Source organism: Ambystoma mexicanum, chromosome 4q (genome assembly GCF_040938575.1).
Source record: "Ambystoma mexicanum isolate Mex_15411 chromosome 4q, UKY_AmexF1_1, whole genome shotgun sequence".
Lineage (NCBI taxonomy): Eukaryota > Metazoa > Chordata > Amphibia > Caudata > Ambystomatidae > Ambystoma > Ambystoma mexicanum.
In genome coordinates this window covers 498,838,137-498,910,225 of record NC_090928.1, presented here as the reverse complement: position 1 = coordinate 498,910,225, position 72,089 = coordinate 498,838,137, and positions in this window count along the sequence as shown.

Here is a 72,089-nt window from a genome sequence, read left to right as displayed (position 1 = left end):
GCAGTTCTACAGTTGCACCAACGCTTTACCTTGGAAATATCTGGTGCTAGTTCTTATGACCTATTCAAACAGCAGGGTCCCACAGTCCCTTTTTAGTGTCAATTCTAACGTGGCATGCCACCTAGATATGTCTTATATCTCCTTCAAATCAGTGTTTTCATTGCTTCAAAATTACTTCAGGCATCTCACCTCTTAGTCTCTTGTTTTATGTTTCATACCTTTCAGCAATTGAATGTTTGGAAGCACTTGGAACTCCAGCATGCCACAGCATGTCACCCCTCTCGGGACTAGCTGATGTCAAATTTACTGTTTAAATAACTTTTAAGACATTAAACAAGTGAGTTAAAAGCCTGACAATCCTTTTGTGATGTTAATAAATCAAATTAAAAAAAAAGAGGATAGGATTCTGACAGCTGCCTAGAACTTTCAACTTCATGCAATGTAGTCTGCAGTTCTACAGTTGCACCAACGCTTTACCCTGGAAATATCTGGTGCTAGTTCTTATGACCTATTCAAACAGCAGGGTCCCACAGTCCCTTTTTAGTGTCAATTCTAACGTGGCATGCCACCTAGATATGTCTTATATCTCCTTCAAATCAGTGTTTTCATTGCTTCAAAATTACTTCAGGCATCTCACCTCTTAGTCTCTTGTTTTATGTTTCATACCTTTCAGCAATTGAATGTTTGGAAGCACTTGGAACTCCAGCATGCCACAGCATGTCACCCCTCTCGGGACTAGCTGATGTCAAATTTACTGTTTAAATAACTTTTAAGACATTAAACAAGTGAGTTAAAAGCCTGACAATCCTTTTGTGATGTTAATAAATCAAATTAAAAAAAAAGAGGATAGGATTCTGACAGCTGCCTAGAACTTTCAACTTCATGCACTGTAGTCTGCAGTTCTACAGTTGCACCAACGCTTTACCTTGGAAATATCTGGTGCTAGTTCTTATGACCTATTCAAACAGCAGGGTCCCACAGTCCCTTTTTAGTGTCAATTCTAACGTGGCATACCACCTAGATATGTCTTATATCTCCTTCAAATCAGTGTTTTCATTGCTTCAAAATTACTTCAGGCATCTCACCTCTTAGTCTCTTGTTTTATGTTTCATACCTTTCAGCAATTGAATGTTTGGAAGCACTTGGAACTCCAGCATGCCACAGCATGTCACCCCTCTCGGGACTAGCTGATGTCAAATTTACTGTTTAAATAACTTTTAAGACATTAAACAAGTGAGTTAAAAGCCTGACAATCCTTTTGTGATGTTAATAAATCAAATTAAAAAAAAAGAGGATAGGATTCTGACAGCTGCCTAGAACTTTCAACTTCATGCAATGTAGTCTGCAGTTCTACAGTTGCACCAACGCTTTACCCTGGAAATATCTGGTGCTAGTTCTTATGACCTATTCAAACAGCAGGGTCCCACAGTCCCTTTTTAGTGTCAATTCTAACGTGGCATGCCACCTAGATATGTCTTATATCTCCTTCAAATCAGTGTTTTCATTGCTTCAAAATTACTTCAGGCATCTCACCTCTTAGTCTCTTGTTTTATGTTTCATACCTTTCAGCAATTGAATGTTTGGAAGCACTTGGAACTCCAGCATGCCACAGCATGTCACCCCTCTCGGGACTAGCTGATGTCAAGTTTACTGTTTAAATGACTTTTAAGACATTAAACAAGTGAGTTAAAAGCCTGACAATCCTTTTGCGATGTTAATAAATCAAAAAAAAAAAAATGAAGATTCTGACGGCTGCCTAGAACTTTCACCCTCATGCACTGTAGTCTGCAGTTCTACAGTTGCACCAACACTTTACCTTAGGAATTTCTGGTGCCAGTTCTTATGACCTATTCAAACAGCAGGGTCCCACAGTCCCTTTTTAGTGTCAATTCTAACGTGGCATGCCACCTAGATATGTCTTATATCTCCTTCAAATCAGTGTTTTCATTGCTTCAAAATTACTTCAGGCATCTCACCTCTTAGTCTCTTGTTTTATGTTTCATACCTTTCAGCAATTGAATGTTTGGAAGCACTTGGAACTCCAGCATGCCACAGCATGTCACCCCTCTCGGGACTAGCTGATGTCAAATTTACTGTTTAAATAACTTTTAAGACATTAAACAAGTGAGTTAAAAGCCTGACAATCCTTTTGTGATGTTAATAAATCAAATTAAAAAAAAAGAGGATAGGATTCTGACAGCTGCCTAGAACTTTCAACTTCATGCAATGTAGTCTGCAGTTCTACAGTTGCACCAACGCTTTACCCTGGAAATATCTGGTGCTAGTTCTTATGACCTATTCAAACAGCAGGGTCCCACAGTCCCTTTTTAGTGTCAATTCTAACGTGGCATGCCACCTAGATATGTCTTATATCTCCTTCAAATCAGTGTTTTCATTGCTTCAAAATTACTTCAGGCATCTCACCTCTTAGTCTCTTGTTTTATGTTTCATACCTTTCAGCAATTGAATGTTTGGAAGCACTTGGAACTCCAGCATGCCACAGCATGTCACCCCTCTCGGGACTAGCTGATGTCAAATTTACTGTTTAAATAACTTTTAAGACATTAAACAAGTGAGTTAAAAGCCTGACAATCCTTTTGTGATGTTAATATATCAAATTAAAAAAAAAGAGGATAGGATTCAGACAGCTGCCTAGAACTTTCAACTTCATGCACTGTAGTCTGCAGTTCTACAGTTGCACCAACGCTTTACCTTGGAAATATCTGGTGCTAGTTCTTATGACCTATTCAAACAGCAGGGTCCCACAGTCCCTTTTTAGTGTCAATTCTAACGTGGCATACCACCTAGATATGTCTTATATCTCCTTCAAATCAGTGTTTTCATTGCTTCAAAATTACTTCAGGCATCTCACCTCTTAGTCTCTTGTTTTATGTTTCATACCTTTCAGCAATTGAATGTTTGGAAGCACTTGGAACTCCAGCATGCCACAGCATGTCACCCCTCTCGGGACTAGCTGATGTCAAATTTACTGTTTAAATAACTTTTAAGACATTAAACAAGTGAGTTAAAAGCCTGACAATCCTTTTGTGATGTTAATAAATCAAATTAAAAAAAAAGAGGATAGGATTCTGACAGCTGCCTAGAACTTTCAACTTCATGCAATGTAGTCTGCAGTTCTACAGTTGCACCAACGCTTTACCCTGGAAATATCTGGTGCTAGTTCTTATGACCTATTCAAACAGCAGGGTCCCACAGTCCCTTTTTAGTGTCAATTCTAACGTGGCATGCCACCTAGATATGTCTTATATCTCCTTCAAATCAGTGTTTTCATTGCTTCAAAATTACTTCAGGCATCTCACCTCTTAGTCTCTTGTTTTATGTTTCATACCTTTCAGCAATTGAATGTTTGGAAGCACTTGGAACTCCAGCATGCCACAGCATGTCACCCCTCTCGGGACTAGCTGATGTCAAGTTTACTGTTTAAATGACTTTTAAGACATTAAACAAGTGAGTTAAAAGCCTGACAATCCTTTTGCGATGTTAATAAATCAAAAAAAAAAAAATGAAGATTCTGACGGCTGCCTAGAACTTTCACCCTCATGCACTGTAGTCTGCAGTTCTACAGTTGCACCAACACTTTACCTTAGGAATTTCTGGTGCCAGTTCTTATGACCTATTCAAACAGCAGGGTCCCACAGTCCCTTTTTAGTGTCAATTCTAACGTGGCATGCCACCTAGATATGTCTTATATCTCCTTCAAATCAGTGTTTTCATTGCTTCAAAATTACTTCAGGCATCTCACCTCTTAGTCTCTTGTTTTATGTTTCATACCTTTCAGCAATTGAATGTTTGGAAGCACTTGGAACTCCAGCATGCCACAGCATGTCACCCCTCTCGGGACTAGCTGATGTCAAGTTTACTGTTTAAATGACTTTTAAGACATTAAACAAGTGAGTTAAAAGCCTGACAATCCTTTTGCGATGTTAATAAATCAAAAAAAAAAAAAAATGAAGATTCTGAGGGCTGCCTAGAACTTTCAACCTCATGCACTGTAGTCTGCAGTTGTACAGTTGCACCAACCCTTTACATTGGAAATTTCTGGTGCTAGTTCTTATGACCTATTCAAACAGCAGGGTCCCACAATCCCTTTTTAGTGTCAATTCTAACGTGGCATGCCACCTAGATATGTCTTATATCTCCTTCAAATCAGTGTTTTCATTGCTTCAAAATTACTTCAGGCATCTCACCTCTTAGTCTCTTGTTTTATGTTTCATACCTTTCAGCAATTGAATGTTTGGAAGCACTTGGAACTCCAGCATGCCACAGCATGTCACCCCTCTCGGGACTAGCTGATGTCAAATTTACTGTTTAAATGACTTTTAAGACATTAAACAAGTGAGTTAAAAGCCTGACAATCCTTTTGCGATGTTAATAAATCAAAAAAAAAAAAAATGAAGATTCTGACAGCTGCCTAGAACTTTCAACTTCATGCACTGTAGTCTGCAGTTCTACAGTTGCACCAACGCTTTACCTTGGAAATATCTGGTGCTAGTTCTTATGACCTATTCAAACAGCAGGGTCCCACAGTCCCTTTTTAGTGTCAATTCTAACTTGGCATGCCACCTAGATATGTCTTATATCTCCTTCAAATCAGTGTTTTCATTGCTTCAAAATTACTTCAGGCATCTCACCTCTTAGTCTCTTGTTTTATGTTTCATACCTTTCAGCAATTGAATGTTTGGAAGCACTTGGAACTCCAGCATGCCACAGCATGTCACCCCTCTCGGGACTAGCTGATGTCAAATTTACTGTTTAAATGACTTTTAAGACATTAAACAAGTGAGTTAAAAGCCTGACAATCCTTTTGCGATGTTAATAAATCAAAAAAAAAAAAAAATGAAGATTCTGACAGCTGCCTAGAACTTTCAACTTCATGCACTGTAGTCTGCAGTTCTACAGTTGCACCAACGCTTTACATTGGAAGTTTCTGGTGCTAGTTCTTATGACCTATTCAAACAGCAGGGTCCCACAGTCCCTTTTCAGTGTCAATTCTAACGTGGCATGCCACCTAGATATATCTTATATCTCCTTCAAATCAGTGTTTTCATTACTTCAAAATTACTTCAGGCATCTCACCTCTTAGTCTCTTGTCTTAAGTTTCATACCTTGCAGCAATTGAATGTTAGGAAGCACTTGAAACTCCAGCATGCCACAGCATGTCACCCCTCTCGGGACTAGCTGATGTCAAATTTACTGTTTAAATAACTTTTAAGACATTAAACAAGTGAGTTAAAAGCCTGACAATCCTTTTGCGATGTTAATAAATCAAATTAAAAAAAATAAGGTTTCTGACAGCTGTCTAGAACTTTCAACCGCAAGCACTGTAGTCTGCAGTTCTACAGAGGCAGCAACGCTTTACCTTGGAAATATCTGGTGCTAGTTCTTATGACCTATTCAAACAGCAGGGTCCCACAGTCCCTTTTTAGTGTCAATTCTAACATGGCATGCCACCTAGATATGCTTATATCTCCTTCAAATCAGTGTTTTCATTGCTTCAAAATTACTTCAGGCATCTCACCTCTTAGTCTCTTGTTTTATGTTTCATACCTTTCAGCAATTGAATGTTTGGAAGCACTTGGAACTCCAGCATGCCACAGCATGTCACCCCTCTCGGGACTAGCTGATGTCAAATTTACTGTTTAAATAACTTTTAAGACATTAAACAAGTGAGTTAAAAGCCTGACAATCCTTTTGTGATGTTAATAAATCAAATTAAAAAAAAAGAGGATAGGATTCTGACAGCTGCCTAGAACTTTCAACTTCATGCACTGTAGTCTGCAGTTCTACAGTTGCACCAACGCTTTACCTTGGAAATATCTGGTGCTAGTTCTTATGACCTATTCAAACAGCAGGGTCCCACAGTCCCTTTTTAGTGTCAATTCTAACGTGGCATGCCACCTAGATATGTCTTATATCTCCTTCAAATCAGTGTTTTCATTGCTTCAAAATTACTTCAGGCATCTCACCTCTTAGTCTCTTGTTTTATGTTTCATACCTTTCAGCAATTGAATGTTTGGAAGCACTTGGAACTCCAGCATGCCACAGCATGTCACCCCTCTCGGGACTAGCTGATGTCAAATTTACTGTTTAAATAACTTTTAAGACATTAAACAAGTGAGTTAAAAGCCTGACAATCCTTTTGTGATGTTAATAAATCAAATTAAAAAAAAAGAGGATAGGATTCTGACAGCTGCCTAGAACTTTCAACTTCATGCAATGTAGTCTGCAGTTCTACAGTTGCACCAACGCTTTACCCTGGAAATATCTGGTGCTAGTTCTTATGACCTATTCAAACAGCAGGGTCCCACAGTCCCTTTTTAGTGTCAATTCTAACGTGGCATGCCACCTAGATATGTCTTATATCTCCTTCAAATCAGTGTTTTCATTGCTTCAAAATTACTTCAGGCATCTCACCTCTTAGTCTCTTGTTTTATGTTTCATACCTTTCAGCAATTGAATGTTTGGAAGCACTTGGAACTCCAGCATGCCACAGCATGTCACCCCTCTCGGGACTAGCTGATGTCAAATTTACTGTTTAAATAACTTTTAAGACATTAAACAAGTGAGTTAAAAGCCTGACAATCCTTTTGTGATGTTAATAAATCAAATTAAAAAAAAAGAGGATAGGATTCTGACAGCTGCCTAGAACTTTCAACTTCATGCACTGTAGTCTGCAGTTCTACAGTTGCACCAACGCTTTACCTTGGAAATATCTGGTGCTAGTTCTTATGACCTATTCAAACAGCAGGGTCCCACAGTCCCTTTTTAGTGTCAATTCTAACGTGGCATACCACCTAGATATGTCTTATATCTCCTTCAAATCAGTGTTTTCATTGCTTCAAAATTACTTCAGGCATCTCACCTCTTAGTCTCTTGTTTTATGTTTCATACCTTTCAGCAATTGAATGTTTGGAAGCACTTGGAACTCCAGCATGCCACAGCATGTCACCCCTCTCGGGACTAGCTGATGTCAAATTTACTGTTTAAATAACTTTTAAGACATTAAACAAGTGAGTTAAAAGCCTGACAATCCTTTTGTGATGTTAATAAATCAAATTAAAAAAAAAGAGGATAGGATTCTGACAGCTGCCTAGAACTTTCAACTTCATGCAATGTAGTCTGCAGTTCTACAGTTGCACCAACGCTTTACCCTGGAAATATCTGGTGCTAGTTCTTATGACCTATTCAAACAGCAGGGTCCCACAGTCCCTTTTTAGTGTCAATTCTAACGTGGCATGCCACCTAGATATGTCTTATATCTCCTTCAAATCAGTGTTTTCATTGCTTCAAAATTACTTCAGGCATCTCACCTCTTAGTCTCTTGTTTTATGTTTCATACCTTTCAGCAATTGAATGTTTGGACGCACTTGGAACTCCAGCATGCCACAGCATGTCACCCCTCTCGGGACTAGCTGATGTCAAATTTACTGTTTAAATGACTTTTAAGACATTAAACAAGTGAGTTAAAAGCCTGACAATCCTTTTGCGATGTTAATAAATCAAAAAAAAAAAAAATGAAGATTCTGAGGGCTGCCTAGAATTTTCAACTTCATGCACTGTAGTCTGCAGTTCTACAGTTGCACCAACACTTTACCTTAGGAATTTCTGGTGCCAGTTCTTATGACCTATTCAAACAGCAGGGTCCCACAGTCCCTTTTTAGTGTCAATTCTAACGTGGCATGCCACCTAGATATGTCTTATATCTCCTTCAAATCAGTGTTTTCATTGCTTCAAAATTACTTCAGGCATCTCACCTCTTAGTCTCTTGTTTTATGTTTCATACCTTTCAGCAATTGAATGTTTGGAAGCACTTGGAACTCCAGCATGCCACAGCATGTCACCCCTCTCGGGACTAGCTGATGTCAAGTTTACTGTTTAAATGACTTTTAAGACATTAAACAAGTGAGTTAAAAGCCTGACAATCCTTTTGCGATGTTAATAAATCAAAAAAAAAAAAAAATGAAGATTCTGAGGGCTGCCTAGAACTTTCAACCTCATGCACTGTAGTCTGCAGTTGTACAGTTGCACCAACCCTTTACATTGGAAATTTCTGGTGCTAGTTCTTATGACCTATTCAAACAGCAGGGTCCCACAGTCCCTTTTCAGTGTCAATTCTAACGTGGCATGCCACCTAGATATATCTTATATCTCCTTCAAATCAGTGTTTTCATTACTTCAAAATTACTTCAGGCATCGCACCTCTTAGTCTCTTGTCTTATGTTTCATACCTTTCAGCAATTGAATGTTTGGAAGCACTTGGAACTCCAGCATGCCACAGCATGTCACCCCTCTCGGGACTAGCTGATGTCAAATTTACTGTTTAAATGACTTTTAAGACATTAAACAAGTGAGTTAAAAGCCTGACAATCCTTTTGCGATGTTAATAAATCAAAAAAAAAAAAAAATGAAGATTCTGACAGCTGCCTAGAACTTTCAACTTCATGCACTGTAGTCTGCAGTTCTACAGTTGCACCAACGCTTTACCTTGGAAATTTCTGGTACCAGTCCTCATAACCTATTCAAACAGCAGGGTCCCACAGTCCCTTTTCAGTGTCAATTCTAACGTGGCATGCCACCTAGATATATCTTATATCTCCTTCAAATCAGTGTTTTCATTACTTCAAAATTACTTCAGGCATCTCACCTCTTAGTCTCTTGTTTTATGTTTCATACCTTTCAGCAATTGAATGTTTGGAAGCACTTGGAACTCCAGCATGCCACAGCATGTCACCCCTCTCGGGACTAGCTGATGTCAAATTTACTGTTTAAATAACTTTTAAGACATTAAACAAGTGAGTTAAAAGCCTGACAATCCTTTTGTGATGTTAATAAATCAAATTAAAAAAAAAGAGGATAGGATTCTGACAGCTGCCTAGAACTTTCAACTTCATGCACTGTAGTCTGCAGTTCTACAGTTGCACCAACGCTTTACCTTGGAAATTTCTGGTACCAGTCCTCATAACCTATTCAAACAGCAGGGTCCCACAGTCCCTTTTCAGTGTCAATTCTAACATGGCATGCCACCTAGATATATCTTATATCTCCTTCAAATCAGTGTTTTCATTACTTCAAAATTACTTCAGGCATCTCACCTCTTAGTCTCTTGTCTTATGTTTCATATCTTTCAGCAATTGAATGTTTGGAAGCACTTGGAACGCCAGCATGCCACAGCATGTCACCCCTCTCGGGACTAGCTGATGTCAAATTTACTGTTTAAATGACTTTTAAAACATTAAACAAGTGAGTTAAAAGCCTGACAATCCTTTTGTGATGTTAATAAATCAAATTTTAAAAAAAAGAGGATAGGATTCTGACAGCTGCCTAGAACTTTCAACTTCATGCACTGTAGTCTGCAGTTCTACAGTTGCACCAACGCTTTACCTTGGAAATATCTGGTGCTAGTCCTTATGACCTATTCAAACAGCAGGGTCCCACAGTCCCTTTTTAGTGTCAATTCTAACATGGCATGCCACCTAGATATGCTTATATCTCCTTCAAATCAGTGTTTTCATTGCTTCAAAATTACTTCAGGCATCTCACCTCTTAGTCTCTTGTTTTATGTTTCATACCTTTCAGCAATTGAATGTTTGGAAGCACTTGGAACTCCAGCATGCCACAGCATGTCACCCCTCTCGGGACTAGCTGATGTCAAGTTTACTGTTTAAATGACTTTTAAGACATTAAACAAGTGAGTTAAAAGCCTGACAATCCTTTTGCGATGTTAATAAATCAAAAAAAAAAAAATGAAGATTCTGAGGGCTGCCTAGAACTTTCAACCTCATGCACTGTAGTCTGCAGTTGTACAGTTGCACCAACCCTTTACAATGGAAATTTCTGGTGCTAGTTCTTATGACCTATTCAAACAGCAGGGTCCCACAGTCCCTTTTCAGTGTCAATTCTAACGTGGCATGCCACCTAGATATATCTTATATCTCCTTCAAATCAGTGTTTTCATTACTTCAAAATTACTTCAGGCATATCACCTCTTAGTCTCTTGTCTTATGTTTCATACCTTTCAGCAATTGAATGTTTGGAAGCACTTGGAACTCCAGCATGCCACAGCATGTCACCCCTCTCGGGACTAGCTGATGTCAAATTTACTGTTTAAATGACTTTTAAGACATTAAACAAGTGAGTTAAAAGCCTGACAATCCTTTTGCGATGTTAATAAATCAAAAAAAAAAAAATGAAGATTCTGACAGCTGCCTAGAACTTTCAACTTCATGCACTGTAGTCTGCAGTTCTACAGTTGCACCAACGCTTTACCTTGGAAATATCTGGTGCTAGTTCTTATGACCTATTCAAACAGCAGGGTCCCACAGTCCCTTTTTAGTGTCAATTCTAACATGGCATGCCACCTAGATATGCTTATATCTCCTTCAAATCAGTGTTTTCATTGCTTCAAAATTACTTCAGGCATCTCACCTCTTAGTCTCTTGTTTTATGTTTCATACCTTTCAGCAATTGAATGTTTGGAAGCACTTGGAACTCCAGCATGCCACAGCATGTCACCCCTCTCGGGACTAGCTGATGTCAAATTTACTGTTTAAATAACTTTTAAGACATTAAACAAGTGAGTTAAAAGCCTGACAATCCTTTTGTGATGTTAATAAATCAAATTAAAAAAAAAGAGGATAGGATTCTGACAGCTGCCTAGAACTTTCAACTTCATGCACTGTAGTCTGCAGTTCTACAGTTGCACCAATGCTTTACCTTGGAAATATCTGGTGCTAGTTCTTATGACCTATTCAAACAGCAGGGTCCCACAGTCCCTTTTTAGTGTCAATTCTAACGTGGCATGCCACCTAGATATGTCTTATATCTCCTTCAAATCAGTGTTTTCATTGCTTCAAAATTACTTCAGGCATCTCACCTCTTAGTCTCTTGTTTTATGTTTCATACCTTTCAGCAATTGAATGTTTGGAAGCACTTGGAACTCCAGCATGCCACAGCATGTCACCCCTCTCGGGACTAGCTGATGTCAAGTTTACTGTTTAAATGACTTTTAAGACATTAAACAAGTGAGTTAAAAGCCTGACAATCCTTTTGCGATGTTAATAAATCAAAAAAAAAAAAAAATGAAGATTCTGAGGGCTGCCTAGAACTTTCAACCTCATGCACTGTAGTCTGCAGTTGTACAGTTGCACCAACCCTTTACATTGGAAATTTCTGGTGCTAGTTCTTATGACCTATTCAAACAGCAGGGTCCCACAGTCCCTTTTCAGTGTCAATTCTAACGTGGCATGCCACCTAGATATATCTTATATCTCCTTCAAATCAGTGTTTTCATTACTTCAAAATTACTTCAGGCATCTCACCTCTTAGTCTCTTGTCTTATGTTTCATACCTTTCAGCAATTGAATGTTTGGAAGCACTTGGAACTCCAGCATGCCACAGCATGTCACCCCTCTTGGGACTAGCTGATGTCAAATTTACTGTTTAAATGACTTTTAAGACATTAAACAAGTGAGTTAAAAGCCTGACAATCCTTTTGCGATGTTAATAAATCAAAAAAAAAAAAAATGAAAATTCTGACAGCTGCCTAGAACTTTCAACTTCATGCACTGTAGTCTGCAGTTCTACAGTTGCACCAACGCTTTACCTTGGAAATATCTGGTGCTAGTCTCTTGTTTTATGTTTCATACCTTTCAGCAATTGAATGTTTGGAAGCACTTGGAACTCCAGCATGCCACAGCATGTCACCCCTCTCGGGACTAGCTGATGTCAAATTTACTGTTTAAATGACTTTTAAGACATTAAACAAGTGAGTTAAAAGCCTGACAATCCTTTTGCGATGTTAATAAATCAAAAAAAAAAAAAAATGAAGATTCTGAGGGCTGCCTAGAACTTTCAACCTCATGCACTGTAGTCTGCAGTTGTACAGTTGCACCAACCCTTTACATTGGAAATTTCTGGTGCTAGTTCTTATGACCTATTCAAACAGCAGGGTCCCACAGTCCCTTTTCAGTGTCAATTCTAACGTGGCATGCCACCTAGATATATCTTATATCTCCTTCAAATCAGTGTTTTCATTACTTCAAAATTACTTCAGGCATCTCACCTCTTAGTCTCTTGTCTTATGTTTCATACCTTTCAGCAATTGAATGTTTGGAAGCACTTGGAACTCCAGCATGCCACAGCATGTCACCCCTCTCGGGACTAGCTGATGTCAAATTTACTGTTTAAATGACTTTTAAGACATTAAACAAGTGAGTTAAAAGCCTGACAATCCTTTTGCGATGTTAATAAATCAAAAAAAAACAAAAATGAAGATTCTGACAGCTGCCTAGAACTTTCTACTTCATGCACTGTAGTCTGCAGTTCTACAGTTGCACCAACGCTTTACCTTGGAAATATCTGGTGCTAGTTCTTATGACCTATTCAAACAGCAGGGTCCCACAGTCCCTTTTTAGTGTCAATTCTAACTTGGCATGCCACCTAGATATGTCTTATATCTCCTTCAAATCAGTGTTTTCATTGCTTCAAAATTACTTCAGGCATCTCACCTCTTAGTCTCTTGTTTTATGTTTCATACCTTTCAGCAATTGAATGTTTGGAAGCACTTGGAACTCCAGCATGCCACAGCATGTCACCCCTCTCGGGACTAGCTGATGTCAAATTTACTGTTTAAATGACTTTTAAGACATTAAACAAGTGAGTTAAAAGCCTGACAATCCTTTTGCGATGTTAATAAATCAAAAAAAAAAAAAAATGAAGATTCTGACAGCTGCCTAGAACTTTCAACTTCATGCACTGTAGTCTGCAGTTCTACAGCTGCACCAACGCTTTACATTGGAAGTTTCTGGTGCTAGTTCTCATGACCTATTCAAACAGCAGGGTCCCACAGTCCCTTTTCAGTGTCAATTCTAACGCGGCATGCCACCTAGATATATCTTATATCTCCTTCAAATCAGTGTTTTCATTACTTCAAAATTACTTCAGGCATCTCACCTCTTAGTCTCTTGTCTTAAGTTTCATACCTTGCAGCAATTGAATGTTAGGAAGCACTTGAAACTCCAGCATGCCACAGCATGTCACCCCTCTCGGGACTAGCTGATGTCAAATTTACTGTTTAAATAACTTTTAAGACATTAAACAAGTGAGTTAAAAGCCTGACAATCCTTTTGCGATGTTAATAAATCAAATTAAAAAAAATAAGGTTTCTGACAGCTGTCTAGAACTTTCAACCGCAAGCACTGTAGTCTGCAGTTCTACAGAGGCAGCAACGCTTTACATTGGGAATATCTGGTGCTAGTTCTTATGACCTATTCAAACAGCAGGGTCCCATAGTCCCTTTTCAGTGTCAATTCTAACATGGCATTCCACCTAGATATGTCTTATATCTCCTTCAAATCAGTGTTTTCATTGCTTCAAAATTACTTCAGGCATCTCACCTCTTAGTCTCTTGTTTTATGTTTCATACCTTTCAGCAATTGAATGTTTGGAAGCACTTGGAACTCCAGCATGCCACAGCATGTCACCCCTCTCGGGACTAGCTGATGTCAAATCTACTGTTTAAATGACTTTTAAGACATTAAACAAGTGAGTTAAAAGCCAGACAATCCTTTTGCGATGTTAATAAATCAAAAAAAAAAAATAAAGATTCTGACAGCTGCCTAGAACTTTCACCCTCATGCACTGTATTCCGCAGTTCTACAGTTGCACCAACGCTTTATACTGGAAATTTCTGGTACCTGTTCTTATGACCTATTCAAACAGCAGGGTCCCACAGTCCCTTTTCAGTGTCAATTCTAACGTGGCATGCCACCTAGATATATCTTATATCTCCTTCAAATCAGTGTTTTCATTACTTCAAAATTACTTCAGGCATCTCACCTCTTAGTCTCTTGTCTTATGTTTCATACCTTTCAGCAATTGAATGTTTGGAAGCACTTGGAACGCCAGCATGCCACAGCATGTCACCCCTCTCGGGACTAGCTGATGTCAAATTTACTGTTTAAATGACTTTTAAGACATTAAACAAGTGAGTTAAAAGCCTGACAATCCTTTTGCGATGTTAATAAATCAAAAAAAAAAAAATGAAGATTCTGACGGCTGCCTAGAACTTTCACCCTCATGCACTGTAGTCTGCAGTTCTACAGTTGCACCAACGCTTTACCTTGGAAATATCTGGTGCTAGTTCTTATGACCTATTCAAACAGCAGGGTCCCACAGTCCCTTTTTAGTGTCAATTCTAACGTGGCATGCCACCTAGATATGTCTTATATCTCCTTCAAATCAGTGTTTTCATTACTTCAAAATTACTTCAGGCATCTCACCTCTTAGTCTCTTGTTTTATGTTTCATACCTTTCAGCAATTGAATGTTTGGAAGCACTTGGAACTCCAGCATGCCACAGCATGTCACCCCTCTCGGGACTAGCTGATGTCAAATTTACTGTTTAAATGACTTTTAAGACATTAAACAAGTGAGTTAAAAGCCTGACAATCCTTTTGCGATGTTAATAAATCAAAAAAAAAAAAAATGAAGATTCTGACAGCTGCCTAGAACTTTCAACTTCATGCACTGTAGTCTGCAGTTCTACAGTTGCACCAACGCTTTACCTTGGAAATATCTGGTGCTAGTTCTTATGACCTATTCAAACAGCAGGGTCCCACAGTCCCTTTTTAGTGTCAATTCTAACATGGCATGCCACCTAGATATGCTTATATCTCCTTCAAATCAGTGTTTTCATTGCTTCAAAATTACTTCAGGCATCTCACCTCTTAGTCTCTTGTTTTATGTTTCATACCTTTCAGCAATTGAATGTTTGGAAGCACTTGGAACTCCAGCATGCCACAGCATGTCACCCCTCTCGGGACTAGCTGATGTCAAATTTACTGTTTAAATAACTTTTAAGACATTAAACAAGTGAGTTAAAAGCCTGACAATCCTTTTGTGATGTTAATAAATCAAATTAAAAAAAAAGAGGATAGGATTCTGACAGCTGCCTAGAACTTTCAACTTCATGCACTGTAGTCTGCAGTTCTACAGTTGCACCAATGCTTTACCTTGGAAATATCTGGTGCTAGTTCTTATGACCTATTCAAACAGCAGGGTCCCACAGTCCCTTTTTAGTGTCAATTCTAACGTGGCATGCCACCTAGATATGTCTTATATCTCCTTCAAATCAGTGTTTTCATTGCTTCAAAATTACTTCAGGCATCTCACCTCTTAGTCTCTTGTTTTATGTTTCATACCTTTCAGCAATTGAATGTTTGGAAGCACTTGGAACTCCAGCATGCCACAGCATGTCACCCCTCTCGGGACTAGCTGATGTCAAGTTTACTGTTTAAATGACTTTTAAGACATTAAACAAGTGAGTTAAAAGCCTGACAATCCTTTTGCGATGTTAATAAATCAAAAAAAAAAAAAAATGAAGATTCTGAGGGCTGCCTAGAACTTTCAACCTCATGCACTGTAGTCTGCAGTTGTACAGTTGCACCAACCCTTTACATTGGAAATTTCTGGTGCTAGTTCTTATGACCTATTCAAACAGCAGGGTCCCACAGTCCCTTTTCAGTGTCAATTCTAACGTGGCATGCCACCTAGATATATCTTATATCTCCTTCAAATCAGTGTTTTCATTACTTCAAAATTACTTCAGGCATCTCACCTCTTAGTCTCTTGTCTTATGTTTCATACCTTTCAGCAATTGAATGTTTGGAAGCACTTGGAACTCCAGCATGCCACAGCATGTCACCCCTCTTGGGACTAGCTGATGTCAAATTTACTGTTTAAATGACTTTTAAGACATTAAACAAGTGAGTTAAAAGCCTGACAATCCTTTTGCGATGTTAATAAATCAAAAAAAAAAAAAATGAAAATTCTGACAGCTGCCTAGAACTTTCAACTTCATGCACTGTAGTCTGCAGTTCTACAGTTGCACCAACGCTTTACCTTGGAAATATCTGGTGCTAGTCTCTTGTTTTATGTTTCATACCTTTCAGCAATTGAATGTTTGGAAGCACTTGGAACTCCAGCATGCCACAGCATGTCACCCCTCTCGGGACTAGCTGATGTCAAATTTACTGTTTAAATGACTTTTAAGACATTAAACAAGTGAGTTAAAAGCCTGACAATCCTTTTGCGATGTTAATAAATCAAAAAAAAAAAAAAATGAAGATTCTGAGGGCTGCCTAGAACTTTCAACCTCATGCACTGTAGTCTGCAGTTGTACAGTTGCACCAACCCTTTACATTGGAAATTTCTGGTGCTAGTTCTTATGACCTATTCAAACAGCAGGGTCCCACAGTCCCTTTTCAGTGTCAATTCTAACGTGGCATGCCACCTAGATATATCTTATATCTCCTTCAAATCAGTGTTTTCATTACTTCAAAATTACTTCAGGCATCTCACCTCTTAGTCTCTTGTCTTATGTTTCATACCTTTCAGCAATTGAATGTTTGGAAGCACTTGGAACTCCAGCATGCCACAGCATGTCACCCCTCTCGGGACTAGCTGATGTCAAATTTACTGTTTAAATGACTTTTAAGACATTAAACAAGTGAGTTAAAAGCCTGACAATCCTTTTGCGATGTTAATAAATCAAAAAAAAACAAAAATGAAGATTCTGACAGCTGCCTAGAACTTTCTACTTCATGCACTGTAGTCTGCAGTTCTACAGTTGCACCAACGCTTTACCTTGGAAATATCTGGTGCTAGTTCTTATGACCTATTCAAACAGCAGGGTCCCACAGTCCCTTTTTAGTGTCAATTCTAACTTGGCATGCCACCTAGATATGTCTTATATCTCCTTCAAATCAGTGTTTTCATTGCTTCAAAATTACTTCAGGCATCTCACCTCTTAGTCTCTTGTTTTATGTTTCATACCTTTCAGCAATTGAATGTTTGGAAGCACTTGGAACTCCAGCATGCCACAGCATGTCACCCCTCTCGGGACTAGCTGATGTCAAATTTACTGTTTAAATGACTTTTAAGACATTAAACAAGTGAGTTAAAAGCCTGACAATCCTTTTGCGATGTTAATAAATCAAAAAAAAAAAAAAATGAAGATTCTGACAGCTGCCTAGAACTTTCAACTTCATGCACTGTAGTCTGCAGTTCTACAGCTGCACCAACGCTTTACATTGGAAGTTTCTGGTGCTAGTTCTCATGACCTATTCAAACAGCAGGGTCCCACAGTCCCTTTTCAGTGTCAATTCTAACGCGGCATGCCACCTAGATATATCTTATATCTCCTTCAAATCAGTGTTTTCATTACTTCAAAATTACTTCAGGCATCTCACCTCTTAGTCTCTTGTCTTAAGTTTCATACCTTGCAGCAATTGAATGTTAGGAAGCACTTGAAACTCCAGCATGCCACAGCATGTCACCCCTCTCGGGACTAGCTGATGTCAAATTTACTGTTTAAATAACTTTTAAGACATTAAACAAGTGAGTTAAAAGCCTGACAATCCTTTTGCGATGTTAATAAATCAAATTAAAAAAAATAAGGTTTCTGACAGCTGTCTAGAACTTTCAACCGCAAGCACTGTAGTCTGCAGTTCTACAGAGGCAGCAACGCTTTACATTGGGAATATCTGGTGCTAGTTCTTATGACCTATTCAAACAGCAGGGTCCCATAGTCCCTTTTCAGTGTCAATTCTAACATGGCATTCCACCTAGATATGTCTTATATCTCCTTCAAATCAGTGTTTTCATTGCTTCAAAATTACTTCAGGCATCTCACCTCTTAGTCTCTTGTTTTATGTTTCATACCTTTCAGCAATTGAATGTTTGGAAGCACTTGGAACTCCAGCATGCCACAGCATGTCACCCCTCTCGGGACTAGCTGATGTCAAATCTACTGTTTAAATGACTTTTAAGACATTAAACAAGTGAGTTAAAAGCCAGACAATCCTTTTGCGATGTTAATAAATCAAAAAAAAAAAATAAAGATTCTGACAGCTGCCTAGAACTTTCACCCTCATGCACTGTATTCCGCAGTTCTACAGTTGCACCAACGCTTTATACTGGAAATTTCTGGTACCTGTTCTTATGACCTATTCAAACAGCAGGGTCCCACAGTCCCTTTTCAGTGTCAATTCTAACGTGGCATGCCACCTAGATATATCTTATATCTCCTTCAAATCAGTGTTTTCATTACTTCAAAATTACTTCAGGCATCTCACCTCTTAGTCTCTTGTCTTATGTTTCATACCTTTCAGCAATTGAATGTTTGGAAGCACTTGGAACGCCAGCATGCCACAGCATGTCACCCCTCTCGGGACTAGCTGATGTCAAATTTACTGTTTAAATGACTTTTAAGACATTAAACAAGTGAGTTAAAAGCCTGACAATCCTTTTGCGATGTTAATAAATCAAAAAAAAAAAAATGAAGATTCTGACGGCTGCCTAGAACTTTCACCCTCATGCACTGTAGTCTGCAGTTCTACAGTTGCACCAACGCTTTACCTTGGAAATATCTGGTGCTAGTTCTTATGACCTATTCAAACAGCAGGGTCCCACAGTCCCTTTTTAGTGTCAATTCTAACGTGGCATGCCACCTAGATATGTCTTATATCTCCTTCAAATCAGTGTTTTCATTACTTCAAAATTACTTCAGGCATCTCACCTCTTAGTCTCTTGTTTTATGTTTCATACCTTTCAGCAATTGAATGTTTGGAAGCACTTGGAACTCCAGCATGCCACAGCATGTCACCCCTCTCGGGACTAGCTGATGTCAAATTTACTGTTTAAATGACTTTTAAGACATTAAACAAGTGAGTTAAAAGCCTGACAATCCTTTTGCGATGTTAATAAATCAAAAAAAAAAAAAATGAAGATTCTGACAGCTGCCTAGAACTTTCAACTTCATGCACTGTAGTCTGCAGTTCTACAGTTGCACCAACGCTTTACCTTGGAAATATCTGGTGCTAGTTCTTATGACCTATTCAAACAACAGGGTCCCACAGTCCCTTTTTAGTGTCAATTCTAACATGGCATGCCACCTAGATATGCTTATATCTCCTTCAAATCAGTGTTTTCATTGCTTCAAAATTACTTCAGGCATCTCACCTCTTAGTCTCTTGTTTTATGTTTCATACCTTTCAGCAATTGAATGTTTGGAAGCACTTGGAACTCCAGCATGCCACAGCATGTCACCCCTCTCGGGACTAGCTGATGTCAAATTTACTGTTTAAATAACTTTTAAGACATTAAACAAGTGAGTTAAAAGCCTGACAATCCTTTTGTGATGTTAATAAATCAAATTAAAAAAAAAGAGGATAGGATTCTGACAGCTGCCTAGAACTTTCAACTTCATGCACTGTAGTCTGCAGTTCTACAGTTGCACCAACGCTTTACCTTGGAAATATCTGGTGCTAGTTCTTATGACCTATTCAAACAGCAGGGTCCCACAGTCCCTTTTTAGTGTCAATTCTAACGTGGCATGCCACCTAGATATGTCTTATATCTCCTTCAAATCAGTGTTTTCATTGCTTCAAAATTACTTCAGGCATCTCACCTCTTAGTCTCTTGTTTTATGTTTCATACCTTTCAGCAATTGAATGTTTGGAAGCACTTGGAACTCCAGCATGCCACAGCATGTCACCCCTCTCGGGACTAGCTGATGTCAAATTTACTGTTTAAATAACTTTTAAGACATTAAACAAGTGAGTTAAAAGCCTGACAATCCTTTTGTGATGTTAATAAATCAAATTAAAAAAAAAGAGGATAGGATTCTGACAGCTGCCTAGAACTTTCAACTTCATGCAATGTAGTCTGCAGTTCTACAGTTGCACCAACGCTTTACCCTGGAAATATCTGGTGCTAGTTCTTATGACCTATTCAAACAGCAGGGTCCCACAGTCCCTTTTCAGTGTCAATTCTAACGTGGCATGCCACCTAGATATATCTTATATCTCCTTCAAATCAGTGTTTTCATTACTTCAAAATTACTTCAGGCATCTCACCTCTTAGTCTCTTGTCTTAAGTTTCATACCTTGCAGCAATTGAATGTTAGGAAGCACTTGAAACTCCAGCATGCCACAGCATGTCACCCCTCTCGGGACTAGCTGATGTCAAATTTACTGTTTAAATAACTTTTAAGACATTAAACAAGTGAGTTAAAAGCCTGACAATCCTTTTGCGATGTTAATAAATCAAATTAAAAAAAATAAGGTTTCTGACAGCTGTCTAGAACTTTCAACCACAAGCACTGTAGTCTGCAGTTCTACAGAGGCAGCAACGCTTTACATTGGGAATATCTGGTGCTAGTTCTTATGACCTATTCAAACAGCAGGGTCCCATAGTCCCTTTTCAGTGTCAATTCTAACATGGCATTCCACCTAGATATGTCTTATATCTCCTTCAAATCAGTGTTTTCATTGCTTCAAAATTACTTCAGGCATCTCACCTCTTAGTCTCTTGTTTTATGTTTCATACCTTTCAGCAATTGAATGTTTGGAAGCACTTGGAACTCCAGCATGCCACAGCATGTCACCCCTCTCGGGACTAGCTGATGTCAAATCTACTGTTTAAATGACTTTTAAGACATTAAACAAGTGAGTTAAAAGCCAGACAATCCTTTTGCGATGTTAATAAATCAAAAAAAAAAAATAAAGATTCTGACAGCTGCCTAGAACTTTCACCCTCATGCACTGTATTCCGCAGTTCTACAGTTGCACCAACGCTTTATACTGGAAATTTCTGGTACCTGTTCTTATGACCTATTTAAACAGCAGGGTCCCACAGTCCCTTTTCAGTGTCAATTCTAACGTGGCATGCCACCTAGATATATCTTATATCTCCTTCAAATCAGTGTTTTCATTACTTCAAAATTACTTCAGGCATCTCACCTCTTAGTCTCTTGTCTTATGTTTCATACCTTTCAGCAATTGAATGTTTGGAAGCACTTGGAACGCCAGCATGCCACAGCATGTCACCCCTCTCGGGACTAGCTGATGTCAAATTTACTGTTTAAATGACTTTTAAGACATTAAACAAGTGAGTTAAAAGCCTGACAATCCTTTTGCGATGTTAATAAATCAAAAAAAAAAAAATGAAGATTCTGACGGCTGCCTAGAACTTTCACCCTCATGCACTGTAGTCTGCAGTTCTACAGTTGCACCAACGCTTTACCTTGGAAATATCTGGTGCTAGTTCTTATGACCTATTCAAACAGCAGGGTCCCACAGTCCCTTTTTAGTGTCAATTCTAACGTGGCATGCCACCTAGATATGTCTTATATCTCCTTCAAATCAGTGTTTTCATTGCTTCAAAATTACTTCAGGCATCTCACCTCTTAGTCTCTTGTTTTATGTTTCATACCTTTCAGCAATTGAATGTTTGGAAGCACTTGGAACTCCAGCATGCCACAGCATGTCACCCCTCTCGGGACTAGCTGATGTCAAATGTACTGTTTAAATGACTTTTAAGACATTAAACAAGTGAGTTAAAAGCCTGACAATCCTTTTGCGATGTTAATAAATCAAAAAAAAAAAAATGAAGATTCTGACAGCTGCCTAGAACTTTCAACTTCATGCACTGTAGTCTGCAGTTCTACAGTTGCACCAACGCTTTACCTTGGAAATTTCTGGTACCAGTCCTCATAACCTATTCAAACAGCAGGGTCCCACAGTCCCTTTTCAGTGTCAATTCTAACGTGGCATGCCACCTAGATATATCTTATATCTCCTTCAAATCAGTGTTTTCATTACTTCAAAATTACTTCAGGCATCTCACCTCTTAGTCTCTTGTTTTATGTTTCATACCTTTCAGCAATTGAATGTTTGGAAGCACTTGGAACTCCAGCATGCCACAGCATGTCACCCCTCTCGGGACTAGCTGATGTCAAATTTACTGTTTAAATAACTTTTAAGACATTAAACAAGTGAGTTAAAAGCCTGACAATCCTTTTGTGATGTTAATAAATCAAATTAAAAAAAAAGAGGATGGGATTCTGACAGCTGCCTAGAACTTTCAACTTCATGCACTGTAGTCTGCAGTTCTACAGTTGCACCAACGCTTTACCTTGGAAATTTCTGGTACCAGTCCTCATAACCTATTCAAACAGCAGGGTCCCACAGTCCCTTTTCAGTGTCAATTCTAACATGGCATGCCACCTAGATATATCTTATATCTCCTTCAAATCAGTGTTTTCATTACTTCAAAATTACTTCAGGCATCTCACCTCTTAGTCTCTTGTCTTATGTTTCATATCTTTCAGCAATTGAATGTTTGGAAGCACTTGGAACGCCAGCATGCCACAGCATGTCACCCCTCTCGGGACTAGCTGATGTCAAATTTACTGTTTAAATGACTTTTAAAACATTAAACAAGTGAGTTAAAAGCCTGACAATCCTTTTGCGATGTTAATAAATCAAAAAAAAAAAAAATGAAGATTCTGACAGCTGCCTAGAACTTTCAACTTCATGCACTGTAGTCTGCAGTTCTACAGTTGCACCAACGCTTTACCTTGGAAATATCTGGTGCTAGTTCTTATGACCTATTCAAACAGCAGGGTCCCACAGTCCCTCTTTAGTGTCAATTCTAACATGGCATGCCACCTAGATATGCTTATATCTCCTTCAAATCAGTGTTTTCATTGCTTCAAAATTACTTCAGGCATCTCACCTCTTAGTCTCTTGTTTTATGTTTCATACCTTTCAGCAATTGAATGTTTGGAAGCACTTGGAACTCCAGCATGCCACAGCATGTCACCCCTCTCGGGACTAGCTGATGTCAAATTTACTGTTTAAATAACTTTTAAGACATTAAACAAGTGAGTTAAAAGCCTGACAATCCTTTTGTGATGTTAATAAATCAAATTAAAAAAAAAGAGGATAGGATTCTGACAGCTGCCTAGAACTTTCAACTTCATGCACTGTAGTCTGCAGTTCTACAGTTGCACCAATGCTTTACCTTGGAAATATCTGGTGCTAGTTCTTATGACCTATTCAAACAGCAGGGTCCCACAGTCCCTTTTTAGTGTCAATTCTAACGTGGCATGCCACCTAGATATGTCTTATATCTCCTTCAAATCAGTGTTTTCATTGCTTCAAAATTACTTCAGGCATCTCACCTCTTAGTCTCTTGTTTTATGTTTCATACCTTTCAGCAATTGAATGTTTGGAAGCACTTGGAACTCCAGCATGCCACAGCATGTCACCCCTCTCGGGACTAGCTGATGTCAAGTTTACTGTTTAAATGACTTTTAAGACATTAAACAAGTGAGTTAAAAGCCTGACAATCCTTTTGCGATGTTAATAAATCAAAAAAAAAAAAAAATGAAGATTCTGAGGGCTGCCTAGAACTTTCAACCTCATGCACTGTAGTCTGCAGTTGTACAGTTGCACCAACCCTTTACATTGGAAATTTCTGGTGCTAGTTCTTATGACCTATTCAAACAGCAGGGTCCCACAGTCCCTTTTCAGTGTCAATTCTAACGTGGCATGCCACCTAGATATATCTTATATCTCCTTCAAATCAGTGTTTTCATTACTTCAAAATTACTTCAGGCATCTCACCTCTTAGTCTCTTGTCTTATGTTTCATACCTTTCAGCAATTGAATGTTTGGAAGCACTTGGAACTCCAGCATGCCACAGCATGTCACCCCTCTTGGGACTAGCTGATGTCAAATTTACTGTTTAAATGACTTTTAAGACATTAAACAAGTGAGTTAAAAGCCTGACAATCCTTTTGCGATGTTAATAAATCAAAAAAAAAAAAAATGAAAATTCTGACAGCTGCCTAGAACTTTCAACTTCATGCACTGTAGTCTGCAGTTCTACAGTTGCACCAACGCTTTACCTTGGAAATATCTGGTGCTAGTCTCTTGTTTTATGTTTCATACCTTTCAGCAATTGAATGTTTGGAAGCACTTGGAACTCCAGCATGCCACAGCATGTCACCCCTCTCGGGACTAGCTGATGTCAAATTTACTGTTTAAATGACTTTTAAGACATTAAACAAGTGAGTTAAAAGCCTGACAATCCTTTTGCGATGTTAATAAATCAAAAAAAAAAAAAATGAAGATTCTGACAGCTGCCTAGAACTTTCAACTTCATGCACTGTAGTCTGCAGTTGTACAGCTGCACCAACGCTTTACATTGGAAGTTTCTGGTGCTAGTTCTTATGACCTATTCAAACAGCAGGGTCCCACAGTCCCTTTTCAGTGTCAATTCTAACGCGGCATGCCACCTAGATATATCTTATATCTCCTTCAAATCAGTGTTTTCATTACTTCAAAATTACTTCAGGCATCTCACCTCTTAGTCTCTTGTCTTAAGTTTCATACCTTGCAGCAATTGAATGTTAGGAAGCACTTGAAACTCCAGCATGCCACAGCATGTCACCCCTCTCGGGACTAGCTGATGTCAAATTTACTGTTTAAATAACTTTTAAGACATTAAACAAGTGAGTTAAAAGCCTGACAATCCTTTTGCGATGTTAATAAATCAAATTAAAAAAATAAGGTTTCTGACAGCTGTCTAGAACTTTCAACCGCAAGCACTGTAGTCTGCAGTTCTACAGAGGCAGCAACGCTTTACATTGGGAATATCTGGTGCTAGTTCTTATGACCTATTCAAACAGCAGGGTCCCATAGTCCCTTTTCAGTGTCAATTCTAACATGGCATTCCACCTAGATATGTCTTATATCTCCTTCAAATCAGTGTTTTCATTGCTTCAAAATTACTTCAGGCATCTCACCTCTTAGTCTCTTGTTTTATGTTTCATACCTTTCAGCAATTGAATGTTTGGAAGCACTTGGAACTCCAGCATGCCACAGCATGTCACCCCTCTCGGGACTAGCTGATGTCAAATTTACTGTTTAAATGACTTTTAAGACATTAAACAAGTGAGTTAAAAGCCTGACAATCCTTTTGCGATGTTAATAAATCAAAAAAAAAAAAATGAAGATTCTGACGGCTGCCTAGAACTTTCACCCTCATGCACTGTAGTCTGCAGTTCTACAGTTGCACCAACGCTTTACCTTGGAAATATCTGGTGCTAGTTCTTATGACCTATTCAAACAGCAGGGTCCCACAGTCCCTTTTTAGTGTCAATTCTAACGTGGCATGCCACCTAGATATGTCTTATATCTCCTTCAAATCAGTGTTTTCATTGCTTCAAAATTACTTCAGGCATCTCACCTCTTAGTCTCTTGTTTTATGTTTCATACCTTTCAGCAATTGAATGTTTGGAAGCACTTGGAACTCCAGCATGCCACAGCATGTCACCCCTCTCGGGACTAGCTGATGTCAAATTTACTGTTTAAATGACTTTTAAGACATTAAACAAGTGAGTTAAAAGCCTGACAATCCTTTTGCGATGTTAATAAATCAAAAAAAAAAAAAATGAAGATTCTGACAGCTGCCTAGAACTTTCAACTTCATGCACTGTAGTCTGCAGTTCTACAGTTGCACCAACGCTTTACCTTGGAAATATCTGGTGCTAGTTCTTATGACCTATTCAAACAGCAGGGTCCCACAGTCCCTTTTTAGTGTCAATTCTAACATGGCATGCCACCTAGATATGCTTATATCTCCTTCAAATCAGTGTTTTCATTGCTTCAAAATTACTTCAGGCATCTCACCTCTTAGTCTCTTGTTTTATGTTTCATACCTTTCAGCAATTGAATGTTTGGAAGCACTTGGAACTCCAGCATGCCACAGCATGTCACCCCTCTCGGGACTAGCTGATGTCAAATTTACTGTTTAAATATTTTTTAAGACATTAAACAAGTGAGTTAAAAGCCTGACAATCCTTTTGTGATGTTAATAAATCAAATTAAAAAAAAAGAGGATAGGATTCTGACAGCTGCCTAGAACTTTCAACTTCATGCACTGTAGTCTGCAGTTCTACAGTTGCACCAACGCTTTACCTTGGAAATATCTGGTGCTAGTTCTTATGACCTATTCAAACAGCAGGGTCCCACAGTCCCTTTTTAGTGTCAATTCTAACGTGGCATGCCACCTAGATATGTCTTATATCTCCTTCAAATCAGTGTTTTCATTGCTTCAAAATTACTTCAGGCATCTCACCTCTTAGTCTCTTGTTTTATGTTTCATACCTTTCAGCAATTGAATGTTTGGAAGCACTTGGAACTCCAGCATGCCACAGCATGTCACCCCTCTCGGGACTAGCTGATGTCAAATTTACTGTTTAAATAACTTTTAAGACATTAAACAAGTGAGTTAAAAGCCTGACAATCCTTTTGTGATGTTAATAAATCAAATTAAAAAAAAAGAGGATAGGATTCTGACAGCTGCCTAGAACTTTCAACTTCATGCAATGTAGTCTGCAGTTCTACAGTTGCACCAACGCTTTACCCTGGAAATATCTGGTGCTAGTTCTTATGACCTATTCAAACAGCAGGGTCCCACAGTCCCTTTTCAGTGTCAATTCTAACGTGGCATGCCACCTAGATATATCTTATATCTCCTTCAAATCAGTGTTTTCATTACTTCAAAATTACTTCAGGCATCTCACCTCTTAGTCTCTTGTCTTAAGTTTCATACCTTGCAGCAATTGAATGTTAGGAAGCACTTGAAACTCCAGCATGCCACAGCATGTCACCCCTCTCGGGACTAGCTGATGTCAAATTTACTGTTTAAATAACTTTTAAGACATTAAACAAGTGAGTTAAAAGCCTGACAATCCTTTTGCGATGTTAATAAATCAAATTAAAAAAAATAAGGTTTCTGACAGCTGTCTAGAACTTTCAACCACAAGCACTGTAGTCTGCAGTTCTACAGAGGCAGCAACGCTTTACATTGGGAATATCTGGTGCTAGTTCTTATGACCTATTCAAACAGCAGGGTCCCATAGTCCCTTTTCAGTGTCAATTCTAACATGGCATTCCACCTAGATATGTCTTATATCTCCTTCAAATCAGTGTTTTCATTGCTTCAAAATTACTTCAGGCATCTCACCTCTTAGTCTCTTGTTTTATGTTTCATACCTTTCAGCAATTGAATGTTTGGAAGCACTTGGAACTCCAGCATGCCACAGCATGTCACCCCTCTCGGGACTAGCTGATGTCAAATCTACTGTTTAAATGACTTTTAAGACATTAAACAAGTGAGTTAAAAGCCAGACAATCCTTTTGCGATGTTAATAAATAAAAAAAAAAAAAAAATGAAGATTCTGACAGCTGCCTAGAACTTTCAACTTCATGCACTGTAGTCTGCAGTTCTACAGTTGCACCAACGCTTTACCTTGGAAATAACTGGTGCTAGTTCTTATGACCTATTCAAACAGCAGGGTCCCACAGTCCCTTTTTAGTGTCAATTCTAACATGGCATGCCACCTAGATATGCTTATATCTCCTTCAAATCAGTGTTTTCATTGCTTCAAAATTACTTCAGGCATCTCACCTCTTAGTCTCTTGTTTTATGTTTCATACCTTTCAGCAATTGAATGTTTGGAAGCACTTGGAACTCCAGCATGCCACAGCATGTCACCCCTCTCGGGACTAGCTGATGTCAAGTTTACTGTTTAAATGACTTTTAAGACATTAAACAAGTGAGTTAAAAGCCTGACAATCCTTTTGCGATGTTAATAAATCAAAAAAAAAAAAAAATGAAGATTCTGAGGGCTGCCTAGAACTTTCAACCTCATGCACTGTAGTCTGCAGTTCTACAGTTGCACCAACGCTTTACCTTGGAAATATCTGGTGCTAGTTCTTATGACCTATTCAAACAGCAGGGTCCCACAGTCCCTTTTTAGTGTCAATTCTAACGTGGCATGCCACCTAGATATGTCTTATATCTCCTTCAAATCAGTGTTTTCATTGCTTCAAAATTACTTCAGGCATCTCACCTCTTAGTCTCTTGTTTTATGTTTCATACCTTTCAGCAATTGAATGTTTGGAAGCACTTGGAACTCCAGCATGCCACAGCATGTCACCCCTCTCGGGACTAGCTGATGTCAAATTTACTGTTTAAATGACTTTTAAGACATTAAACAAGTGAGTTAAAAGCCTGACAATCCTTTTGCGATGTTAATAAATCAAAAAAAAAAAAATGAAGATTCTGACAGCTGCCTAGAACTTTCAACTTCATGCACTGTAGTCTGCAGTTCTACAGTTGCACCAACGCTTTACCTTGGAAATATCTGGTGCTAGTTCTTATGACCTATTCAAACAGCAGGGTCCCACAGTCCCTTTTTAGTGTCAATTCTAACATGGCATGCCACCTAGATATGCTTATATCTCCTTCAAATCAGTGTTTTCATTGCTTCAAAATTACTTCAGGCATCTCACCTCTTAGTCTCTTGTTTTATGTTTCATACCTTTCAGCAATTGAATGTTTGGAAGCACTTGGAACTCCAGCATGCCACAGCATGTCACCCCTCTCGGGACTAGCTGATGTCAAGTTTACTGTTTAAATGACTTTTAAGACATTGAACAAGTGAGTTAAAAGCCTGACAATCCTTTTGTGATGTTAATAAATCAAATTAAAAAAAAAGAGGATAGGATTCTGACAGCTGCCTAGAACTTTCAACTTCATGCACTGTAGTCTGCAGTTCTACAGTTGCACCAACGCTTTACCTTGGAAATATCTGGTGCTAGTTCTTATGACCTATTCAAACAGCAGGGTCCCACAGTCCCTTTTTAGTGTCAATTCTAACATGGCATTCCACCTAGATATGTCTTATATCTCCTTCAAATCAGTGTTTTCATTGCTTCAAAATTACTTCAGGCATCTCACCTCTTAGTCTCTTGTTTTATGTTTCATACCTTTCAGCAATTGAATGTTTGGAAGCACTTGGAACTCCAGCATGCCACAGCATGTCACCCCTCTCGGGACTAGCTGATGTCAAATCTACTGTTTAAATGACTTTTAAGACATTAAACAAGTGAGTTAAAAGCCTGACAATCCTTTTGCGATGTTAATAAATCAAAAAAAAAAAAATGAAGATTCTGACGGCTGCCTAGAACTTTCACCCTCATGCACTGTAGTCTGCAGTTCTACAGTTGCACCAACGCTTTACCTTGGAAATATCTGGTGCTAGTTCTTATGACCTATTCAAACAGCAGGGTCCCACAGTCCCTTTTTAGTGTCAATTCTAACGTGGCATGCCACCTAGATATGTCTTATATCTCCTTCAAATCAGTGTTTTCATTGCTTCAAAATGACTTCAGGCATCTCACCTCTTAGTCTCTTGTTTTATGTTTCATACCTTTCAGCAATTGAATGTTTGGAAGCACTTGGAACTCCAGCATGCCACAGCATGTCACCCCTCTCGGGACTAGCTGATGTCAAATTTACTGTTTAAATGACTTTTAAGACATTAAACAAGTGAGTTAAAAGCCTGACAATCCTTTTGCGATGTTAATAAATCAAATTAAAAAAAATAAGGTTTCTGACAGCTGTCTAGAACTTTCAACCGCAAGCACTGTAGTCTGCAGTTCTACAGAGGCAGCAACGCTTTACCTTGGAAATATCTGGTGCTAGTTCTTATGACCTATTCAAACAGCAGGGTCCCACAGTCCCTTTTTAGTGTCAATTCTAACATGGCATGCCACCTAGATATGCTTATATCTCCTTCAAATCAGTGTTTTCATTGCTTCAAAATTACTTCAGGCATCTCACCTCTTAGTCTCTTGTTTTATGTTTCATACCTTTCAGCAATTGAATGTTTGGAAGCACTTGGAACTCCAGCATGCCACAGCATGTCACCCCTCTCGGGACTAGCTGATGTCAAATTTACTGTTTAAATAACTTTTAAGACATTAAACAAGTGAGTTAAAAGCCTGACAATCCTTTTGTGATGTTAATAAATCAAATTAAAAAAAAAGAGGATAGGATTCTGACAGCTGCCTAGAACTTTCAACTTCATGCACTGTAGTCTGCAGTTCTACAGTTGCACCAACGCTTTACCTTGGAAATATCTGGTGCTAGTTCTTATGACCTATTCAAACAGCAGGGTCCCACAGTCCCTTTTTAGTGTCAATTCTAACGTGGCATGCCACCTAGATATGTCTTATATCTCCTTCAAATCAGTGTTTTCATTGCTTCAAAATCACTTCAGGCATCTCACCTCTTAGTCTCTTGTTTTATGTTTCATACCTTTCAGCAATTGAATGTTTGGAAGCACTTGGAACTCCAGCATGCCACAGCATGTCACCCCTCTCGGGACTAGCTGATGTCAAATTTACTGTTTAAATAACTTTTAAGACATTAAACAAGTGAGTTAAAAGCCTGACAATCCTTTTGTGATGTTAATAAATCAAATTAAAAAAAAAGAGGATAGGATTCTGACAGCTGCCTAGAACTTTCAACTTCATGCAATGTAGTCTGCAGTTCTACAGTTGCACCAACGCTTTACCCTGGAAATATCTGGTGCTAGTTCTCATGACCTATTCAAACAGCAGGGTCCCACAGTCCCTTTTTAGTGTCAATTCTAACGTGGCATGCCACCTAGATATGTCTTATATCTCCTTCAAATCAGTGTTTTCATTGCTTCAAAATTACTTCAGGCATCTCACCTCTTAGTCTCTTGTTTTATGTTTCATACCTTTCAGCAATTGAATGTTTGGAAGCACTTGGAACTCCAGCATGCCACAGCATGTCACCCCTCTCGGGACTAGCTGATGTCAAATTTACTGTTTAAATGACTTTTAAGACATTAAACAAGTGAGTTAAAAGCCTGACAATCCTTTTGCGATGTTAATAAATCAAAAAAAAAAAAAAATGAAGATTCTGAGGGCTGCCTAGAATTTTCAACTTCATGCACTGTAGTCTGCAGTTCTACAGTTGCACCAACACTTTACCTTAGGAATTTCTGGTGCCAGTTCTTATGACCTATTCAAACAGCAGGGTCCCACAGTCCCTTTTTAGTGTCAATTCTAACGTGGCATGCCACCTAGATATGTCTTATATCTCCTTCAAATCAGTGTTTTCATTGCTTCAAAATTACTTCAGGCATCTCACCTCTTAGTCTCTTGTTTTATGTTTCATACCTTTCAGCAATTGAATGTTTGGAAGCACTTGGAACTCCAGCATGCCACAGCATGTCACCCCTCTCGGGACTAGCTGATGTCAAGTTTACTGTTTAAATGACTTTTAAGACATTAAACAAGTGAGTTAAAAGCCTGACAATCCTTTTGCGATGTTAATAAATCAAAAAAAAAAAAAATGAAGATTCTGAGGGCTGCCTAGAACTTTCAACCTCATGCACTGTAGTCTGCAGTTGTACAGTTGCACCAACCCTTTACATTGGAAATTTCTGGTGCTAGTTCTTATGACCTATTCAAACAGCAGGGTCCCACAGTCCCTTTTCAGTGTCAATTCTAACGTGGCATGCCACCTAGATATATCTTATATCTCCTTCAAATCAGTGTTTTCATTACTTCAAAATTACTTCAGGCATCTCACCTCTTAGTCTCTTGTCTTATGTTTCATACCTTTCAGCAATTGAATGTTTGGAAGCACTTGGAACTCCAGCATGCCACAGCATGTCACCCCTCTCGGGACTAGCTGATGTCAAATTTACTGTTTAAATGACTTTTAAGACATTAAACAAGTGAGTTAAAAGCCTGACAATCCTTTTGCGATGTTAATAAATCAAAAAAAAAAAAAATGAAGATTCTGAGGGCTGCCTAGAACTTTCAACCTCATGCACTGTAGTCTGCAGTTGTACAGTTGCACCAACCCTTTACATTGGAAATTTCTGGTGCTAGTTCTTATGACCTATTCAAACAGCAGGGTCCCACAGTCCCTTTTCAGTGTCAATTCTAACGTGGCATGCCACCTAGATATATCTTATATCTCCTTCAAATCAGTGTTTTCATTACTTCAAAATTACTTCAGGCATCTCACCTCTTAGTCTCTTGTCTTATGTTTCATACCTTTCAGCAATTGAATGTTTGGAAGCACTTGGAACTCCAGCATGCCACAGCATGTCACCCCTCTCGGGACTAGCTGATGTCAAATTTACTGTTTAAATGACTTTTAAGACATTAAACAAGTGAGTTAAAAGCCTGACAATCCTTTTGCGATGTTAATAAATCAAAAAAAAAAAAAAATGAAGATTCTGACAGCTGCCTAGAACTTTCAACTTCATGCACTGTAGTCTGCAGTTCTACAGTTGCACCAACGCTTTACCTTGGAAATTTCTGGTACCAGTCCTCATAACCTATTCAAACAGCAGGGTCCCACAGTCCCTTTTCAGTGTCAATTCTAACGTGGCATGCCACCTAGATATATCTTATATCTCCTTCAAATCAGTGTTTTCATTACTTCAAAATTACTTCAGGCATCTCACCTCTTAGTCTCTTGTTTTATGTTTCATACCTTTCAGCAATTGAATGTTTGGAAGCACTTGGAACTCCAGCATGCCACAGCATGTCACCCCTCTCGGGACTAGCTGATGTCAAATTTACTGTTTAAATGACTTTTAAAACATTAAACAAGTGAGTTAAAAGCCTGACAATCCTTTTGTGATGTTAATAAATCAAATTTAAAAAAAAAGAGGATAGGATTCTGACAGCTGCCTAGAACTTTCAACTTCATGCACTGTAGTCTGCAGTTCTACAGTTGCACCAACGCTTTACCTTGGAAATATCTGGTGCTAGTCCTTATGACCTATTCAAACAGCAGGGTCCCACAGTCCCTTTTTAGTGTCAATTCTAACATGGCATGCCACCTAGATATGCTTATATCTCCTTCAAATCAGTGTTTTCATTGCTTCAAAATTACTTCAGGCATCTCACCTCTTAGTCTCTTGTTTTATGTTTCATACCTTTCAGCAATTGAATGTTTGGAAGCACTTGGAACTCCAGCATGCCACAGCATGTCACCCCTCTCGGGACTAGCTGATGTCAAGTTTACTGTTTAAATGACTTTTAAGACATTAAACAAGTGAGTTAAAAGCCTGACAATCCTTTTGCGATGTTAATAAATCAAAAAAAAAAAAATGAAGATTCTGAGGGCTGCCTAGAACTTTCAACCTCATGCACTGTAGTCTGCAGTTGTACAGTTGCACCAACCCTTTACATTGGAAATTTCTGGTGCTAGTTCTTATGACCTATTCAAACAGCAGTGTCCCACAGTCCCTTTTCAGTGTCAATTCTAACGTGGCATGCCACCTAGATATATCTTATATCTCCTTCAAATCAGTGTTTTCATTACTTCAAAATTACTTCAGGCATATCACCTCTTAGTCTCTTGTCTTATGTTTCATACCTTTCAGCAATTGAATGTTTGGAAGCACTTGGAACTCCAGCATGCCACAGCATGTCACCCCTCTCGGGACTAGCTGATGTCAAATTTACTGTTTAAATGACTTTTAAGACATTAAACAAGTGAGTTAAAAGCCTGACAATCCTTTTGCGATGTTAATAAATCAAAAAAAAAAAAAAATGAAGATTCTGACAGCTGCCTAGAACTTTCAACTTCATGCACTGTAGTCTGCAGTTCTACAGTTGCACCAACGCTTTACCTTGGAAATAACTGGTGCTAGTTCTTATGACCTATTCAAACAGCAGGGTCCCACAGTCCCTTTTTAGTGTCAATTCTAACATGGCATGCCACCTAGATATGCTTATATCTCCTTCAAATCAGTGTTTTCATTGCTTCAAAATTACTTCAGGCATCTCACCTCTTAGTCTCTTGTTTTATGTTTCATACCTTTCAGCAATTGAATGTTTGGAAGCACTTGGAACTCCAGCATGCCACAGCATGTCACCCCTCTCGGGACTAGCTGATGTCAAGTTTACTGTTTAAATGACTTTTAAGACATTAAACAAGTGAGTTAAAAGCCTGACAATCCTTTTGCGATGTTAATAAATCAAAAAAAAAAAAAAATGAAGATTCTGAGGGCTGCCTAGAACTTTCAACCTCATGCACTGTAGTCTGCAGTTGTCCAGTTGCACCAACCCTTTACATTGGAAATTTCTGGTGCTAGTTCTTATGACCTATTCAAACAGCAGGGTCCCACAGTCCCTTTTCAGTGTCAATTCTAACGTGGCATGCCACCTAGATATATCTTATATCTCCTTCAAATCAGTGTTTTCATTACTTCAAAATTACTTCAGGCATCTCACCTCTTAGTCTCTTGTCTTATGTTTCATACCTTTCAGCAATTGAATGTTTGGAAGCACTTGGAACTCCAGCATGCCACAGCATGTCACCCCTCTCGGGACTAGCTGATGTCAAATTTACTGTTTAAATGACTTTTAAGACATTAAACAAGTGAGTTAAAAGCCTGACAATCCTTTTGCGATGTTAATAAATCAAAAAAAAAAAAAATGAAGATTCTGACAGCTGCCTAGAACTTTCAACTTCATGCACTGTAGTCTGCAGTTCTACAGTTGCACCAACGCTTTACCTTGGAAATTTCTGGTACCAGTCCTCATAACCTATTCAAACAGCAGGGTCCCACAGTCCCTTTTCAGTGTCAATTCTAACGTGGCATGCCACCTAGATATATCTTATATCTCCTTCAAATCAGTGTTTTCATTACTTCAAAATTACTTCAGGCATCTCACCTCTTAGTCTCTTGTTTTATGTTTCATACCTTTCAGCAATTGAATGTTTGGAAGCACTTGGAACTCCAGCATGCCACAGCATGTCACCCCTCTCGGGACTAGCTGATGTCAAATTTACTGTTTAAATGACTTTTAAAACATTAAACAAGTGAGTTAAAAGCCTGACAATCCTTTTGTGATGTTAATAAATCAAATTTAAAAAAAAAGAGGATAGGATTCTGACAGCTGCCTAGAACTTTCAACTTCATGCACTGTAGTCTGCAGTTCTACAGTTGCACCAACGCTTTACCTTGGAAATGTCTGGTGCTAGTCCTTATGACCTATTCAAACAGCAGGGTCCCACAGTCCCTTTTTAGTGTCAATTCTAACATGGCATGCCACCTAGATATGCTTATATCTCCTTCAAATCAGTGTTTTCATTGCTTCAAAATTACTTCAGGCATCTCACCTCTTAGTCTCTTGTTTTATGTTTCATACCTTTCAGCAATTGAATGTTTGGAAGCACTTGGAACTCCAGCATGCCACAGCATGTCACCCCTCTCGGGACTAGCTGATGTCAAGTTTACTGTTTAAATGACTTTTAAGACATTAAACAAGTGAGTTAAAAGCCTGACAATCCTTTTGCGATGTTAATAAATCAAAAAAAAAAAAAATGAAGATTCTGAGGGCTGCCTAGAACTTTCAACCTCATGCACTGTAGTCTGCAGTTCTACAGTTGCACCAACCCTTTACATTGGAAATATCTGGTGCTAGTTCTTATGACCTATTCAAACAGCAGTGTCCCACAGTCCCTTTTCAGTGTCAATTCTAACGTGGCATGCCACCTAGATATATCTTATATCTCCTTCAAATCAGTGTTTTCATTACTTCAAAATTACTTCAGGCATATCACCTCTTAGTCTCTTGTCTTATGTTTCATACCTTTCAGCAATTGAATGTTTGGAAGCACTTGGAACTCCAGCATGCCACAGCATGTCACCCCTCTCGGGACTAGCTGATGTCAAATTTACTGTTTAAATGACTTTTAAGACATTAAACAAGTGAGTTAAAAGCCTGACAATCCTTTTGCGATGTTAATAAATCAAAAAAAAAAAAAAATGAAGATTCTGACAGCTGCCTAGAACTTTCAACTTCATGCACTGTAGTCTGCAGTTCTACAGTTGCACCAACGCTTTACCTTGGAAATAACTGGTGCTAGTTCTTATGACCTATTCAAACAGCAGGGTCCCACAGTCCCTTTTTAGTGTCAATTCTAACATGGCATGCCACCTAGATATGCTTATATCTCCTTCAAATCAGTGTTTTCATTGCTTCAAAATTACTTCAGGCATCTCACCTCTTAGTCTCTTGTTTTATGTTTCATACCTTTCAGCAATTGAATGTTTGGAAGCACTTGGAACTCCAGCATGCCACAGCATGTCACCCCTCTCGGGACTAGCTGATGTCAAATTTACTGTTTAAATAACTTTTAAGACATTAAACAAGTGAGTTAAAAGCCTGACAATCCTTTTGTGATGTTAATAAATCAAATTAAAAAAAAAGAGGATAGGATTCTGACAGCTGCCTAGAACTTTCAACTTCATGCACTGTAGTCTGCAGTTCTACAGTTGCACCAATGCTTTACCTTGGAAATATCTGGTGCTAGTTCTTATGACCTATTCAAACAGCAGGGTCCCACAGTCCCTTTTTAGTGTCAATTCTAACGTGGCATGCCACCTAGATATGTCTTATATCTCCTTCAAATCAGTGTTTTCATTGCTTCAAAATTACTTCAGGCATCTCACCTCTTAGTCTCTTGTTTTATGTTTCATACCTTTCAGCAATTGAATGTTTGGAAGCACTTGGAACTCCAGCATGCCACAGCATGTCACCCCTCTCGGGACTAGCTGATGTCAAGTTTACTGTTTAAATGACTTTTAAGACATTAAACAAGTGAGTTAAAAGCCTGACAATCCTTTTGCGATGTTAATAAATAAAAAAAAAAAAAAAATGAAGATTCTGAGGGCTGCCTAGAACTTTCAACCTCATGCACTGTAGTCTGCAGTTGTACAGTTGCACCAACCCTTTACATTGGAAATTTCTGGTGCTAGTTCTTATGACCTATTCAAACAGCAGGGTCCCACAGTCCCTTTTCAGTGTCAATTCTAACGTGGCATGCCACCTAGATATATCTTATATCTCCTTCAAATCAGTGTTTTCATTACTTCAAAATTACTTCAGGCATATCACCTCTTAGTCTCTTGTCTTATGTTTCATACCTTTCAGCAATTGAATGTTTGGAAGCACTTGGAACTCCAGCATGCCACAGCATGTCACCCCTCTCGGGACTAGCTGATGTCAAATTTACTGTTTAAATGACTTTTAAGACATTAAACAAGTGAGTTAAAAGCCTGACAATCCTTTTGCGATGTTAATAAATCAAAAAAAAAAAAAATGAAAATTCTGACAGCTGCCTAGAACTTTCAACTTCATGCACTGTAGTCTGCAGTTCTACAGTTGCACCAACGCTTTACCTTGGAAATATCTGGTGCTAGTCTCTTGTTTTATGTTTCATACCTTCCAGCAATCGAATGTTTGGAAGCACTTGGAACTCCAGCATGCCACAGCATGTCACCCCTCTCGGGACTAGCTGATGTCAAGTTTACTGTTTAAATGACTTTTAAGACATTAAACAAGTGAGTTAAAAGCCTGACAATCCTTTTGCGATGTTAATAAATCAAAAAAAAAAAAAATGAAGATTCTGAGGGCTGCCTAGAACTTTCAACCTCATGCACTGCAGTCTGCAGTTGTACAGTTGCACCAACCCTTTACATTGGAAATTTCTGGTGCTAGTTCTTATGACCTATTCAAACAGCAGGGTCCCACAGTCCCTTTTCAGTGTCAATTCTAACGTGGCATGCCACCTAGATATATCTTATATCTCCTTCAAATCAGTGTTTTCATTACTTCAAAATTACTTCAGGCATCTCACCTCTTAGTCTCTTGTCTTATGTTTCATACCTTTCAGCAATTGAATGTTTGGAAGCACTTGGAACTCCAGCATGCCACAGCATGTCACCCCTCTCGGGACTAGCTGATGTCAAATTTACTGTTTAAATGACTTTTAAGACATTAAACAAGTGAGTTAAAAGCCTGACAATCCTTTTGCGATGTTAATAAATCAAAAAAAAAAAAAATGAAAATTCTGACAGCTGCCTAGAACTTTCAACTTCATGCACTGTAGTCTGCAGTTCTACAGTTGCACCAACGCTTTACCTTGGAAATATCTGGTGCTAGTCTCTTGTTTTATGTTTCATACCTTCCAGCAATCAAATGTTTGGAAGCACTTGGAACTCCAGCATGCCACAGCATGTCACCCCTCTCGGGACTAGCTGATGTCAAGTTTACTGTTTAAATGACTTTTAAGACATTAAACAAGTGAGTTAAAAGCCTGACAATCCTTTTGCGATGTTAATAAATCAAAAAAAAAAAAAATGAAGATTCTGAGGGCTGCCTAGAACTTTCAACCTCATGCACTGTAGTCTGCAGTTGTACAGTTGCACCAACCCTTTACATTGGAAATTTCTGGTGCTAGTTCTTATGACCTATTCAAACAGCAGGGTCCCACAGTCCCTTTTCAGTGTCAATTCTAACGTGGCATGCCACCTAGATATATCTTATATCTCCTTCAAATCAGTGTTTTCATTACTTCAAAATTACTTCAGGCATCTCACCTCTTAGTCTCTTGTCTTATGTTTCATACCTTTCAGCAATTGAATGTTTGGAAGCACTTGGAACTCCAGCATGCCACAGCATGTCACCCCTCTCGGGACTAGCTGATGTCAAATCTACTGTTTAAATGACTTTTAAGATATTAAACAAGTGAGTTAAAAGCCTGACAATCCTTTTGCGATGTTAATAAATCAAAAAAAAAAAATAAAGATTCTGACAGCTGCCTAGAACTTTCACCCTCATGCACTGTATTCTGCAGTTCTACAGTTGCACCAACGCTTTATACTGGAAATTTCTGGTACCTGTTCTTATGACCTATTTAAACAGCAGGGTCCCACAGTCCCTTTTCAGTGTCAATTCTAACGTGGCATGCCACCTAGATATATCTTATATCTCCTTCAAATCAGTGTTTTCATTACTTCAAAATTACTTCAGGCATCTCACCTCTTAGTCTCTTGTCTTATGTTTCATACCTTTCAGCAATTGAATGTTTGGAAGCACTTGGAACGCCAGCATGCCACAGCATGTCACCCCTCTCGGGACTAGCTGATGTCAAATTTACTGTTTAAATGACTTTTAAGACATTAAACAAGTGAGTTAAAAGCCTGACAATCCTTTTGCGATGTTAATAAATCAAAAAAAAAAAAATGAAGATTCTGACGGCTGCCTAGAACTTTCACCCTCATGCACTGTAGTCTGCAGTTCTACAGTTGCACCAACACTTTACCTTAGGAATTTCTGGTGCCAGTTCTTATGACCTATTCAAACAGCAGGGTCCCACAGTCCCTTTTTAGTGTCAATTCTAACGTGGCATGCCACCTAGATATGTCTTATATCTCCTTCAAATCAGTGTTTTCATTGCTTCAAAATTACTTCAGGCATCTCACCTCTTAGTCTCTTGTTTTATGTTTCATACCTTTCAGCAATTGAATGTTTGGAAGCACTTGGAACTCCAGCATGCCACAGCATGTCACCCCTCTCGGGACTAGCTGATGTCAAGTTTACTGTTTAAATGACTTTTAAGACATTAAACAAGTGAGTTAAAAGCCTGACAATCCTTTTGCGATGTTAATAAATCAAAAAAAAAAAAAAATGAAGATTCTGAGGGCTGCCTAGAACTTTCAACCTCATGCACTGTAGTCTGCAGTTGTACAGTTGCACCAACCCTTTACATTGGAAATTTCTGGTGCTAGTTCTTATGACCTATTCAAACAGCAGGGTCCCACAGTCCCTTTTCAGTGTCAATTCTAACGTGGCATGCCACCTAGATATATCTTATATCTCCTTCAAATCAGTGTTTTCATTACTTCAAAATTACTTCAGGCATCTCACCTCTTAGTCTCTTGTTTTATGTTTCATACCTTTCAGCAATTGAATGTTTGGAAGCACTTGGAACTCCAGCATGCCACAGCATGTCACCCCTCTCGGGACTAGCTGATGTCAAATTTACTGTTTAAATGACTTTTAAGACATTAAACAAGTGAGTTAAAAGCCTGACAATCCTTTTGCGATGTTAATAAATCAAAAAAAAAAAAAAATGAAGATTCTGACAGCTGCCTAGAACTTTCAACTTCATGCTCTGTAGTCTGCAGTTCTACAGTTGCACCAACGCTTTACCTTGGAAATATCTGGTGCTAGTTCTTATGACCTATTCAAACAGCAGGGTCCCACAGTCCCTTTTTAGTGTCAATTCTAACTTGGCATGCCACCTAGATATGTCTTATATCTCCTTCAAATCAGTGTTTTCATTGCTTCAAAATTACTTCAGGCATCTCACCTCTTAGTCTCTTGTTTTATGTTTCATACCTTTCAGCAATTGAATGTTTGGAAGCACTTGGAACTCCAGCATGCCACAGCATGTCACCCCTCTCGGGACTAGCTGATGTCAAATTTACTGTTTAAATGACTTTTAAGACATTAAACAAGTGAGTTAAAAGCCTGACAATCCTTTTGCGATGTTAATAAATCAAAAAAAAAAAAAAATGAAGATTCTGACAGCTGCCTAGAACTTTCGACTTCATGCACTGTAGTCTGCAGTTCTACAGTTGCACCAACGCTTTACATTGGAAGTTTCTGGTGCTAGTTCTTATGACCTATTCAAACAGCAGGGTCCCACAGTCCCTTTTCAGTGTCAATTCTAACGTGGCATGCCACCTAGATATATCTTATATCTCCTTCAAATCAGTGTTTTCATTACTTCAAAATTACTTCAGGCATCTCACCTCTTAGTCTCTTGTCTTAAGTTTCATACCTTGCAGCAATTGAATGTTAGGAAGCACTTGAAACTCCAGCATGCCACAGCATGTCACCCCTCTCGGGACTAGCTGATGTCAAATTTACTGTTTAAATAACTTTTAAGACATTAAACAAGTGAGTTAAAAGCCTGACAATCCTTTTGCGATGTTAATAAATCAAATTAAAAAAAATAAGGTTTCTGACAGCTGTCTAGAACTTTCAACCGCAAGCACTGTAGTCTGCAGTTCTACAGAGGCAGCAACGCTTTACATTGGGAATATCTGGTGCTAGTTCTTATGACCTATTCAAACAGCAGGGTCCCATAGTCCCTTTTCAGTGTCAATTCTAACATGGCATTCCACCTAGATATGTCTTATATCTCCTTCAAATCAGTGTTTTCATTGCTTCAAAATTACTTCAGGCATCTCACCTCTTAGTCTCTTGTTTTATGTTTCATACCTTTCAGCAATTGAATGTTTGGAAGCACTTGGAACTCCAGCATGCCACAGCATGTCACCCCTCTCGGGACTAGCTGATGTCAAATCTACTGTTTAAATGACTTTTAAGACATTAAACAAGTGAGTTAAAAGCCAGACAATCCTTTTGCGATGTTAATAAATCAAAAAAAAAAAATAAAGATTCTGACAGCTGCCTAGAACTTTCACCCTCATGCACTGTATTCTGCAGTTCTACAGTTGCACCAACGCTTTATACTGGAAATTTCTGGTACCTGTTCTTATGACCTATTTAAACAGCAGGGTCCCACAGTCCCTTTTCAGTGTCAATTCTAACGTGGCATGCCACCTAGATATATCTTATATCTCCTTCAAATCAGTGTTTTCATTACTTCAAAATTACTTCAGGCATCTCACCTCTTAGTCTCTTGTCTTATGTTTCATACCTTTCAGCAATTGAATGTTTGGAAGCACTTGGAACGCCAGCATGCCACAGCATGTCACCCCTCTCGGGACTAGCTGATGTCAAATTTACTGTTTAAATGACTTTTAAGACATTAAACAAGTGAGTTAAAAGCCTGACAATCCTTTTGTGATGTTAATAAATCAAAAAAAAAAAAATGAAGATTCTGACGGCTGCCTAGAACTTTCACCCTCATGCACTGTAGTCTGCAGTTCTACAGTTGCACCAACGCTTTACCTTGGAAATATCTGGTGCTAGTTCTTATGACCTATTCAAACAGCAGGGTCCCACAGTCCCTTTTTAGTGTCAATTCTAACGTGGCATGCCACCTAGATATGTCTTATATCTCCTTCAAATCAGTGTTTTCATTGCTTCAAAATTACTTCAGGCATCTCACCTCTTAGTCTCTTGTTTTATGTTTCATACCTTTCAGCAATTGAATGTTTGGAAGCACTTGGAACTCCAGCATGCCACAGCATGTCACCCCTCTCGGGACTAGCTGATGTCAAATTTACTGTTTAAATGACTTTTAAGACATTAAACAAGTGAGTTAAAAGCCTGACAATCCTTTTGCGATGTTAATAAATCAAATTAAAAAAAATAAGGTTTCTGACAGCTGTCTAGAACTTTCAACCGCAAGCACTGTAGTCTGCAGTTCTACAGAGGCAGCAACGCTTTACCTTGGAAATATCTGGTGCTAGTTCTTATGACCTATTCAAACAGCAGGGTCCCACAGTCCCTTTTTAGTGTCAATTCTAACATGGCATGCCACCTAGATATGCTTATATCTCCTTCAAATCAGTGTTTTCATTGCTTCAAAATTACTTCAGGCATCTCACCTCTTAGTCTCTTGTTTTATGTTTCATACCTTTCAGCAATTGAATGTTTGGAAGCACTTGGAACTCCAGCATGCCACAGCATGTCACCCCTCTCGGGACTAGCTGATGTCAAATTTACTGTTTAAATAACTTTTAAGACATTAAACAAGTGAGTTAAAAGCCTGACAATCCTTTTGTGATGTTAATAAATCAAATTAAAAAAAAAGAGGATAGGATTCTGACAGCTGCCTAGAACTTTCAACTTCATGCACTGTAGTCTGCAGTTCTACAGTTGCACCAACGCTTTACCTTGGAAATATCTGGTGCTAGTTCTTATGACCTATTCAAACAGCAGGGTCCCACAGTCCCTTTTTAGTGTCAATTCTAACGTGGCATGCCACCTAGATATGTCTTATATCTCCTTCAAATCAGTGTTTTCATTGCTTCAAAATCACTTCAGGCATCTCACCTCTTAGTCTCTTGTTTTATGTTTCATACCTTTCAGCAATTGAATGTTTGGAAGCACTTGGAACTCCAGCATGCCACAGCATGTCACCCCTCTCGGGACTAGCTGATGTCAAATTTACTGTTTAAATAACTTTTAAGACATTAAACAAGTGAGTTAAAAGCCTGACAATCCTTTTGTGATGTTAATAAATCAAATTAAAAAAAAAGAGGATAGGATTCTGACAGCTGCCTAGAACTTTCAACTTCATGCAATGTAGTCTGCAGTTCTACAGTTGCACCAACGCTTTACCCTGGAAATATCTGGTGCTAGTTCTCATGACCTATTCAAACAGCAGGGTCCCACAGTCCCTTTTTAGTGTCAATTCTAACGTGGCATGCCACCTAGATATGTCTTATATCTCCTTCAAATCAGTGTTTTCATTGCTTCAAAATTACTTCAGGAATCTCACCTCTTAGTCTCTTGTTTTATGTTTCATACCTTTCAGCAATTGAATGTTTGGAAGCACTTGGAACTCCAGCATGCCACAGCATGTCACCCCTCTCGGGACTAGCTGATGTCAAATTTACTGTTTAAATGACTTTTAAGACATTAAACAAGTGAGTTAAAAGCCTGACAATCCTTTTGCGATGTTAATAAATCAAAAAAAAAAAAAAATGAAGATTCTGAGGGCTGCCTAGAATTTTCAACTTCATGCACTGTAGTCTGCAGTTCTACAGTTGCACCAACACTTTACCTTAGGAATTTCTGGTGCCAGTTCTTATGACCTATTCAAACAGCAGGGTCCCACAGTCCCTTTTTAGTGTAAATTCTAACGTGGCATGCCACCTAGATATGTCTTATATCTCCTTCAAATCAGTGTTTTCATTGCTTCAAAATTACTTCAGGCATCTCACCTCTTAGTCTCTTGTTTTATGTTTCATACCTTTCAGCAATTGAATGTTTGGAAGCACTTGGAACTCCAGCATGCCACAGCATGTCACCCCTCTCGGGACTAGCTGATGTCAAGTTTACTGTTTAAATGACTTTTAAGACATTAAACAAGTGAGTTAAAAGCCTGACAATCCTTTTGCGATGTTAATAAATCAAAAAAAAAAAAATGAAGATTCTGAGGGCTGCCTAGAACTTTCAACCTCATGCACTGTAGTCTGCAGTTGTACAGTTGCACCAACCCTTTACATTGGAAATTTCTGGTGCTAGTTCTTATGACCTATTCAAACAGCAGGGTCCCACAGTCCCTTTTCAGTGTCAATTCTAACGTGGCATGCCACCTAGATATATCTTATATCTCCTTCAAATCAGTGTTTTCATTACTTCAAAATTACTTCAGGCATCTCACCTCTTAGTCTCTTGTCTTATGTTTCATACCTTTCAGCAATTGAATGTTTGGAAGCACTTGGAACTCCAGCATGCCACAGCATGTCACCCCTCTCGGGACTAGCTGATGTCAAATTTACTGTTTAAATGACTTTTAAGACATTAAACAAGTGAGTTAAAAGCCTGACAATCCTTTTGCGATGTTAATAAATCAAAAAAAAAAAAAAATGAAGATTCTGACAGCTGCCTAGAACTTTCAACTTCATGCACTGTAGTCTGCAGTTCTACAGTTGCACCAACCCTTTACCTTGGAAATTTCTGGTACCAGTCCTCATAACCTATTCAAACAGCAGGGTCCCACAGTCCCTTTTCAGTGTCAATTCTAACGTGGCATGCCACCTAGATATATCTTATATCTCCTTCAAATCAGTGTTTTCATTACTTCAAAATTACTTCAGGCATCTCACCTCTTAGTCTCTTGTCTTATGTTTCATACCTTTCAGCAATTGAATGTTTGGAAGCACTTGGAACTCCAGCATGCCACAGCATGTCACCCCTCTCGGGACTAGCTGATGTCAAATTTACTGTTTAAATGACTTTTAAGACATTAAACAAGTGAGTTAAAAGCCTGACAATCCTTTTGCGATGTTAATAAATCAAAAAAAAAAAAAATGAAGATTCTGACAGCTGCCTAGAACTTTCAACTTCATGCACTGTAGTCTGCAGTTCTACAGTTGCACCAACGCTTTACCTTGGAAATTTCTGGTACCAGTCCTCATAACCTATTCAAACAGCAGGGTCCCACAGTCCCTTTTCAGTGTCAATTCTAACGTGGCATGCCACCTAGATATATCTTATATCTCCTTCAAATCAGTGTTTTCATTACTTCAAAATTACTTCAGGCATCTCACCTCTTAGTCTCTTGTTTTATGTTTCATACCTTTCAGCAATTGAATGTTTGGAAGCACTTGGAACTCCAGCATGCCACAGCATGTCACCCCTCTCGGGACTAGCTGATGTCAAATTTACTGTTTAAATGACTTTTAAAACATTAAACAAGTGAGTTAAAAGCCTGACAATCCTTTTGTGATGTTAATAAATCAAATTTAAAAAAAAAGAGGATAGGATTCTGACAGCTGCCTAGAACTTTCAACTTCATGCACTGTAGTCTGCAGTTCTACAGTTGCACCAACGCTTTACCTTGGAAATATCTGGTGCTAGTCCTTATGACCTATTCAAACAGCAGGGTCCCACAGTCCCTTTTTAGTGTCAATTCTAACATGGCATGCCACCTAGATATGCTTATATCTCCTTCAAATCAGTGTTTTCATTGCTTCAAAATTACTTCAGGCATCTCACCTCTTAGTCTCTTGTTTTATGTTTCATACCTTTCAGCAATTGAATGTTTGGAAGCACTTGGAACTCCAGCATGCCACAGCATGTCACCCCTCTCGGGACTAGCTGATGTCAAGTTTACTGTTTAAATGACTTTTAAGACATTAAACAAGTGAGTTAAAAGCCTGACAATCCTTTTGCGATGTTAATAAATCAAAAAAAAAAAAAATGAAGATTCTGAGGGCTGCCTAGAACTTTCAACCTCATGCACTGTAGTCTGCAGTTCTACAGTTGCACCAACCCTTTACATTGGAAATATCTGGTGCTAGTTCTTATGACCTATTCAAACAGCAGTGTCCCACAGTCCCTTTTCAGTGTCAATTCTAACGTGGCATGCCACCTAGATATATCTTATATCTCCTTCAAATCAGTGTTTTCATTACTTCAAAATTACTTCAGGCATATCACCTCTTAGTCTCTTGTCTTATGTTTCATACCTTTCAGCAATTGAATGTTTGGAAGCACTTGGAACTCCAGCATGCCACAGCATGTCACCCCTCTCGGGACTAGCTGATGTCAAATTTACTGTTTAAATGACTTTTAAGACATTAAACAAGTGAGTTAAAAGCCTGACAATCCTTTTGCGATGTTAATAAATCAAAAAAAAAAAAAAATGAAGATTCTGACAGCTGCCTAGAACTTTCAACTTCATGCACTGTAGTCTGCAGTTCTACAGTTGCACCAACGCTTTACCTTGGAAATAACTGGTGCTAGTTCTTATGACCTATTCAAACAGCAGGGTCCCACAGTCCCTTTTTAGTGTCAATTCTAACATGGCATGCCACCTAGATATGCTTATATCTCCTTCAAATCAGTGTTTTCATTGCTTCAAAATTACTTCAGGCATCTCACCTCTTAGTCTCTTGTTTTATGTTTCATACCTTTCAGCAATTGAATGTTTGGAAGCACTTGGAACTCCAGCATGCCACAGCATGTCACCCCTCTCGGGACTAGCTGATGTCAAATTTACTGTTTAAATAACTTTTAAGACATTAAACAAGTGAGTTAAAAGCCTGACAATCCTTTTGTGATGTTAATAAATCAAATTAAAAAAAAAGAGGATAGGATTCTGACAGCTGCCTAGAACTTTCAACTTCATGCACTGTAGTCTGCAGTTCTACAGTTGCACCAATGCTTTACCTTGGAAATATCTGGTGCTAGTTCTTATGACCTATTCAAACAGCAGGGTCCCACAGTCCCTTTTTAGTGTCAATTCTAACGTGGCATGCCACCTAGATATATCTTATATCTCCTTCAAATCAGTGTTTTCATTGCTTCAAAATTACTTCAGGCATCTCACCTCTTAGTCTCTTGTTTTATGTTTCATACCTTTCAGCAATTGAATGTTTGGAAGCACTTGGAACTCCAGCATGCCACAGCATGTCACCCCTCTCGGGACTAGCTGATGTCAAATTTACTGTTTAAATGACTTTTAAGACATTAAACAAGTGAGTTAAAAGCCTGACAATCCTTTTGCGATGTTAATAAATCAAAAAAAAAAAAAATGAAAATTCTGACAGCTGCCTAGAACTTTCAACTTCATGCACTGTAGTCTGCAGTTCTACAGTTGCACCAACGCTTTACCTTGGAAATATCTGGTGCTAGTCTCTTGTTTTATGTTTCATACCTTCCAGCAATCGAATGTTTGGAAGCACTTGGAACTCCAGCATGCCACAGCATGTCACCCCTCTCGGGACTAGCTGATGTCAAGTTTACTGTTTAAATGACTTTTAAGACATTAAACAAGTGAGTTAAAAGCCTGACAATCCTTTTGCGATGTTAATAAATCAAAAAAAAAAAAAATGAAGATTCTGAGGGCTGCCTAGAACTTTCAACCTCATGCACTGCAGTCTGCAGTTGTACAGTTGCACCAACCCTTTACATTGGAAATTTCTGGTGCTAGTTCTTATGACCTATTCAAACAGCAGGGTCCCACAGTCCCTTTTCAGTGTCAATTCTAACGTGGCATGCCACCTAGATATATCTTATATCTCCTTCAAATCAGTGTTTTCATTACTTCAAAATTACTTCAGGCATCTCACCTCTTAGTCTCTTGTCTTATGTTTCATACCTTTCAGCAATTGAATGTTTGGAAGCACTTGGAACTCCAGCATGCCACAGCATGTCACCCCTCTCGGGACTAGCTGATGTCAAATTTACTGTTTAAATGACTTTTAAGACATTAAACAAGTGAGTTAAAAGCCTGACAATCCTTTTGCGATGTTAATAAATCAAAAAAAAAAAAAATGAAAATTCTGACAGCTGCCTAGAACTTTCAACTTCATGCACTGTAGTCTGCAGTTCTACAGTTGCACCAACGCTTTACCTTGGAAATATCTGGTGCTAGTCTATTGTTTTATGTTTCATACCTTCCAGCAATCAAATGTTTGGAAGCACTTGGAACTCCAGCATGCCACAGCATGTCACCCCTCTCGGGACTAGCTGATGTCAAGTTTACTGTTTAAATGACTTTTAAGACATTAAACAAGTGAGTTAAAAGCCTGACAATCCTTTTGCGATGTTAATAAATCAAAAAAAAAAAAAATGAAGATTCTGAGGGCTGCCTAGAACTTTCAACCTCATGCACTGTAGTCTGCAGTTGTACAGTTGCACCAACCCTTTACATTGGAAATTTCTGGTGCTAGTTCTTATGACCTATTCAAACAGCAGGGTCCCACAGTCCCTTTTCAGTGTCAATTCTAACGTGGCATGCCACCTAGATATATCTTATATCTCCTTCAAATCAGTGTTTTCATTACTTCAAAATTACTTCAGGCATCTCACCTCTTAGTCTCTTGTTTTATGTTTCATACCTTTCAGCAATTGAATGTTTGGAAGCACTTGGAACTCCAGCATGCCACAGCATGTCACCCCTCTCGGGACTAGCTGATGTCAAGTTTACTGTTTAAATGACTTTTAAGACATTAAACAAGTGAGTTAAAAGCCTGACAATCCTTTTGCGATGTTAATAAATCAAAAAAAAAAAAAAATGAAGATTCTGAGGGCTGCCTAGAACTTTCAACCTCATGCACTGTAGTCTGCAGTTGTCCAGTTGCACCAACCCTTTACATTGGAAATTTCTGGTGCTAGTTCTTATGACCTATTCAAACAGCAGGGTCCCACAGTCCCTTTTCAGTGTCAATTCTAACGTGGCATGCCACCTAGATATATCTTATATCTCCTTCAAATCAGTGTTTTCATTACTTCAAAATTACTTCAGGCATCTCACCTCTTAGTCTCTTGTCTTATGTTTCATACCTTTCAGCAATTGAATGTTTGGAAGCACTTGGAACTCCAGCATGCCACAGCATGTCACCCCTCTCGGGACTAGCTGATGTCAAATTTACTGTTTAAATGACTTTTAAGACATTAAACAAGTGAGTTAAAAGCCTGACAATCCTTTTGCGATGTTAATAAATCAAAAAAAAAAAAAAATGAAGATTCTGACAGCTGCCTAGAACTTTCAACTTCATGCACTGTAGTCTGCAGTTCTACAGTTGCACCAACGCTTTACCTTGGAAATTTCTGGTACCAGTCCTCATAACCTATTCAAACAGCAGGGTCCCACAGTCCCTTTTCAGTGTCAATTCTAACGTGGCATGCCACCTAGATATATCTTATATCTCCTTCAAATCAGTGTTTTCATTACTTCAAAATTACTTCAGGCATCTCACCTCTTAGTCTCTTGTTTTATGTTTCATACCTTTCAGCAATTGAATGTTTGGAAGCACTTGGAACTCCAGCATGCCACAGCATGTCACCCCTCTCGGGACTAGCTGATGTCAAATTTACTGTTTAAATGACTTTTAAAACATTAAACAAGTGAGTTAAAAGCCTGACAATCCTTTTGTGATGTTAATAAATCAAATTTAAAAAAAAAGAGGATAGGATTCTGACAGCTGCCTAGAACTTTCAACTTCATGCACTGTAGTCTGCAGTTCTACAGTTGCACCAACGCTTTACCTTGGAAATATCTGGTGCTAGTCCTTATGACCTTTTCAAACAGCAGGGTCCCACAGTCCCTTTTTAGTGTCAATTCTAACATGGCATGCCACCTAGATATGCTTATATCTCCTTCAAATCAGTGTTTTCATTGCTTCAAAATTACTTCAGGCATCTCACCTCTTAGTCTCTTGTTTTATGTTTCATACCTTTCAGCAATTGAATGTTTGGAAGCACTTGGAACTCCAGCATGCCACAGCATGTCACCCCTCTCGGGACTAGCTGATGTCAAGTTTACTGTTTAAATGACTTTTAAGACATTAAACAAGTGAGTTAAAAGCCTGACAATCCTTTTGCGATGTTAATAAATCAAAAAAAAAAAAATGAAGATTCTGAGGGCTGCCTAGAACTTTCAACCTCATGCACTGTAGTCTGCAGTTGTACAGTTGCACCAACCCTTTACATTGGAAATTTCTGGTGCTAGTTCTTATGACCTATTCAAACAGCAGTGTCCCACAGTCCCTTTTCAGTGTCAATTCTAACGTGGCATGCCACCTAGATATATCTTATATCTCCTTCAAATCAGTGTTTTCATTACTTCAAAATTACTTCAGGCATATCACCTCTTAGTCTCTTGTCTTATGTTTCATACCTTTCAGCAATTGAATGTTTGGAAGCACTTGGAACTCCAGCATGCCACAGCATGTCACCCCTCTCGGGACTAGCTGATGTCAAATTTACTGTTTAAATGACTTTTAAGACATTAAACAAGTGAGTTAAAAGCCTGACAATCCTTTTGCGATGTTAATAAATCAAAAAAAAAAAAAAATGAAGATTCTGACAGTTGCCTAGAACTTTCAACTTCATGCACTGTAGTCTGCAGTTCTACAGTTGCACCAACGCTTTACCTTGGAAATAACTGGTGCTAGTTCTTATGACCTATTCAAACAGCAGGGTCCCACAGTCCCTTTTTAGTGTCAATTCTAACATGGCATGCCACCTAGATATGCTTATATCTCCTTCAAATCAGTGTTTTCATTGCTTCAAAATTACTTCAGGCATCTCACCTCTTAGTCTCTTGTTTTATGTTTCATACCTTTCAGCAATTGAATGTTTGGAAGCACTTGGAACTCCAGCATGCCACAGCATGTCACCCCTCTCGGGACTAGCTGATGTCAAATTTACTGTTTAAATAACTTTTAAGACATTAAACAAGTGAGTTAAAAGCCTGACAATCCTTTTGTGATGTTAATAAATCAAATTAAAAAAAAAGAGGATAGGATTCTGACAGCTGCCTAGAACTTTCAACTTCATGCACTGTAGTCTGCAGTTCTACAGTTGCACCAATGCTTTACCTTGGAAATATCTGGTGCTAGTTCTTATGACCTATTCAAACAGCAGGGTCCCACAGTCCCTTTTTAGTGTCAATTCTAACGTGGCATGCCACCTAGATATGTCTTATATCTCCTTCAAATCAGTGTTTTCATTGCTTCAAAATTACTTCAGGCATCTCACCTCTTAGTCTCTTGTTTTATGTTTCATACCTTTCAGCAATTGAATGTTTGGAAGCACTTGGAACTCCAGCATGCCACAGCATGTCACCCCTCTCGGGACTAGCTGATGTCAAGTTTACTGTTTAAATGACTTTTAAGACATTAAACAAGTGAGTTAAAAGCCTGACAATCCTTTTGCGATGTTAATAAATCAAAAAAAAAAAAAAATGAAGATTCTGAGGGCTGCCTAGAACTTTCAACCTCATGCACTGTAGTCTGCAGTTGTACAGTTGCACCAACCCTTTACATTGGAAATTTCTGGTGCTAGTTCTTATGACCTATTCAAACAGCAGGGTCCCACAGTCCCTTTTCAGTGTCAATTCTAACGTGGCATGCCACCTAGATATATCTTATATCTCCTTCAAATCAGTGTTTTCATTACTTCAAAATTACTTCAGGCATCTCACCTCTTAGTCTCTTGTCTTATGTTTCATACCTTTCAGCAATTGAATGTTTGGAAGCACTTGGAACTCCAGCATGCCACAGCATGTCACCCCTCTCGGGACTAGCTGATGTCAAATTTACTGTTTAAATGACTTTTAAGACATTAAACAAGTGAGTTAAAAGCCTGACAATCCTTTTGCGATGTTAATAAATCAAAAAAAAAAAAAATGAAAATTCTGACAGCTGCCTAGAACTTTCAACTTCATGCACTGTAGTCTGCAGTTCTACAGTTGCACCAACGCTTTACCTTGGAAATATCTGGTGCTAGTCTCTTGTTTTATGTTTCATACCTTCCAGCAATCGAATGTTTGGAAGCACTTGGAACTCCAGCATGCCACAGCATGTCACCCCTCTCGGGACTAGCTGATGTCAAGTTTACTGTTTAAATGACTTTTAAGACATTAAACAAGTGAGTTAAAAGCCTGACAATCCTTTTGCGATGTTAATAAATCAAAAAAAAAAAAAATGAAGATTCTGAGGGCTGCCTAGAACTTTCAACCTCATGCACTGCAGTCTGCAGTTGTACAGTTGCACCAACCCTTTACATTGGAAATTTCTGGTGCTAGTTCTTATGACCTATTCAAACAGCAGGGTCCCACAGTCCCTTTTCAGTGTCAATTCTAACGTGGCATGCCACCTAGATATATCTTATATCTCCTTCAAATCAGTGTTTTCATTACTTCAAAATTACTTCAGGCATCTCACCTCTTAGTCTCTTGTCTTATGTTTCATACCTTTCAGCAATTGAATGTTTGGAAGCACTTGGAACTCCAGCATGCCACAGCATGTCACCCCTCTCGGGACTAGCTGATGTCAAATTTACTGTTTAAATGACTTTTAAGACATTAAACAAGTGAGTTAAAAGCCTGACAATCCTTTTGCGATGTTAATAAATCAAAAAAAAAAAAAAATGAAGATTCTGACAGCTGCCTAGAACTTTCAACTTCATGCACTGTAGTCTGCAGTTCTACAGTTGCACCAACGCTTTACCTTGGAAATATCTGGTGCTAGTTCTTATGACCTATTCAAACAGCAGGATCCCACAGTCCCTTTTTAGTGTCAACTCTAACTTGGCATGCCACCTAGATATGTCTTATATCTCCTTCAAATCAGTGTTTTCATTGCTTCAAAATTACTTCAGGCATCTCACCTCTTAGTCTCTTGTTTTATGTTTCATACCTTTCAGCAATTGAATGTTTGGAAGCACTTGGAACTCCAGCATGCCACAGCATGTCACCCCTCTCGGGACTAGCTGATGTCAAATTTACAGTTTAAATGACTTTTAAGACATTAAACAAGTGAGTTAAAAGCCTGACAATCCTTTTGCGATGTTAATAAATAAAAAAAAAAAAAAATGAAGATTCTGACAGCTGCCTAGAACTTTCAACTTCATGAACTGTAGTCTGCAGTTCTACAGTTGCACCAACGCTTTACATTGCAAATTTCTGGTGCTAGTTCTTATGACCTATTCAAACAGCAGGGTCCCACAGTCCCTTTTCAGTGTCAATTCTAACGTGGCATGCCACCTAGATATATCTTATATCTCCTTCAAATCAGTGTTTTCATTACTTCAAAATTACTTCAGGCATCTCACCTCTTAGTCTCTTGTCTTAAGTTTCATACCTTGCAGCAATTGAATGTTAGGAAGCACTTGAAACTCCAGCATGCCACAGCATGTCACCCCTCTCGGGACTAGCTGATGTCAAATTTACTGTTTAAATAACTTTTAAGACATTAAACAAGTGAGTTAAAAGCCTGACAATCCTTTTGCGATGTTAATAAATCAAATTAAAAAAAATAAGGTTTCTGACAGCTGTCTAGAACTTTCAACCGCAAGCACTGTAGTCTGCAGTTCTACAGAGGCAGCAACGCTTTACATTGGGAATATCTGGTGCTAGTTCTTATGACCTATTCAAACAGCAGGGTCCCATAGTCCCTTTTCAGTGTCAATTCTAACATGGCATTCCACCTAGATATGTCTTATATCTCCTTCAAATCAGTGTTTTCATTGCTTCAAAATTACTTCAGGCATCTCACCTCTTAGTCTCTTGTTTTATGTTTCATACCTTTCAGCAATTGAATGTTTGGAAGCACTTGGAACTCCAGCATGCCACAGCATGTCACCCCTCTCGGGACTAGCTGATGTCAAATCTACTGTTTAAATGACTTTTAAGATATTAAACAAGTGAGTTAAAAGCCTGACAATCCTTTTGCGATGTTAATAAATCAAAAAAAAAAAATAAAGATTCTGACAGCTGCCTAGAACTTTCACCCTCATGCACTGTATTCTGCAGTTCTACAGTTGCACCAACGCTTTATACTGGAAATTTCTGGTACCTGTTCTTATGACCTATTTAAACAGCAGGGTCCCACAGTCCCTTTTCAGTGTCAATTCTAACGTGGCATGCCACCTAGATATATCTTATATCTCCTTCAAATCAGTGTTTTCATTACTTCAAAATTACTTCAGGCATCTCACCTCTTAGTCTCTTGTCTTATGTTTCATACCTTTCAGCAATTGAATGTTTGGAAGCACTTGGAACGCCAGCATGCCACAGCATGTCACCCCTCTCGGGACTAGCTGATGTCAAATTTACTGTTTAAATGACTTTTAAGACATTAAACAAGTGAGTTAAAAGCCTGACAATCCTTTTGCGATGTTAATAAATCAAAAAAAAAAAAATGAAGATTCTGACGGCTGCCTAGAACTTTCACCCTCATGCACTGTAGTCTGCAGTTCTACAGTTGCACCAACACTTTACCTTAGGAATTTCTGGTGCCAGTTCTTATGACCTATTCAAACAGCAGGGTCCCACAGTCCCTTTTTAGTGTCAATTCTAACGTGGCATGCCACCTAGATATGTCTTATATCTCCTTCAAATCAGTGTTTTCATTGCTTCAAAATTACTTCAGGCATCTCACCTCTTAGTCTCTTGTTTTATGTTTCATACCTTTCAGCAATTGAATGTTTGGAAGCACTTGGAACTCCAGCATGCCACAGCATGTCACCCCTCTCGGGACTAGCTGATGTCAAGTTTACTGTTTAAATGACTTTTAAGACATTAAACAAGTGAGTTAAAAGCCTGACAATCCTTTTGCGATGTTAATAAATCAAAAAAAAAAAAAAATGAAGATTCTGAGGGCTGCCTAGAACTTTCAACCTCATGCACTGTAGTCTGCAGTTGTACAGTTGCACCAACCCTTTACATTGGAAATTTCTGGTGCTAGTTCTTATGACCTATTCAAACAGCAGGGTCCCACAATCCCTTTTCAGTGTCAATTCTAACGTGGCATGCCACCTAGATATATCTTATATCTCCTTCAAATCAGTGTTTTCATTACTTCAAAATTACTTCAGGCATCTCACCTCTTAGTCTCTTGTTTTATGTTTCATACCTTTCAGCAATTGAATGTTTGGAAGCACTTGGAACTCCAGCATGCCACAGCATGTCACCCCTCTCGGGACTAGCTGATGTCAAATTTACTGTTTAAATGACTTTTAAGACATTAAACAAGTGAGTTAAAAGCCTGACAATCCTTTTGCGATGTTAATAAATCAAAAAAAAAAAAAATGAAGATTCTGACAGCTGCCTAGAACTTTCAACTTCATGCACTGTAGTCTGCAGTTCTACAGTTGCACCAACGCTTTACCTTGGAAATATCTGGTGCTAGTTCTTATGACCTATTCAAACAGCAGGGTCCCACAGTCCCTTTTTAGTGTCAATTCTAACTTGGCATGCCACCTAGATATGTCTTATATCTCCTTCAAATCAGTGTTTTCATTGCTTCAAAATTACTTCAGGCATCTCACCTCTTAGTCTCTTGTTTTATGTTTCATACCTTTCAGCAATTGAATGTTTGGAAGCACTTGGAACTCCAGCATGCCACAGCATGTCACCCCTCTCGGGACTAGCTGATGTCAAATTTACTGTTTAAATGACTTTTAAGACATTAAACAAGTGAGTTAAAAGCCTGACAATCCTTTTGCGATGTTAATAAATCAAAAAAAAAAAAAAATGAAGATTCTGACAGCTGCCTAGAACTTTCAACTTCATGCACTGTAGTCTGCAGTTCTACAGTTGCACCAACGCTTTACATTGGAAGTTTCTGGTGCTAGTTCTTATGACCTATTCAAACAGCAGGGTCCCACAGTCCCTTTTCAGTGTCAATTCTAACGTGGCATGCCACCTAGATATATCTTATATCTCCTTCAAATCAGTGTTTTCATTACTTCAAAATTACTTCAGGCATCTCACCTCTTAGTCTCTTGTCTTAAGTTTCATACCTTGCAGCAATTGAATGTTAGGAAGCACTTGAAACTCCAGCATGCCACAGCATGTCACCCCTCTCGGGACTAGCTGATGTCAAATTTACTGTTTAAATAACTTTTAAGACATTAAACAAGTGAGTTAAAAGCCTGACAATCCTTTTGCGATGTTAATAAATCAAATTAAAAAAAATAAGGTTTCTGACAGCTGTCTAGAACTTTCAACCGCAAGCACTGTAGTCTGCAGTTCTACAGAGGCAGCAACGCTTTACCTTGGAAATATCTGGTGCTAGTTCTTATGACCTATTCAAACAGCAGGGTCCCACAGTCCCTTTTTAGTGTCAATTCTAACATGGCATGCCACCTAGATATGCTTATATCTCCTTCAAATCAGTGTTTTCATTGCTTCAAAATTACTTCAGGCATCTCACCTCTTAGTCTCTTGTTTTATGTTTCATACCTTTCAGCAATTGAATGTTTGGAAGCACTTGGAACTCCAGCATGCCACAGCATGTCACCCCTCTCGGGACTAGCTGATGTCAAATTTACTGTTTAAATAACTTTTAAGACATTAAACAAGTGAGTTAAAAGCCTGACAATCCTTTTGTGATGTTAATAAATCAAATTAAAAAAAAAGAGGATAGGATTCTGACAGCTGCCTAGAACTTTCAACTTCATGCACTGTAGTCTGCAGTTCTACAGTTGCACCAACGCTTTACCTTGGAAATATCTGGTGCTAGTTCTTATGACCTATTCAAACAGCAGGGTCCCACAGTCCCTTTTTAGTGTCAATTCTAACGTGGCATGCCACCTAGATATGTCTTATATCTCCTTCAAATCAGTGTTTTCATTGCTTCAAAATTACTTCAGGCATCTCACCTCTTAGTCTCTTGTTTTATGTTTCATACCTTTCAGCAATTGAATGTTTGGAAGCACTTGGAACTCCAGCATGCCACAGCATGTCACCCCTCTCGGGACTAGCTGATGTCAAATTTACTGTTTAAATAACTTTTAAGACATTAAACAAGTGAGTTAAAAGCCTGACAATCCTTTTGTGATGTTAATAAATCAAATTAAAAAAAAAGAGGATAGGATTCTGACAGCTGCCTAGAGCTTTCAACTTCATGCAATGTAGTCTGCAGTTCTACAGTTGCACCAACGCTTTACCCTGGAAATATCTGGTGCTAGTTCTTATGACCTATTCAAACAGCAGGGTCCCACAGTCCCTTTTTAGTGTCAATTCTAACGTGGCATGCCACCTAGATATGTCTTATATCTCCTTCAAATCAGTGTTTTCATTGCTTCAAAATTACTTCAGGCATCTCACCTCTTAGTCTCTTGTTTTATGTTTCATACCTTTCAGCAATTGAATGTTTGGAAGCACTTGGAACTCCAGCATGCCACAGCATGTCACCCCTCTCGGGACTAGCTGATGTCAAATTTACTGTTTAAATAACTTTTAAGACATTAAACAAGTGAGTTAAAAGCCTGACAATCCTTTTGTGATGTTAATAAATCAAATTAAAAAAAAAGAGGATAGGATTCTGACAGCTGCCTAGAACTTTCAACTTCATGCACTGTAGTCTGCAGTTCTACAGTTGCACCAACGCTTTACCTTGGAAATATCTGGTGCTAGTTCTTATGACCTATTCAAACAGCAGGGTCCCACAGTCCCTTTTTAGTGTCAATTCTAACGTGGCATGCCACCTAGATATGTCTTATATCTCCTTCAAATCAGTGTTTTCATTGCTTCAAAATTACTTCAGGCATCTCACCTCTTAGTCTCTTGTTTTATGTTTCATACCTTTCAGCAATTGAATGTTTGGAAGCACTTGGAACTCCAGCATGCCACAGCATGTCACCCCTCTCGGGACTAGCTGATGTCAAATTTACTGTTTAAATAACTTTTAAGACATTAAACAAGTGAGTTAAAAGCCTGACAATCCTTTTGTGATGTTAATAAATCAAATTAAAAAAAAAGAGGATAGGATTCTGACAGCTGCCTAGAACTTTCAACTTCATGCAATGTAGTCTGCAGTTCTACAGTTGCACCAACGCTTTACCCTGGAAATATCTGGTGCTAGTTCTTATGACCTATTCAAACAGCAGGGTCCCACAGTCCCTTTTTAGTGTCAATTCTAACGTGGCATGCCACCTAGATATGTCTTATATCTCCTTCAAATCAGTGTTTTCATTGCTTCAAAATTACTTCAGGCATCTCACCTCTTAGTCTCTTGTTTTATGTTTCATACCTTTCAGCAATTGAATGTTTGGAAGCACTTGGAACTCCAGCATGCCACAGCATGTCACCCCTCTCGGGACTAGCTGATGTCAAATTTACTGTTTAAATGACTTTTAAGACATTAAACAAGTGAGTTAAAAGCCTGACAATCCTTTTGCGATGTTAATAAATCAAAAAAAAAAAAAAATGAAGATTCTGAGGGCTGCCTAGAATTTTCAACTTCATGCACTGTAGTCTGCAGTTCTACAGTTGCACCAACACTTTACCTTAGGAATTTCTGGTGCCAGTTCTTATGACCTATTCAAACAGCAGGTTCCCACAGTCCCTTTTTAGTGTCAATTCTAACGTGGCATGCCACCTAGATATGTCTTATATCTCCTTCAAATCAGTGTTTTCATTGCTTCAAAATTACTTCAGGCATCTCACCTCTTAGTCTCTTGTTTTATGTTTCATACCTTTCAGCAATTGAATGTTTGGAAGCACTTGGAACTCCAGCATGCCACAGCATGTCACCCCTCTCGGGACTAGCTGATGTCAAATTTACTGTTTAAATAACTTTTAAGACATTAAACAAGTGAGTTAAAAGCCTGACAATCCTTTTGTGATGTTAATAAATCAAATTAAAAAAAAAGAGGATAGGATTCTGACAGCTGCCTAGAACTTTCAACTTCATGCAATGTAGTCTGCAGTTCTACAGTTGCACCAACGCTTTACCCTGGAAATATCTGGTGCTAGTTCTTATGACCTATTCAAACAGCAGGGTCCCACAGTCCCTTTTTAGTGTCAATTCTAACGTGGCATGCCACCTAGATATGTCTTATATCTCCTTCAAATCAGTGTTTTCATTGCTTCAAAATTACTTCAGGCATCTCACCTCTTAGTCTCTTGTTTTATGTTTCATACCTTTCAGCAATTGAATGTTTGGAAGCACTTGGAACTCCAGCATGCCACAGCATGTCACCCCTCTCGGGACTAGCTGATGTCAAATTTACTGTTTAAATGACTTTTAAGACATTAAACAAGTGAGTTAAAAGCCTGACAATCCTTTTGCGATGTTAATAAATCAAAAAAAAAAAAAAATGAAGATTCTGAGGGCTGCCTAGAATTTTCAACTTCATGCACTGTAGTCTGCAGTTCTACAGTTGCACCAACACTTTACCTTAGGAATTTCTGGTGCCAGTTCTTATGACCTATTCAAACAGCAGGGTCCCACAGTCCCTTTTTAGTGTCAATTCTAACGTGGCATGCCACCTAGATATGTCTTATATCTCCTTCAAATCAGTGTTTTCATTGCTTCAAAATTACTTCAGGCATCTCACCTCTTAGTCTCTTGTTTTATGTTTCATACCTTTCAGCAATTGAATGTTTGGAAGCACTTGGAACTCCAGCATGCCACAGCATGTCACCCCTCTCGGGACTAGCTGATGTCAAGTTTACTGTTTAAATGACTTTTAAGACATTAAACAAGTGAGTTAAAAGCCTGACAATCCTTTTGCGATGTTAATAAATCAAAAAAAAAAAAAAATGAAGATTCTGAGGGCTGCCTAGAACTTTCAACCTCATGCACTGTAGTCTGCAGTTGTACAGTTGCACCAACCCTTTACATTGGAAATTTCTGGTGCTAGTTCTTATGACCTATTCAAACAGCAGGGTCCCACAGTCCCTTTTCAGTGTCAATTCTAACGTGGCATGCCACCTAGATATATCTTATATCTCCTTCAAATCAGTGTTTTCATTACTTCAAAATTACTTCAGGCATCTCACCTCTTAGTCTCTTGTCTTATGTTTCATACCTTTCAGCAATTGAATGTTTGGAAGCACTTGGAACTCCAGCATGCCACAGCATGTCACCCCTCTCGGGACTAGCTGATGTCAAATTTACTGTTTAAATGACTTTTAAGACATTAAACAAGTGAGTTAAAAGCCTGACAATCCTTTTGCGATGTTAATAAATCAAAAAAAAAAAAAAATGAAGATTCTGACAGCTGCCTAGAACTTTCAACTTCATGCACTGTAGTCTGCAGTTCTACAGTTGCACCAACGCTTTACCTTGGAAATTTCTGGTACCAGTCCTCATAACCTATTCAAACAGCAGGGTCCCACAGTCCCTTTTCAGTGTCAATTCTAACGTGGCATGCCACCTAGATATATCTTATATCTCCTTCAAATCAGTGTTTTCATTACTTCAAAATTACTTCAGGCATCTCACCTCTTAGTCTCTTGTTTTATGTTTCATACCTTTCAGCAATTGAATGTTTGGAAGCACTTGGAACTCCAGCATGCCACAGCATGTCACCCCTCTCGGGACTAGCTGATGTCAAATTTACTGTTTAAATAACTTTTAAGACATTAAACAAGTGAGTTAAAAGCCTGACAATCCTTTTGTGATGTTAATAAATCAAATTAAAAAAAAAGAGGATAGGATTCTGACAGCTGCCTAGAACTTTCAACTTCATGCACTGTAGTCTGCAGTTCTACAGTTGCACCAACGCTTTACCTTGGAAATATCTGGTGCTAGTTCTTATGACCTATTCAAACAGCAGGGTCCCACAGTCCCTTTTTAGTGTCAATTCTAACGTGGCATGCCACCTAGATATGTCTTATATCTCCTTCAAATCAGTGTTTTCATTGCTTCAAAATTACTTCAGGCATCTCACCTCTTAGTCTCTTGTTTTATGTTTCATACCTTTCAGCAATTGAATGTTTGGAAGCACTTGGAACTCCAGCATGCCACAGCATGTCACCCCTCTCGGGACTAGCTGATGTCAAATTTACTGTTTAAATAACTTTTAAGACATTAAACAAGTGAGTTAAAAGCCTGACAATCCTTTTGTGATGTTAATAAATCAAATTAAAAAAAAAGAGGATAGGATTCTGACAGCTGCCTAGAACTTTCAACTTCATGCAATGTAGTCTGCAGTTCTACAGTTGCACCAACGCTTTACCCTGGAAATATCTGGTGCTAGTTCTTATGACCTATTCAAACAGCAGGGTCCCACAGTCCCTTTTTAGTGTCAATTCTAACGTGGCATGCCACCTAGATATGTCTTATATCTCCTTCAAATCAGTGTTTTCATTGCTTCAAAATTACTTCAGGCATCTCACCTCTTAGTCTCTTGTTTTATGTTTCATACCTTTCAGCAATTGAATGTTTGGAAGCACTTGGAACTCCAGCATGCCACAGCATGTCACCCCTCTCGGGACTAGCTGATGTCAAATTTACTGTTTAAATGACTTTTAAGACATTAAACAAGTGAGTTAAAAGCCTGACAATCCTTTTGCGATGTTAATAAATCAAAAAAAAAAAAAAATGAAGATTCTGAGGGCTGCCTAGAATTTTCAACTTCATGCACTGTAGTCTGCAGTTCTACAGTTGCACCAACACTTTACCTTAGGAATTTCTGGTGCCAGTTCTTATGACCTATTCAAACAGCAGGTTCCCACAGTCCCTTTTTAGTGTCAATTCTAACGTGGCATGCCACCTAGATATGTCTTATATCTCCTTCAAATCAGTGTTTTCATTGCTTCAAAATTACTTCAGGCATCTCACCTCTTAGTCTCTTGTTTTATGTTTCATACCTTTCAGCAATTGAATGTTTGGAAGCACTTGGAACTCCAGCATGCCACAGCATGTCACCCCTCTCGGGACTAGCTGATGTCAAATTTACTGTTTAAATAACTTTTAAGACATTAAACAAGTGAGTTAAAAGCCTGACAATCCTTTTGTGATGTTAATAAATCAAATTAAAAAAAAAGAGGATAGGATTCTGACAGCTGCCTAGAACTTTCAACTTCATGCAATGTAGTCTGCAGTTCTACAGTTGCACCAACGCTTTACCCTGGAAATATCTGGTGCTAGTTCTTATGACCTATTCAAACAGCAGGGTCCCACAGTCCCTTTTTAGTGTCAATTCTAACGTGGCATGCCACCTAGATATGTCTTATATCTCCTTCAAATCAGTGTTTTCATTGCTTCAAAATTACTTCAGGCATCTCACCTCTTAGTCTCTTGTTTTATGTTTCATACCTTTCAGCAATTGAATGTTTGGAAGCACTTGGAACTCCAGCATGCCACAGCATGTCACCCCTCTCGGGACTAGCTGATGTCAAATTTACTGTTTAAATGACTTTTAAGACATTAAACAAGTGAGTTAAAAGCCTGACAATCCTTTTGCGATGTTAATAAATCAAAAAAAAAAAAAAATGAAGATTCTGAGGGCTGCCTAGAATTTTCAACTTCATGCACTGTAGTCTGCAGTTCTACAGTTGCACCAACACTTTACCTTAGGAATTTCTGGTGCCAGTTCTTATGACCTATTCAAACAGCAGGGTCCCACAGTCCCTTTTTAGTGTCAATTCTAACGTGGCATGCCACCTAGATATGTCTTATATCTCCTTCAAATCAGTGTTTTCATTGCTTCAAAATTACTTCAGGCATCTCACCTCTTAGTCTCTTGTTTTATGTTTCATACCTTTCAGCAATTGAATGTTTGGAAGCACTTGGAACTCCAGCATGCCACAGCATGTCACCCCTCTCGGGACTAGCTGATGTCAAGTTTACTGTTTAAATGACTTTTAAGACATTAAACAAGTGAGTTAAAAGCCTGACAATCCTTTTGCGATGTTAATAAATCAAAAAAAAAAAAAAATGAAGATTCTGAGGGCTGCCTAGAACTTTCAACCTCATGCACTGTAGTCTGCAGTTGTACAGTTGCACCAACCCTTTACATTGGAAATTTCTGGTGCTAGTTCTTATGACCTATTCAAACAGCAGGGTCCCACAGTCCCTTTTCAGTGTCAATTCTAACGTGGCATGCCACCTAGATATATCTTATATCTCCTTCAAATCAGTGTTTTCATTACTTCAAAATTACTTCAGGCATCTCACCTCTTAGTCTCTTGTCTTATGTTTCATACCTTTCAGCAATTGAATGTTTGGAAGCACTTGGAACTCCAGCATGCCACAGCATGTCACCCCTCTCGGGACTAGCTGATGTCAAATTTACTGTTTAAATGACTTTTAAGACATTAAACAAGTGAGTTAAAAGCCTGACAATCCTTTTGCGATGTTAATAAATAAAAAAAAAAAAAAAATGAAGATTCTGACAGCTGCCTAGAACTTTCAACTTCATGCACTGTAGTCTGCAGTTCTACAGTTGCACCAACGCTTTACCTTGGAAATTTCTGGTACCAGTCCTCATAACCTATTCAAACAGCAGGGTCCCACAGTCCCTTTTCAGTGTCAATTCTAACGTGGCATGCCACCTAGATATATCTTATATCTCCTTCAAATCAGTGTTTTCATTACTTCAAAATTACTTCAGGCATCTCACCTCTTAGTCTCTTGTTTTATGTTTCATACCTTTCAGCAATTGAATGTTTGGAAGCACTTGGAACTCCAGCATGCCACAGCATGTCACCCCTCTCGGGACTAGCTGATGTCAAATTTACTGTTTAAATAACTTTTAAGACATTAAACAAGTGAGTTAAAAGCCTGACAATCCTTTTGTGATGTTAATAAATCAAATTAAAAAAAAAGAGGATAGGATTCTGACAGCTGCCTAGAACTTTCAACTTCATGCACTGTAGTCTGCAGTTCTACAGTTGCACCAACGCTTTACCTTGGAAATTTCTGGTACCAGTCCTCATAACCTATTCAAACAGCAGGGTCCCACAGTCCCTTTTCAGTGTCAATTCTAACATGGCATGCCACCTAGATATATCTTATATCTCCTTCAAATCAGTGTTTTCATTACTTCAAAATTACTTCAGGCATCTCACCTCTTAGTCTCTTGTCTTATGTTTCATATCTTTCAGCAATTGAATGTTTGGAAGCACTTGGAACGCCAGCATGCCACAGCATGTCACCCCTCTCGGGACTAGCTGATGTCAAATTTACTGTTTAAATGACTTTTAAAACATTAAACAAGTGAGTTAAAAGCCTGACAATCCTTTTGTGATGTTAATAAATCAAATTTTAAAAAAAAGAGGATAGGATTCTGACAGCTGCCTAGAACTTTCAACTTCATGCACTGTAGTCTGCAGTTCTACAGTTGCACCAACGCTTTACCTTGGAAATATCTGGTGCTAGTCCTTATGACCTATTCAAACAGCAGGGTCCCACAGTCCCTTTTTAGTGTCAATTCTAACATGGCATGCCACCTAGATATGCTTATATCTCCTTCAAATCAGTGTTTTCATTGCTTCAAAATTACTTCAGGCATCTCACCTCTTAGTCTCTTGTTTTATGTTTCATACCTTTCAGCAATTGAATGTTTGGAAGCACTTGGAACTCCAGCATGCCACAGCATGTCACCCCTCTCGGGACTAGCTGATGTCAAGTTTACTGTTTAAATGACTTTTAAGACATTAAACAAGTGAGTTAAAAGCCTGACAATCCTTTTGCGATGTTAATAAATCAAAAAAAAAAAAATGAAGATTCTGAGGGCTGCCTAGAACTTTCAACCTCATGCACTGTAGTCTGCAGTTGTACAGTTGCACCAACCCTTTACAATGGAAATTTCTGGTGCTAGTTCTTATGACCTATTCAAACAGCAGGGTCCCACAGTCCCTTTTCAGTGTCAATTCTAACGTGGCATGCCACCTAGATATATCTTATATCTCCTTCAAATCAGTGTTTTCATTACTTCAAAATTACTTCAGGCATCTCACCTCTTAGTCTCTTGTCTTATGTTTCATACCTTTCAGCAATTGAATGTTTGGAAGCACTTGGAACTCCAGCATGCCACAGCATGTCACCCCTCTCGGGACTAGCTGATGTCAAATTTACTGTTTAAATGACTTTTAAGACATTAAACAAGTGAGTTAAAAGCCTGACAATCCTTTTGCGATGTTAATAAATCAAAAAAAAAAAAAATGAAGATTCTGACAGCTGCCTAGAACTTTCAACTTCATGCACTGTAGTCTGCAGTTCTACAGTTGCACCAACGCTTTACCTTGGAAATATCTGGTGCTAGTTCTTATGACCTATTCAAACAGCAGGGTCCCACAGTCCCTCTTTAGTGTCAATTCTAACATGGCATGCCACCTAGATATGCTTATATCTCCTTCAAATCAGTGTTTTCATTGCTTCAAAATTACTTCAGGCATCTCACCTCTTAGTCTCTTGTTTTATGTTTCATACCTTTCAGCAATTGAATGTTTGGAAGCACTTGGAACTCCAGCATGCCACAGCATGTCACCCCTCTCGGGACTAGCTGATGTCAAATTTACTGTTTAAATAACTTTTAAGACATTAAACAAGTGAGTTAAAAGCCTGACAATCCTTTTGTGATGTTAATAAATCAAATTAAAAAAAAAGAGGATAGGATTCTGACAGCTGCCTAGAACTTTCAACTTCATGCACTGTAGTCTGCAGTTCTACAGTTGCACCAATGCTTTACCTTGGAAATATCTGGTGCTAGTTCTTATGACCTATTCAAACAGCAGGGTCCCACAGTCCCTTTTTAGTGTCAATTCTAACGTGGCATGCCACCTAGATATGTCTTATATCTCCTTCAAATCAGTGTTTTCATTGCTTCAAAATTACTTCAGGCATCTCACCTCTTAGTCTCTTGTTTTATGTTTCATACCTTTCAGCAATTGAATGTTTGGAAGCACTTGGAACTCCAGCATGCCACAGCATGTCACCCCTCTCGGGACTAGCTGATGTCAAATTTACTGTTTAAATAACTTTTAAGACATTAAACAAGTGAGTTAAAAGCCTGACAATCCTTTTGCGATGTTAATAAATCAAATTAAAAAAAATAAGGTTTCTGACAGCTGTCTAGAACTTTCAACCACAAGCACTGTAGTCTGCAGTTCTACAGAGGCAGCAACGCTTTACATTGGGAATATCTGGTGCTAGTTCTTATGACCTATTCAAACAGCAGGGTCCCATAGTCCCTTTTCAGTGTCAATTCTAACATGGCATTCCACCTAGATATGTCTTATATCTCCTTCAAATCAGTGTTTTCATTGCTTCAAAATTACTTCAGGCATCTCACCTCTTAGTCTCTTGTTTTATGTTTCATACCTTTCAGCAATTGAATGTTTGGAAGCACTTGGAACTCCAGCATGCCACAGCATGTCACCCCTCTCGGGACTAGCTGATGTCAAATCTACTGTTTAAATGACTTTTAAGACATTAAACAAGTGAGTTAAAAGCCAGACAATCCTTTTGCGATGTTAATAAATCAAAAAAAAAAAATAAAGATTCTGACAGCTGCCTAGAACTTTCACCCTCATGCACTGTATTCCGCAGTTCTACAGTTGCACCAACGCTTTATACTGGAAATTTCTGGTACCTGTTCTTATGACCTATTTAAACAGCAGGGTCCCACAGTCCCTTTTCAGTGTCAATTCTAACGTGGCATGCCACCTAGATATATCTTATATCTCCTTCAAATCAGTGTTTTCATTACTTCAAAATTACTTCAGGCATCTCACCTCTTAGTCTCTTGTCTTATGTTTCATACCTTTCAGCAATTGAATGTTTGGAAGCACTTGGAACGCCAGCATGCCACAGCATGTCACCCCTCTCGGGACTAGCTGATGTCAAATTTACTGTTTAAATGACTTTTAAGACATTAAACAAGTGAGTTAAAAGCCTGACAATCCTTTTGCGATGTTAATAAATCAAAAAAAAAAAAATGAAGATTCTGACGGCTGCCTAGAACTTTCACCCTCATGCACTGTAGTCTGCAGTTCTACAGTTGCACCAACGCTTTACCTTGGAAATATCTGGTGCTAGTTCTTATGACCTATTCAAACAGCAGGGTCCCACAGTCCCTTTTTAGTGTCAATTCTAACGTGGCATGCCACCTAGATATGTCTTATATCTCCTTCAAATCAGTGTTTTCATTGCTTCAAAATTACTTCAGGCATCTCACCTCTTAGTCTCTTGTTTTATGTTTCATACCTTTCAGCAATTGAATGTTTGGAAGCACTTGGAACTCCAGCATGCCACAGCATGTCACCCCTCTCGGGACTAGCTGATGTCAAATGTACTGTTTAAATGACTTTTAAGACATTAAACAAGTGAGTTAAAAGCCTGACAATCCTTTTGCGATGTTAATAAATCAAAAAAAAAAAAAATGAAGATTCTGACAGCTGCCTAGAACTTTCAACTTCATGCACTGTAGTCTGCAGTTCTACAGTTGCACCAACGCTTTACCTTGGAAATATCTGGTGCTAGTTCTTATGACCTATTCAAACAGCAGGGTCCCACAGTCCCTTTTTAGTGTCAATTCTAACATGGCATGCCACCTAGATATGCTTATATCTCCTTCAAATCAGTGTTTTCATTGCTTCAAAATTACTTCAGGCATCTCACCTCTTAGTCTCTTGTTTTATGTTTCATACCTTTCAGCAATTGAATGTTTGGAAGCACTTGGAACTCCAGCATGCCACAGCATGTCACCCCTCTCGGGACTAGCTGATGTCAAATTTACTGTTTAAATAACTTTTAAGACATTAAACAAGTGAGTTAAAAGCCTGACAATCCTTTTGTGATGTTAATAAATCAAATTAAAAAAAAAGAGGATAGGATTCTGACAGCTGCCTAGAACTTTCAACTTCATGCACTGTAGTCTGCAGTTCTACAGTTGCACCAACGCTTTACCTTGGAAATATCTGGTGCTAGTTCTTATGACCTATTCAAACAGCAGGGTCCCACAGTCCCTTTTTAGTGTCAATTCTAACGTGGCATGCCACCTAGATATGTCTTATATCTCCTTCAAATCAGTGTTTTCATTGCTTCAAAATTACTTCAGGCATCTCACCTCTTAGTCTCTTGTTTTATGTTTCATACCTTTCAGCAATTGAATGTTTGGAAGCACTTGGAACTCCAGCATGCCACAGCATGTCACCCCTCTCGGGACTAGCTGATGTCAAATTTACTGTTTAAATAACTTTTAAGACATTAAACAAGTGAGTTAAAAGCCTGACAATCCTTTTGTGATGTTAATAAATCAAATTAAAAAAAAAGAGGATAGGATTCTGACAGCTGCCTAGAACTTTCAACTTCATGCAATGTAGTCTGCAGTTCTACAGTTGCACCAACGCTTTACCCTGGAAATATCTGGTGCTAGTTCTTATGACCTATTCAAACAGCAGGGTCCCACAGTCCCTTTTCAGTGTCAATTCTAACGTGGCATGCCACCTAGATATATCTTATATCTCCTTCAAATCAGTGTTTTCATTACTTCAAAATTACTTCAGGCATCTCACCTCTTAGTCTCTTGTCTTAAGTTTCATACCTTGCAGCAATTGAATGTTAGGAAGCACTTGAAACTCCAGCATGCCACAGCATGTCACCCCTCTCGGGACTAGCTGATGTCAAATTTACTGTTTAAATAACTTTTAAGACATTAAACAAGTGAGTTAAAAGCCTGACAATCCTTTTGCGATGTTAATAAATCAAATTAAAAAAAATAAGGTTTCTGACAGCTGTCTAGAACTTTCAACCACAAGCACTGTAGTCTGCAGTTCTACAGAGGCAGCAACGCTTTACATTGGGAATATCTGGTGCTAGTTCTTATGACCTATTCAAACAGCAGGGTCCCATAGTCCCTTTTCAGTGTCAATTCTAACATGGCATTCCACCTAGATATGTCTTATATCTCCTTCAAATCAGTGTTTTCATTGCTTCAAAATTACTTCAGGCATCTCACCTCTTAGTCTCTTGTTTTATGTTTCATACCTTTCAGCAATTGAATGTTTGGAAGCACTTGGAACTCCAGCATGCCACAGCATGTCACCCCTCTCGGGACTAGCTGATGTCAAATGTACTGTTTAAATGACTTTTAAGACATTAAACAAGTGAGTTAAAAGCCTGACAATCCTTTTGCGATGTTAATAAATCAAAAAAAAAAAAATGAAGATTCTGACAGTGGCCTAGAACTTTCAACTTCATGCACTGTAGTCTGCAGTTCTACAGTTGCACCAACGCTTTACCTTGGAAATTTCTGGTACCAGTCCTCATAACCTATTCAAACAGCAGGGTCCCACAGTCCCTTTTCAGTGTCAATTCTAACGTGGCATGCCACCTAGATATATCTTATATCTCCTTCAAATCAGTGTTTTCATTACTTCAAAATTACTTCAGGCATCTCACCTCTTAGTCTCTTGTTTTATGTTTCATACCTTTCAGCAATTGAATGTTTGGAAGCACTTGGAACTCCAGCATGCCACAGCATGTCACCCCTCTCGGGACTAGCTGATGTCAAATTTACTGTTTAAATAACTTTTAAGACATTAAACAAGTGAGTTAAAAGCCTGACAATCCTTTTGTGATGTTAATAAATCAAATTAAAAAAAAAGAGGATAGGATTCTGACAGCTGCCTAGAACTTTCAACTTCATGCACTGTAGTCTGCAGTTCTACAGTTGCACCAACGCTTTACCTTGGAAATATCTGGTGCTAGTTCTTATGACCTATTCAAACAGCAGGGTCCCACAGTCCCTTTTTAGTGTCAATTCTAACGTGGCATGCCACCTAGATATGTCTTATATCTCCTTCAAATCAGTGTTTTCATTGCTTCAAAATTACTTCAGGCATCTCACCTCTTAGTCTCTTGTTTTATGTTTCATACCTTTCAGCAATTGAATGTTTGGAAGCACTTGGAACTCCAGCATGCCACAGCATGTCACCCCTCTCGGGACTAGCTGATGTCAAATTTACTGTTTAAATAACTTTTAAGACATTAAACAAGTGAGTTAAAAGCCTGACAATCCTTTTGTGATGTTAATAAATCAAATTAAAAAAAAAGAGGATAGGATTCTGACAGCTGCCTAGAACTTTCAACTTCATGCAATGTAGTCTGCAGTTCTACAGTTGCACCAACGCTTTACCCTGGAAATATCTGGTGCTAGTTCTTATGACCTATTCAAACAGCAGGGTCCCACAGTCCCTTTTTAGTGTCAATTCTAACGTGGCATGCCACCTAGATATGTCTTATATCTCCTTCAAATCAGTGTTTTCATTGCTTCAAAATTACTTCAGGCATCTCACCTCTTAGTCTCTTGTTTTATGTTTCATACCTTTCAGCAATTGAATGTTTGGAAGCACTTGGAACTCCAGCATGCCACAGCATGTCACCCCTCTCGGGACTAGCTGATGTCAAATTTACTGTTTAAATGACTTTTAAGACATTAAACAAGTGAGTTAAAAGCCTGACAATCCTTTTGCGATGTTAATAAATCAAAAAAAAAAAAAAATGAAGATTCTGAGGGCTGCCTAGAATTTTCAACTTCATGCACTGTAGTCTGCAGTTCTACAGTTGCACCAACACTTTACCTTAGGAATTTCTGGTGCCAGTTCTTATGACCTATTCAAACAGCAGGTTCCCACAGTCCCTTTTTAGTGTCAATTCTAACGTGGCATGCCACCTAGATATGTCTTATATCTCCTTCAAATCAGTGTTTTCATTGCTTCAAAATTACTTCAGGCATCTCACCTCTTAGTCTCTTGTTTTATGTTTCATACCTTTCAGCAATTGAATGTTTGGAAGCACTTGGAACTCCAGCATGCCACAGCATGTCACCCCTCTCGGGACTAGCTGATGTCAAATTTACTGTTTAAATAACTTTTAAGACATTAAACAAGTGAGTTAAAAGCCTGACAATCCTTTTGTGATGTTAATAAATCAAATTAAAAAAAAAGAGGATAGGATTCTGACAGCTGCCTAGAACTTTCAACTTCATGCAATGTAGTCTGCAGTTCTACAGTTGCACCAACGCTTTACCCTGGAAATATCTGGTGCTAGTTCTTATGACCTATTCAAACAGCAGGGTCCCACAGTCCCTTTTTAGTGTCAATTCTAACGTGGCATGCCACCTAGATATGTCTTATATCTCCTTCAAATCAGTGTTTTCATTGCTTCAAAATTACTTCAGGCATCTCACCTCTTAGTCTCTTGTTTTATGTTTCATACCTTTCAGCAATTGAATGTTTGGAAGCACTTGGAACTCCAGCATGCCACAGCATGTCACCCCTCTCGGGACTAGCTGATGTCAAATTTACTGTTTAAATGACTTTTAAGACATTAAACAAGTGAGTTAAAAGCCTGACAATCCTTTTGCGATGTTAATAAATCAAAAAAAAAAAAAAATGAAGATTCTGAGGGCTGCCTAGAATTTTCAACTTCATGCACTGTAGTCTGCAGTTCTACAGTTGCACCAACACTTTACCTTAGGAATTTCTGGTGCCAGTTCTTATGACCTATTCAAACAGCAGGGTCCCACAGTCCCTTTTTAGTGTCAATTCTAACGTGGCATGCCACCTAGATATGTCTTATATCTCCTTCAAATCAGTGTTTTCATTGCTTCAAAATTACTTCAGGCATCTCACCTCTTAGTCTCTTGTTTTATGTTTCATACCTTTCAGCAATTGAATGTTTGGAAGCACTTGGAACTCCAGCATGCCACAGCATGTCACCCCTCTCGGGACTAGCTGATGTCAAGTTTACTGTTTAAATGACTTTTAAGACATTAAACAAGTGAGTTAAAAGCCTGACAATCCTTTTGCGATGTTAATAAATCAAAAAAAAAAAAAAATGAAGATTCTGAGGGCTGCCTAGAACTTTCAACCTCATGCACTGTAGTCTGCAGTTGTACAGTTGCACCAACCCTTTACATTGGAAATTTCTGGTGCTAGTTCTTATGACCTATTCAAACAGCAGGGTCCCACAGTCCCTTTTCAGTGTCAATTCTAACGTGGCATGCCACCTAGATATATCTTATATCTCCTTCAAATCAGTGTTTTCATTACTTCAAAATTACTTCAGGCATCTCACCTCTTAGTCTCTTGTCTTATGTTTCATACCTTTCAGCAATTGAATGTTTGGAAGCACTTGGAACTCCAGCATGCCACAGCATGTCACCCCTCTCGGGACTAGCTGATGTCAAATTTACTGTTTAAATGACTTTTAAGACATTAAACAAGTGAGTTAAAAGCCTGACAATCCTTTTGCGATGTTAATAAATCAAAAAAAAAAAAAAATGAAGATTCTGACAGCTGCCTAGAACTTTCAACTTCATGCACTGTAGTCTGCAGTTCTACAGTTGCACCAACGCTTTACCTTGGAAATTTCTGGTACCAGTCCTCATAACCTATTCAAACAGCAGGGTCCCACAGTCCCTTTTCAGTGTCAATTCTAACGTGGCATGCCACCTAGATATATCTTATATCTCCTTCAAATCAGTGTTTTCATTACTTCAAAATTACTTCAGGCATCTCACCTCTTAGTCTCTTGTTTTATGTTTCATACCTTTCAGCAATTGAATGTTTGGAAGCACTTGGAACTCCAGCATGCCACAG